Source organism: Oncorhynchus mykiss, chromosome 5, assembly GCF_013265735.2.
Source record: "Oncorhynchus mykiss isolate Arlee chromosome 5, USDA_OmykA_1.1, whole genome shotgun sequence".
Lineage (NCBI taxonomy): Eukaryota > Metazoa > Chordata > Actinopteri > Salmoniformes > Salmonidae > Oncorhynchus > Oncorhynchus mykiss.
In genome coordinates, this window is record NC_048569.1 from 3643403 (window position 1) to 3708663 (window position 65261).

The 65261-nt window shown below is 44.4% G+C and overlaps 2 protein-coding genes across 2 annotated transcripts; both read right to left on the reverse strand.

Moving 5' to 3' along the window:
* Positions 1 to 767: 767 nt before the first annotated feature.
* Positions 768 to 26471, reverse strand: LOC110523109 (phospholipid phosphatase-related protein type 1). The gene is made up of 8 exons (XM_036976620.1): positions 26291 to 26471; positions 18662 to 18759; positions 16550 to 16738; positions 13915 to 14047; positions 12760 to 13010; positions 7992 to 8168; positions 6426 to 6557; positions 768 to 1579 (listed from the first exon to the last, which is right to left on the reverse strand). Exons 2-8 carry the CDS (start codon positions 18719 to 18721, stop codon positions 1547 to 1549), a joined length of 975 nt encoding a protein of 324 aa, XP_036832515.1. The 5' UTR covers positions 18722 to 18759; positions 26291 to 26471; the 3' UTR covers positions 768 to 1546.
* Positions 19097 to 26276, reverse strand: LOC118964541 (splicing factor 3A subunit 2-like). Its single transcript, XM_036976533.1, has 3 exons — positions 26248 to 26276; positions 24619 to 25532; positions 19097 to 19110 (listed from the first exon to the last, which is right to left on the reverse strand). Exons 1-3 carry the CDS (start codon positions 26274 to 26276, stop codon positions 19097 to 19099), a joined length of 957 nt encoding a protein of 318 aa, XP_036832428.1.
* Positions 26472 to 65261: the final 38790 nt, after the last annotated feature.

Genomic DNA, 65261 nt, shown 5'->3' on the forward strand with positions numbered 1-65261 from the left:
TATTTATGGAAGGGACCCAGTCATTTATTCTAAATGTTCCATTGCCATACTGACTGGCAATGTTCTTATCCCTTGCTTTCTAGCTAGCCGACTATGGTGCAGCCAGAATAACAGCAAAGTAGCTGCATTTGCATAAGATGTTTTATAGTGACATATATTTGGAAACATCTATAACAATGAGCTAATGAGGCGCGATTTTGCCTGGCATAAAACATTTGCTCACTTCTCAGGACCCCATTGTTCAGGAGGTAGCCAACAACACGATCACTTGAAGCTGGAAAGGCTGCGTTCATGTTGTTTGACATTTTTGTATATATCCATAAAAATCAGCTGATTCATGATTTCAACTGGTTGAGAAACGTTGCCTGTCTGTCAGGATTTGACACGTTCATTACTATGGGACCACTGGAATTTGAATCTTGAAACAATGTTGTAAATGTCAGAGACAGACAGCAAGGTTTATACCAATCTCCTCTGTTTAACTAAATGTTAGTCTAAAAGAAATGTGAGATAATGTCTATGCGCTTTTTATAGTGGAGATCAAGTTTATAAATTGCCTGGCTGGGCTGATGAGACAGTGGATTGCACAGTCAGATGGAACAGAGTAAATAGGCATTTTAACGTCATAGATTTAGCCGGTGGTAATTTGTGGATTAGACACCAGCTGGAATGAGCTTTTAACCAAATCAGCATTCAGGAAGACCCACCCATTGTAGAAAGGCCAACAAAGACTGTTGAGGTTTGGAATAAAATGCCCACACAATTGATACTCTGCTATGGACTATTTATTTTGTTCACAAATCAAGAAAAATATATGCAGCATTTCTAAATAAATATGTATTTTTTCAAAGAAATACACTATACAAATATCTATTCAAACAGTTCAACTGTTTAGTTCCATGCTGAGAGAATGGCAGCTTCTGTATTCTGCCATGAAGGAAAACAATACCACACCAAGTCACAAGTCAATGAGATGTTTTTTTTCCCTATACCACAAACATTATGAATACCAAAAACATTCCTGAAAAACGGCAGCCAGAAAAAAAAAACAAAAAAAAGTGACAAAATATTTTACAGCGATTAAAAAAAAAAAAAAACTTTAGTCAAACAGAATAGATAGAAGTATTTGTACAAATCCCACAGAATGACATCAATATTTCCATAACATTAAATACTGCATATTAGATTTACTTTGTGATGTAAAACATGAGAGAGAGAGGAGGAAAGTAAGTCAGTCTTGACAGACAGTTCAGTTCGGACCAAAGTTCCCAGGTTTCCCAGAAATCCCAGGAGGATTCACAGATTTCCTGCTTATTATTTTACAACCCTAGGTCAGACCTACAGTAATAACATCTTCAGGATTAGGTAGGCTACAGCACATACTCCCTTATACAAAAATGTACAAAACATCAGCCTCTAACTAGTTACACCAGAATACTGTCCTTTTTTTACAGTAGTAGTATGACAGTACAAAACATTGTGCCTAGAAGATGTGTTGAGGAGACGCAAAGGTGACCCGGTGCTGACCCCCCTCGGTCCCCGCTAGTCATGTGACCTCGGTCATCGATGCCGAATGGTTCTGAAAGACAGAAGGGGGAATGTTGGTTTATACTGTGGTTGATGTCCAGCAAACATAAAGCAAGCGAGTGAGGTACGCATATCCCAAACTTGACAAGACCAGCAAAACTAAGATTCTGGAAGACAGAGGCATTTTTGTTAAGAATTTCATAAGCAACTAAGAAAATGTTTTGGCATATACTGAATTTAAACAAAAAAATGAGGCATATACCGAAGCATAGGTAACTGCCAACATAAAGTGTCTTAATAGGGCGTTGGGCCACCACCAGCCAGAACAGCTTCAATGCACCTTGGCACAGATTCTACAAGTGTCTGGAAGGGATGAGACATCCATTCTTCCATGAAATATTCAATATTTTGGTGTTTTATTGATGGTGGTGGGAAACGCCGTCTCAGGCACCACTTCAGAAACTCCCATAAGTGTCCAATTGGGTTGAGATCTGGTCACTGACGACCATGGCATATGTTTTACATCGTTTTCATGTTCATCAACGCATTCAGTGACGACTCGTACCTGTGGATGGGGACATCCTATGGGGGCATAGCCATGGTAGCCAAAATAATGGCCCATCATTTTTATACATGACCCTAAGCATGATGGGATTGTAATTGCTTAATTAACTCCACACCTGTGTGAAACACCTGCTTTCAATATACTTTATAAAGTGTTTCCATTATTTTAGGCAGTTACATGTACAGGGTAAAGTAGATGGATGTGTATTCATGTACACCCTAAACCTGAGAAAATATATCCTGACAAAGAAATGAAAGACCCACACATTAAAAAGTACAGCAGCTGAATAGCAAAGCAGGCGATGGCCCCGGTACAGTATCCGATGGCCCCGGTACAGTATCCGATGGCCTCGGTACAGTATCCGATGGCCTCGGTACAGTATCCGATGGCCCCGGTACAGTATCCGATGGCCTCGGTACATTATCTGAATAGCAAAGCAGGCGATAGCCCCGGTACAGTATCCGATGGCCCCGATACAGTATCCGATGGCCCCGGTACAGTATCCGATGGTACAGTATCTGATGGCCTCGGTACAGTATCTGATGGCCTCGGTACAGTATCTGATGGCCTCGGTACAGTATCTGATGGCCTCGGTACAGTATCTGAATAGTAAAGCAGATGGCCTCGGTAGAGTATCTGAATAGTAAAGCAGATGATGGCCTCGGTACAGTGTCTGATGGCCTCGGTACAGTGTCTGAATAGTAAGGCAGGCGATGGCCTCGGTACAGTATCCGATGGCCTCGGTACAGTATCCGATGGCCTCGGTACAGTATCCGATGGCCTCGGTACAGTATCCGATGGCCTCGGTACAGTATCCGATGGCCTCGGTACAGTATCTGAATAGCAAAGCAGGCGATGGCCTCGGTACAGTATCCGATGGCCTCGGTACAGTATCCGATGGCCTCGGTACAGTATCTGAATAGCAAAGCAGGCGATGGCCTCGGTACAGTATCTGATGGCCTCGGTACAGTATCTGAATAGTAAAGCAGATGGCCTCGGTACAGTATCTGAATAGTAAAGCAGATGGCCTCGGTACAGTATCTGAATAGTAAAGCAGGCGATGGCCTCGGTACAGTATCTGATGGCCTCGGTACAGTATCTGAATAGTAAAGCAGATGGCCTCGGTACAGTATCTGAATAGCAAAGCAGGCGATGGCCTCGGTACAGTATCCGATGGCCTCGGTACAGTATCTGATGGCCTCGGTACAGTATCTGATGGCTTCGGTACAGTATCTGAATAGCAAAGCAGGCGATAGCCTCGGCACAGTATCTGATGGCCTCGGCACAGTATCTGATGGCCTCGGTACAGTATCTGATGGCCTCGGTACAGTATCTGAATAGTAAAGCAGATGGCCTCGTTACAGTATCTGAATAGTAAAGCAGATGGCCTCGTTACAGTATCTGAATAGTAAAGCAGATGGCCTTGGTACAGTATCTGATGGCCTCGGTACAGTATCTGAATAGTAAAGCAGATGGCCTCGTTACAGTATCTGAATAGTAAAGCAGATGGCCTTGGTACAGTATCTGATGGCCTCGGTACAGTATCTGAATAGCAAAGCAGGCAATGGCCTCGGTACAGTATCTGAATAGTAAAGCAGATGGCCTCGGTACAGTATCTGAATAGCAAAGCAGCCAATGGCCTCGGTACAGTATCTGAATAGTAAAGCAGATGGCCTCGGTACAGTATCTGAATAGTAAAGCAGATGGCCTCGGTACAGTATCTGAATAGTAAAGCAGATGGCCTTAGTACAGTGTCTGATGGCCTCGGTACAGTGTCTGATGGCCTCGGTACAGTGTCTGAATAGTAAGGCAGGCGATGGCCTCGGTACAGTATCCGATGGCCTCGGTACAGTATCTGAATAGTAAAGCAGATGGCCTTAGTACAGTGTCTGATGGCCTCGGTACAGTGTCTGATGGCCTCGGTACAGTGTCTGAATAGTAAGGCAGGCGATGGCCTCGGTACAGTATCCGATGGCCTCGGTACAGTATCCGTTGGCCTCGGTACAGTATCCGATGGCCTCGGTACAGTATCCGATGGCCTCGGTACAGTATCCGATGGCCTCGGTACAGTATCCGATGGCCTCGGTACAGTATCCGATGGCCTCGGTACAGTATCCGATGGCCTCGGTACAGTATCTGAATAGCAAAGCAGGCAATGGCCTCGGTACAGTATCCGATGGCCTCGGTACAGTATCCGATGGCCTCGGTACAGTATCCGATGGCCTCGGTACAGTATCTGAATAGCAAAGCAGGCAATGGCCTCGGTACAGTATCTGATGGCCTCGGTACAGTATCTGAATAGTAAAGCAGATGGCCTCGGTACAGTATCTGAATAGTAAAGCAGATGGCCTCGGTACAGTATCTGAATAGTAAAGCAGATGGCCTTAGTACAGTGTCTGATGGCCTCGGTACAGTGTCTGATGGCCTCGGTACAGTGTCTGATGGCCTCGGTACAGTGTCTGAATAGTAAGGCAGGCGATGGCCTCGGTACAGTATCTGATGGCCTCGGTACAGTATCTGATGGCCTCGGTACAGTATCTGAATAGTAAAGCAGATGGCCTCGTTACAGTATCTGAATAGTAAAGCAGATGGCCTTGGTACAGTATCTGATGGCCTCGGTACAGTATCTGAATAGTAAAGCAGATGGCCTCGGTACAGTATCTGAATAGCAAAGCAGGCGATGGCCTCGGTACAGTATCCGATGGCCTCGGTACAGTATCTGAATAGCAAAGCAGGCGATGGCCTCGGTACAGTATCCGATGGCTTCGGTACAGTATCCGATGGCCTCGGTACAGTATCCGATGGCCTCGGTACAGTATCTGAATAGCAAAGCAGGCGATGGCCTCGGTACAGTATCCGATGGCTTCGGTACAGTATCCGATGGCCTCGGTACAGTATCCGATGGCCTCGGTACAGTAGCCGATGGCCTCGGTACAGTATCTGAATAGCAAAGCAGGAGATGGCCTTGGTACAGTATCCGATGGCCTCGGTACAGTATCCGATGGCCTCGGTACAGTATCCGATGGCCTCGGTACAGTATCCGATGGCCTCGGTACAGTATCTGAATAGCAAAGCAGGCGATGGCCTCGGTACAGTATCCGTTGGCCTCGGTACAGTATCCGATGGCCTCGGTACAGTATCCGATGGCCTCGGTACAGTATCTGAATAGCAAAGCAGGCGATGGCCTCGGTACAGTATCCGATGGCCTCGGTACAGTATCTGAATAGCAAAGCAGGAGATGGCCTTGGTACAGTATCCGATGGCCTCGGTACAGTATCCGATGGCCTCGGTACAGTATCCGATGGCCTCGGTACAGTATCTGAATAGCAAAGCAGGCAATGGCCTCGGTACAGTATCTGAATAGTAAAGCAGATGGCCTCGGTACAGTATCTGAATAGCAAAGCAGCCAATGGCCTCGGTACAGTATCTGAATAGTAAAGCAGATGGCCTCGGTACAGTATCTGAATAGTAAAGCAGATGGCCTCGGTACAGTATCTGAATAGTAAAGCAGATGGCCTCGGTACAGTATCTGAATAGTAAAGCAGATGGCCTCGGTACAGTATCTGAATAGTAAAGCAGATGGCCTTAGTACAGTGTCTGATGGCCTCGGTACAGTGTCTGATGGCCTCGGTACAGTGTCTGATGGCCTCGGTACAGTGTCTGAATAGTAAGGCAGGCGATGGCCTCGGTACAGTATCTGATGGCCTCGGTACAGTATCTGATGGCCTCGGTACAGTATCTGAATAGTAAAGCAGATGGCCTCGGTACAGTGTCTGGTGGCCTCGGTACAGTGTCTGGTGGCCTCGGTACAGTGTCTGGTGGCCTCGGTACAGTGTCTGGTGGCCTCGGTACAGTGTCTGAATAGTAAAGCAGGTGATGGCCTCGGTACAGTGTCTGGTGGCCTCGGTACAGTGTCTGGTGGCCTCGGTACAGTGTCTGGTGGCCTCGGTACAGTGTCTGGTGGCCTCGGTACAGTGTCTGAATAGTAAAGCAGGTGATGGCCTCGGTACAGTGTCTGGTGGCCTCGGTACAGTGTCTGGTGGCCTCGGTACAGTGTCTGGTGGCCTCGGTACAGTGTCTGGTGGCCTCGGTACAGTGTCTGGTGGCCCCGGTACAGTGTCTGAATAGTAAAGCAGGTGATGGCCTCTGCAGTAGTATTGAACAGTGGTGTTAAGTGGTTACCTGTGCAGTAGTATTGAACAGTGGTGTTAAGTGGTTATCTGTGTAGTAGTATTGAACAGTGGTGTTAAGTGGTTACCTGTGCAGTAGTATTGAACAGCAGTGTTAAGTGGGTTTACCTGTGCAGTAGTATTGAACAGTGGTGTTAAGTTACCTGTGCGTTGAGTGTCTGCAGGGGGCTCTGGATGCGGGGGAAGGTCATTAGAGGGAGACCACGGTAATCTTCACTCTTCTGTTTGGCAGGAGGGGAGTGGGTTCCTTTAAAGTTGTTCACCACACAGATACCCTGAAGGAGACACAACGTCACTGAAACATTCCCTGACATGAAAACGTCACAGAGCAAAAGGCTGAACAGTATTAGGGTTCCCAGGGTTACAGGATCCCATCTCCATGACTACATATCCACGAGAAGAGCCACTGGCCAATCAATACATTTGATCTATTTAGAAAATTCACCCGTGTCAATGTGTCAACTCAAATATTTTGGCACTGAGCAAATTTCTGGTCTGCTGAGCGCACACTTCAACAATGTGAAAATGTTGTGTAACTTCCAGTGTGCTTTTACTATATACCTTGAGGTTGAACCTGCTTTAGGTTACAGTTGTAACAGTGTCCAAGTAGGATTCTGTGGCTATTTGATCATAATGTAGACCTACCTACCAGAGAGGCCTACCATCAAAAACAATGGAGAAAATGCATCCCATAACATTTTACGATGGAAATATCTGTTCTATCATTCAGCCTACAGTAGGAGCCAATGTGTGGTGTTCAATGTAGGTCTACATTCCATGAGATTTAAAACAAAAAACATGCAGGGCTTCACATTAACAAGTTTATCCACTTGTCCTTCAGACAAGGAGGTGACTGAACATGTGTTGTTAAATGAAAATGCATTGTTATTCCCATTCCATTAGAATCAGACAAATTATGCTACCCTCTGCCTATTGGCTACTTAGCTTATTCAAGACTGTCTCAAATACAACACTGCCCCTTTAAGAGAAAAAAACAAGCTATTTACCTGACTGGCTTTTCAAAGGTGTCTAGAAATGTACACATTTTGTGCTCTTGGAGGAAGCAATCACTCCCTTAACATTGACAAGAAATGATCTATAACTGGACTAATAACTCACTAACTAGCAAATAATATGAACAAAATGTGCCCACGTGGCAACATGCAGCTCTCACTTCGATCTCAAAACAAGTGCATCTACTCACGACTGCTCATGCTGTAAACACAGTCCAGTTCAAAGTGAATGGAACAGATCCATATATGGCAATGGTCTGTTTGCATATAGGCTTCCTGCAGCTCTGATTGGTTAAGGTGCACCAGTCTGAGTAGAGTGAGTCCTGCATGTCAATGCAGAAAAAATAATCTCTTGCAGTTAGTTTTGCATACTAAATCTGGCATATTTCATTTTGGTATGTTACATTGAAAGTGGCTACTATTGCTTTGATCACAATTCCCACAGTAAAGGGAAACATTGATAATGTTAATTAACTAAGGGGGAAAACTGTAGAAAGTTAAGTTCAATCTCGTGCTTCTCTGATATTTCTTCTGCGTGGCACGCAGCTTAGAGGGAATATTGCCAGTGAGAACCATTTAGATGCCGAGGAAGATTTTGACCAATAGGAATACAAGACGTCCTCATCAGGAAGATCAGCTCCCATTATGTGCTAAAAGAGATCAACACAACCAGATAAAACGACCGTTAGTCCTCACCAGGAAGAGAGCGATACAGCTACCAAGGATGAACCCAGCGATGACATCAGAACAGTGGTTCCGGTACTCCGAGACCCGGTTGAGCCCGGCGAGGAAGGCTGTACAGAGGGTGCCCAGGCACAGCACCGGTTTGGCCAGGCGACTACTCTTAGTCTTTATGGTGCTAGTGATGTACATCTGGAACAGGGAGAGACAGGGAGAGGCAGGGAGAGACATGATTAGAAGTAGTAACTGTCTCTATGGTGTCTGCCCAAGCTAAAAATGTCTCCATCATCATAATAAAGTTGGGCCAGTTCCATCAGTACACAGTGACGCAGACAGCAGAGTAACAATGACTACATGCAATACTACTATGCTGCCGACTGTAATACTCATTCTGATTATCATAACCCTCACAGTGACATAGACAGCCGAGTAACAATGACTACATTCTACTGTAATACTCATTCTGATTATCATAACCCTCACAGTGACGTAGACAGCAGAGTAACAATGACTACATTCTACTGTAATACTCATTCTGATTATCATAACCCTCACAGTGACATAGACAGCCGAGTAACAATGACTACATTCTACTGTAATACTCATTCTGATTATCATAACCCTCACAGTGACGTAGACAGCAGAGTAACAATGACTACATTCTACTGTAATACTCATTCTGATTATCATAACCCTCACAGTGACGTAGACAGCCGAGTAACAATGACTACATTCTACTGTAATACTCATTCTGATTATCATAACCCTCACAGTGACGTAGACAGCAGAGTAACAATGACTACATTCTACTGTAATACTCATTCTGATTATCATAACCCTCACAGTGACGTAGACAGCAGAGTAACAATGACTACATTCTACTGTAATACTCATTCTGATTATCATAACCCTCACAGTGACGTAGACAGCCGAGTAACAATGACTACATTCTACTGTAATACTCATTCTGATTATCATAACCCTCACAGTGACGTAGACAGCCGAGTAACAATGACTACATTCTACTGTAATACTCATTCTGATTATCATAACCCTCACAGTGACGCAGACAGCCGAGTAACAATGACTACATTCTACTGTAATACTCATTCTGATTATCATAACCCTCACAGTGACGCAGACAGCCGAGTAACAATGACTACATTCTACTGTAATACTCATTCTGATTATCATAACCCTCACAGTGACGCAGACAGCAGAGTAACAATGACTACATTCTACTGTAATACTCATTCTGATTATCATAACCCTCACAGTGACGCAGACAGCCGAGTAACAATGACTACATTCTACTGTAATACTCATTCTGATTATCATAACCCTCACAGTGACGCAGACAGCAGAGTAACAATGACTACATTCTACTGTAATACTCATTCTGATTATCATAACCCTCACAGTGACGTAGACAGCAAAGTAACAATGACTACATTCTACTGTAATACTCATTCTGATTATCATAACCCTCACAGTGACGTAGACAGCAGAGTAACAATGACTACATTCTACTGTAATACTCATTCTGATTATCATAACCCTCACAGTGACATAGACAGCCGAGTAACAATGACTACATTCTACTGTAATACTCATTCTGATTATCATAACCCTCACAGTGACATAGACAGCCGAGTAACAATGACTACATTCTACTGTAATGCTCATTCTGATTATCATAACCCTCACAGTGACGCAGACAGCCGAGTAACAATGACTACATTCTACTGTAATACTCATTCTGATTATCATAACCCTCACAGTGACGCAGACAGCCGAGTAACAATGACTACATTCTACTGTAATTGTCATTCTGATTATCATAACCCTCACAGTGACGCAGACAGCCGAGTAACAATGACTACATTCTACTGTAATACTCATTCTGATTATCATAACCCTCACAGTGACGCAGACAGCCGAGTAACAATGACTACATTCTACTGTAATACTCATTCTGATTATCATAACCCTCACAGTGACGTAGACATCAGAGTAACAATGACTACATTCTACTGTAATACTCATTCTGATTATCATAACCCTCACTTGACGTGACGTAGACAGCAGAGTAGACGCTGAGCGAGGGTTAGGGTCAGTAAAACTCACCGTGACATAGACAGCAGAGTAGACGCTGAGCGAGGGTTAGGGTCAGTAAAACTCACCGTGACAAAGACAGCAGAGTAGACGCTGAGCGAGGGTTAGGGTCAGGGTTAGGGTCAGTAAAACTCACCGTGACGTAGACAGCAGAGTAGACGCTGAGCGAGGGTTAGGGTCAGTAAAACTCACCGTGACATAGACAGCAGAGTAGACGCTGAGCGAGGGTTAGGGTCAGTAAAACTCACCGTGACAAAGACAGCAGAGTAGACGCTGAGCGAGGGTTAGGGTCAGTAAAACTCACCGTGACGTAGACAGCAGAGTAGACGCTGAGCGAGGGTTAGGGTCAGGGTTAGGGTCAGTAAAACTCACCGTGACATAGACAGCAGAGTAGACGCTGAGCGAGGGTTAGGGTCAGTAAAACTCACCGTGACGTAGACAGCAGAGTAGACGCTGAGCGAGGGTTAGGGTCAGTAAAACTCACCGTGACGTAGACAGCAGAGTAGACGCTGAGCGAGGGTTAGGGTCAGGGTTAGGGTCAGTAAAACTCACCGTGACGTAGACAGCAGAGTAGACGCTGAGCGAGGGTTAGGGTCAGTAAAACTCACCGTGACATAGACAGCAGAGTAGACGCTGAGCGAGGGTTAGGGTCAGGGTTAGGGTCAGTAAAACTCACCGTGACGTAGACAGCAGAGTAGACGCTGAGCGAGGGTTAGGGTCAGTAAAACTCACCGTGACATAGACAGCAGAGTAGACGCTGAGCGAGGGTTGGGTTGAGTAAAACTCACCGTGACATAGACAGCAGAGTAGACGCTGAGCGAGGGTTAGGGTCAGGGTTAGGGTCAGTAAAACTCACCGTGACATAGACAGCAGAGTAGACGCTGAGCGAGGGTTAGGGTCAGTAAAACTCACCGTGACGTAGACAGCAGAGTAGACGCTGAGCGAGGGTTAGGGTCAGTAAAACTCACCGTGACATAGACAGCAGAGTAGACGCTGAGCGAGGGTTAGGGTCAGTAAAACTCACCGTGACATAGACAGCAGAGTAGACGCTGAGCGAGGGTTAGGGTCAGTAAAACTCACCGTGACGTAGACAGCAGAGTAGACGCTGAGCGAGGGCTAGGGTCAGGGTTAGGGTCAGTAAAACTCACCGTGACGTAGACAGCAGAGTAGACGCTGAGCGAGGGTTAGGGACAGTAAAACTCACCGTGACGTAGACAGCAGAGTAGACGCTGAGCGAGGGTTAGGGTCAGTAAAACTCACCGTGACGTAGACAGCAGAGTAGACGCTGAGCGAGGGTTAGGGTCAGGGTTAGGGTCAGTAAAACTCACCGTGACGTAGACAGCAGAGTAGACGCTGAGCGAGGGTTAGGGTCAGTAAAACTCACCGTGACGTAGACAGCAGAGTAGACGCTGAGCGAGGGTTAGGGTCAGGGTTAGGGTCAGTAAAACTCACCGTGACGTAGACAGCAGAGTAGACGCTGAGCGAGGGTTAGGGTCAGTAAAACTCACAGTGACGTAGACAGCAGAGTAGACGCTGAGCGAGGGTTAGGGTCAGGGTTAGGGTCAGTAAAACTCACCGTGACGTAGACAGCAGAGTAGACGCTGAGCGAGGGTTAGGGTCAGTAAAACTCACCGTGACATAGACAGCAGAGTAGACGCTGAGCGAGGGTTAGGGTCAGTAAAACTCACCGTGACGTAGACAGCAGAGTAGACGCTGAGCGAGGGTTAGGGTCAGGGTTAGGGTCAGTAAAACTCACCGTGACGTAGACAGCAGAGTAGACGCTGAGCGAGGGTTAGGGTCAGTAAAACTCACCGTGACATAGACAGCAGAGTAGACGCTGAGCGAGGGTTAGGGTCAGTAAAACTCACCGTGACATAGACAGCAGAGTAGACGCTGAGCGAGGGTTAGGGTCAGTAAAACTCACCGTGACATAGACAGCAGAGTAGACGCTGAGCGAGGGTTAGGGTCAGGGTTAGGGTCAGTAAAACTCACCGTGACATAGACAGCAGAGTAGACGCTGAGCGAGGGTTAGGGTCAGTAAAACTCACCGTGACGTAGACAGCAGAGTAGACGCTGAGCGAGGGTTAGGGTCAGTAAAACTCACCGTGACGTAGACAGCAGAGTAGACGCTGAGCGAGGGTTAGGGTCAGGGTTAGGGTCAGTAAAACTCACCGTGACGTAGACAGCAGAGTAGACGCTGAGCGAGGGTTAGGGTCAGTAAAACTCACCGTGACGTAGACAGCAGAGTAGACGCTGAGCGAGGGTTAGGGTCAGGGTTAGGGTCAGTAAAACTCACCGTGACGTAGACAGCAGAGTAGACGCTGAGCGAGGGTTAGGGTCAGGGTTAGGGTCAGTAAAACTCACCGTGACGTAGACAGCAGAGTAGACGCTGAGCGAGGGTTAGGGTCAGGGTTAGGGTCAGTAAAACTCACCGTGACGTAGACAGCAGAGTAGACGCTGAGCGAGGGTTAGGGTCAGTAAAACTCACCGTGACGTAGACAGCAGAGTAGACGCTGAGCGAGGGTTAGGGTCAGTAAAACTCACCGTGACGTAGACAGCAGAGTAGACGCTGAGCGAGGGTTAGGGTCAGTAAAACTCACCGTGACGTAGACAGCAGAGTAGACGCTGAGCGAGGGTTAGGGTCAGGGTTAGGGTCAGTAAAACTCACCGTGACATAGACAGCAGAGTAGACGCTGAGCGACGCGTCTTTGGAAGGGAAGGAGCGTCGAGCCTTCTCCACGACGACCGGGCTGCCGGTACAGATGTTACCGTTGGAGATGAACTGGTGGTTGAAGCGACACTCGGTGCCGGTGTAGTTGGGCTTACACACAGACAGGAAGTACGGCGCCAGGTTGCCCGTCACCACCTGCCCCGCATTTACAAAGATGTCTGTCGCAAACAGACCAAACGCAAACACACCTGGAGAGAGAGAGAGAGAGACGAACAGAGAGAGAAAAGATAGAGACACATGAAACTAAATGCTTCATTTCCAATGTTCATGAAATATGACTTATTATCTGCTCTTTATATTGTAATACTCTGAGCATGGTGGTGCCCCTCTGTCTGGGGGGGTCCTGTGTTCTGGAGGGAGAGACAGAGAACAATGGGCTGGACTGTGTCCCAAATGGAACCATATTCCCTACACAGTGCACTACTTTTGACCAGGGCCCTGTGTGTGCTGGTCAAAGTAGTGAACTATGTAAGGAATACAGTGCCATTTTGGGATGCATTTTAACACAGACGTAATGTAACTTGGTGTCATTCAGCACTGTAACAGACGTAGTGTAACACGGTGTCATTGAGCACTAACAGGTGTAGTGTACATTAGTGTGACACTACAGGTGTCATTGAGCAGCCTGACACGGTGTCATTGAGCACCCTGACACAGTGTCATTGAGCACCCTAATAGACGTTCTACTAGAGAGAAGGGTCGTCAGTAGAAACCGTGAAGACATCTTGGACAGTTCCAAACTGCTCTCATAACTACAGCTTCAATCACACTAACTGAACGGGCCCCATGTTAATCTGCAGCAGATGTTTGTATGAAAGCCTAATGGTTAAGAGAAGGTGGGCCAGTAACAAAGGTTGCTGGTTCAAATCCCTGAGCTGACTAGGTGAAAAATCTATCAATGTGCACTTAAACCTAATTGCTGCAGTAAGTCGCTATGAAAAAGAATATCAGCTAAATGACATTTTTTTTATAAAAAAATAAAAATACTATAAAATAGTTTGCAAAGAGTTGGCTGCTCAACATGTAACTACGTTCAACATCTAATATACAAGTAACACCACTGACATGACCAGTAGGTCACCAATAACTAACCAATAAACCTGATGACTCTCCTGGTAAGGGCGTTCAGGTAGCAGCACTTCCCCGTCACCATGGTCTTCTCCTGGGTTAGTAGCACCGCCCGTGTGGACTTCATGATGTACATGGATACCTCCCCGATGAAGATCTGATGACAGACAGATGCATGGTAATGTTAAACACATTGAGCCTAACCTCCACCCTGATGGACTTCATGATGTACAGTGGTTCTTCCTTTAAAAGTTTGGAGCTTATGCCGCGACGGTTTGTGGTAGATGGTGGCAGATTGTGGTAAATTGCGGCATTCTGGCAACAATGGCTGCCACTTAAATAACGTGCCATAGAATTCTGCGGCACCCCGCAAGCTGTGCTGCAGTACGCAGCAACTTTTAAAAAGGAAGAACCACTGTACTTGGAAACCTCTCCGATGAAGATCTGAAGACAGACAGTGTACAAAATATTAAGAACACCTGCTCTTTCCATGGCATAGACAGATCAGGTGAAAACTATGATCCCTTATTGATGTCACTTGTTAAAGCCACTTCAATCGCTGTGTAGATGAAGGAGAGGAGGTAAAGGAGCCTTGATCTAACAGAGGGTGAACAAAGACAAAATAGTGTGCCTTTGAACGGGGTTTGGTAGTAGGTGCCAGGAGCAACAGTTTGTGTCAAGGCTGCAATGCTGCTGGGGTTTTTCATGCTCAATAAAGTTTCCTGTGTGTATCAAGAATGGTCCACCAAACAAAGGACATCCAGCCAACTTGACAACTATGGGAAGCATCGGAGTCAACATGGGCCAGCATCCCTGTGGAACGCTTGCAACACCTTGTAGAGTCCATGTCCCGACAAACTCAAACTTTTACAGATGCACAATCGAGAACATCCCGTCGGGCTGTATCACCACCTGGTACGGCAACTGCACTGCACTCAACCACAGGGCTCTCCAGAGGGTAGTGAGGTCTGCCCAACGCATCACCAGGGCAAAACAACCTGCCCTCCAGGACACCAACAGCACCTGATGTTACAAGAAGGCCAAAAATATCATCAAGGACAACAACCACCCGAGCCACTGCCTGTTCACCCCGCTATCATCCAGAAGGCGAGGTCAGTACAGGTGCATGAAAGCAGAGACCGAGAGACTGAAAAACAGCTTCCATCAAGGCCATCAGACTGTTAAACAGCCATCGCTATCGGAGAGGCTGCTGCCAACACACAGATTGAAATCACTGGCCACTTTTTAAAAAATTACTTAAAGGTATCACTACTCACTTTAAATAACGCCACTAAGTCACTCTGGATAGGCGCGTCTGATAAATGACTAAAATGTACCACTACTCTGGAGGTGTTAGTTGGTCTTGTGTGGTTCAGTTGGTAGACCATCAGGATATGTTTGATTCCCACGGAGGTCACCCACATGAACATGACTTTTATTTATTTATTTCACCTTTAAATAACCAGGTAGGCTAGTTGAGAACAAGTTCTCATTTACAATGACGGCCTACCAGGGAACAGTGGGTTAACTACCTTGTTCAGGGGCAGAACAACAGATTCTTACCTTGTCAGCTCGGGGATTCAATCCAGCAACCTTTCAGTTAACTACTAGGCTACCTGCTGCCCAAGGTAGCCTACCATTACACCCACACTCAATAAATAATAATATATACTATTTAGCATACACTTATCCTAAGCGACTTAGTAATTCCAGTGTTTTACTTGCTATATTGTATTTACTTCGCAACGATGGCCTTTGTTTTGCCTTTACCTCCCTCATCTCACCTCATATTGTATCTAGACATATTTTCCTACTGTATTATTGACTGTACGTTTGTTTTACTCCATGTGTAACTCTGTGCTGTTGTATCTGTCGAACTGCTTGCTTTATCTTGGCCAGGTCGCAGTTGTAAATGAGAACTTGTTCTCAACTTGCCTACCTGGTTAAATAAAGGTGCAGTCTGTGTTGGCACCAGAGACGGGCATGTAGAGCTGCTATGGTTGCTGCCGAACTGTAGGCAGTAGATCTACAGTGTAGCAACAGTGCCATCTAGTGTTCATTCTCTGAACTAATGAAACAGTGTCAGTGCCTCAGTGTCTTCAAAAACCAGCTGCTTTTTTCCTCCAGTGAATCTAGCAGTCATAATTAAACCTAGAAATCAATATTTCAGTAGAAATTAGGCTAATGGGAGCATTTGATCTGTAAATAATACAGATGCAGGATCTAAATTCGAGCCAGTTTGCTGCAGGAGGAATAATCCTTATTAAATTTTTCAGGAGGGGAAATCAAGTTTGAAATAAAAAAAAAGTGGAAATTAAACTTCAGAAGCCTTCTTAAAACTCAAATACAAGAAAATTCTCAACCACAAAAGAGTGATTAAATTAAGAGCCTACATCAGTAGGATATATATCTTCATTAAATATATAATACAAAGATAATGGAGGATAATGTGAGATGATTTACTGAGAAAGCAAGATAGCGAGAGCGAAAAGACAGAAAAACAGTTACTGTACTCAAGATGGCGATGGGAGCCAAGCCACATATTGTGACAGAGAGAGAGAAAGAGGAGCGAGGGGGCAGAGAGACAGGAGAGAGAGAGACAGACAGAGACAGAGGGCAGAGCCAGCAAGACAGAGTCAGTCAGTAACCTAGTACTCACGATGGTGGTGGGAACAGCGGCGACCACGCAGTAGAGGATGAGGGGAGGGATGAAGCTGCTCTCGTCCACCCCGGGGTACGGCTTCATCAGGTCAGCATCGTTGCAGAAGAACCCCTGGACGTGGATGCCGAACGTGTCGGTCAGCTCAAAGTAGTAGGCCAGCAGGACGGTCCCTGCCATTATCACCAGCTGGAGAGACGACAACAGGGAGATATCAGGCTGGAACCCTAATCTAACCTAAATACAACCTGACCTAACTCAAAGTAGTGGGCCAGCAGGACGGTCCCTGCCATTATCACCAGCTAGAGAGACATCAGGGAGAACCCAAATGTAAAGTAGCAGGCTGTGTGTCTAACCAAACCCAAATGTAAAGTAGCAGGCTGTGTGTCTAACCACAACCAAACCCAAAGTAGCAGGCTGTGTGTCTAACCACAACCAAATGTAAAGTAGCAGGCTGTGTGTCTAACCACAACCAAATGTAAAGTAGCAGGCTGTGTGACTAACCACAACCAAACCCAAAGTAGCAGGCTGTGTCTAACCACAACCAAATGTAAAGTAGCAGGCTGTGTGTCTAACCACAACCAAATGTAAAGTAGCAGGCTGTGTGTCTAACCACAACCAAACCCAAAGTAGCAGGCTGTGTGTCTAACCACAACCAAACCCAAAGTAGCAGGCTGTGTGTCTAACCACAACCAAACCCAAAGTAGCAGGCTGTGTGTCTAACCACAACCAAACCCAAAGTAGCAGGCTGTGTGTCTATCCACAACCAAATGTAAAGTAGCAGGCTGTGTGTCTAACCAAACCCAAATGTAAAGTAGCAGGCTGTGTGTCTAACCACAACCCAAACCCAAAGTAGCAGGCTGTGTGACTAACCACAACCAAACCCAAAGTAGCAGGCTGTGTCTAACCACAACCAAACCCAAAGTAGCAGGCTGTGTGTCTAACCAAACCCAAATGTAAAGTAGCAGGCTGTGTGTCTAACCACAACCAAACCCAAAGTAGCAGGCTGTGTCTAACCACAACCAAACCCAAAGTAGCAGGCTGTGTGTCTAACCAAACCCAAATGTAAAGTAGCAGGCTGTGTGTCTAACCACAACCAAACCCAAAGTAGCAGGCTGTGTGTCTAACCACAACCAAACCCAAAGTAGCAGGCTGTGTCTAACCACAACCAAACCCAAAGTAGCAGGCTGTGTGTCTAACCAAACCCAAATGTAAAGTAGCAGGCTGTGTGTCTAACCACAACCAAACCCAAAGTAGCAGGCTGTGTGTCTAACCAAACCCAAATGTAAAGTAGCAGGCTGTGTGTCTAACCAAACCCAAACGTAAAGTAGCAGGCTGTGTGTCTAACCATTAGCTACCTACAGACTCATACTACAGATATGACAATATTTGTAGTACGAGTTTGGATAATGCCAGGTCATTGTTTAGCTAGCTAGCTAGATGTCTAAACAAAAGACTCCACTTCGCCAGATGGTTACATCACCCATCAAGTTGGCCAGGTGTGTCTGAAGGTGATTACAGACATTTATTCTATTTCATGGACATGAAACACATGTTCACCTGGGTGAAAATGGCATTCAAACATCGGAAAGATTATTGGTGAAATAAATTGATGTGAGGGCAATATTAGAATTACACCGAACTCCTCTTTGGTCTCTATGAGAGTTCCACATGACAGGCAGTCTTACCTCTAGGATCACTGTACTACCTGTTATTAGGTAACACCAGAGACAGACAGTCTTACCTCTATGATCTGTTATTAGGTAACACCAGAGACAGACAGTCTTACCTCTATGACCTGTTATTAGGTAACACCAGAGACAGACAGTCTTACCTCTATGACCTGTTATTAGGTAACACCAGAGACAGACAGTCTTACCTCTATGATCTGTTATTAGGTAACACCAGAGACAGACAGACACTTACCTCTATGACCTGTTATTAGGTAACACCAGAGACAGACAGTCTTACCTCTATGACCTGTTATTAGGTAACACCAGAGACAGACAGACACTTACCTCTATGATCTGTTATTAGGTAACACCAGAGACAGACAGACACTTACCTCTATGACCTGTTATTAGGTAACACCAGAGACAGACAGACACTTACCTCTACGAAGATGAAACATGGGATGATGGAGTAACTGCGCTGTGTGTTGTCAGAAGCCATGTTGTCTCAGCAAGGAATGGATCAGTCTGGATCTCAATCTACAGGAGATGAAGGACTGTTAATATCATGAAATATTGGGAGTCCATTGTGATTCCATTCCTAAATTCCTGGAGATGGGAATTGACTCCAAGAGGAGTCCATTTCAAACCATGAACTGATTCCAGAAAAATCCAAAACAATGTCAGGACAGAGGGTGACTGGACAACATACAGTGAAACTACAATACAGGGGGGAGAGCGGGTAAAGAGAAGGGGAGAAAGAGCGGGTAAAGAGCGGGGGGGACAACATACAGTGAAACTACAATACAGGGTTGAACATTCAAAAAAACACTGCATAAAGTACATGTGTTATATACAAACAGGGTTGGCAAATAGACTAGTCTTTGAGCACTGACAAGAGAGTGGGTAAAGAGGGGGGGAAAGAGTGGGTAAAGAGCAGGGGGGGAAAGAGTGGGTAAAGAGCAGGCGGGGGAGAGAGGGTAAAGAGCAGGGGGGAGAGAGGGTAAAGAGCAGGGGGGAGAGAGGGTAAAGAGCAGGGGGGAGAGAGGGTAAAGAGCAGGGGGGAGAGAGGGTAAAGAGCAGGGGGGAGAGAGGGTAAAGAGCAGGGGGGGAGAGAGGGTAAAGAGCAGGGGGGGAGAGTGGGTAAAGAGAAGGGAAGAGTGGGTAAAGAGCGGGGGGGGGGGGGAGTGGGTAAAGAGCAGGGGGGGGGGAGTGGGTAAAGAGCGGGGGGGAAGAGTGGGTAAAGAGCGGGGGGGGAGAGTGGGTAAAGAGCGGGGGGGAGAGTGGGTAAAGAGCGGGGGGGAGTGGGTAAAGAGCGGGGGGGGGAGTGGGTAAAGAGCGGGGGGGGGAAAGAGCTGGTAAAGAGAAGGGGAGGAAGAGTGGGTAAAGATAAGGGGAGGGGGGAAGAGTGGGTAAAGAGAAGGGGAGGGAAAGAGTGGGTAAAGAGCAGGGGGGAAGAGGAGAGAGTGGGTAAAGAGAAGGGGAGGGGGAAGAGTGGGTAAAGAGAAGGGGAGGGGGGCAAAGTGGGTAAAAAGCAGGGGGGAAAGAGTGGGCAAAGAGCAGGGGGGGAAAGAGTGGGCAAAGAGCAGGGGGGGAAAGAGTGGGCAAAGAGCAGGGGGGGAAGAGTGGGCAAAGAGCAGGGGGGGAAGAGTGGGCAAAGAGCAGGGGGGGAAGAGTGGGCAAAGAGCAGGGGGGGAAGAGTGGGCAAAGAGCAGGGGGGGAAGAGTGGGCAAAGAGCAGGGGGGGAAGAGTGGGCAAAGAGCAGGGGGGGAAGAGTGGGCAAAGAGCAGGGGGGGAAGAGTGGGCAAAGAGCAGGGGGGGAAGAGTGGGCAAAGAGCAGGGGGGGAAGAGTGGGCAAAGAGCAGGGGGGGAAGAGTGGGCAAAGAGCAGGGGGGGAAGAGTGGGCAAAGAGCAGGGGGGGAAGAGTGGGCAAAGAGCAGGGGGGAAGAGTGGGCAAAGAGCAGGGGGGGAAGAGTGGGCAAAGAGCAGGGGGGGAAGAGTGGGCAAAGAGCAGGGGGGGAAGAGTGGGCAAAGAGCAGGGGGGGAAGAGTGGGCAAAGAGCAGGGGGGGAAGAGTGGGCAAAGAGCAGGGGGGGGAAGAGTGGGCAAAGAGCAGGGGGGGGAAGAGTGGGCAAAGAGCAGGGGGGGGAAGAGTGGGCAAAGAGCAGGGGGGGAAAGAGTGGGCAAAGAGCAGGGGGGGAAGAGTGGGCAAAGAGCAGGGGGGGAAGAGTGGGCAAAGAGCAGGGGGGGAAGAGTGGGCAAAGAGAAGGGGGGGAAGAGTGGGCAAAGAGCAGGGGGGGAAGAGTGGGTAAAGAGAAGGGGAGGGAAAGAGTGGGTAAAGAGCAGGGGAGGGAAAAGAGTGGGGGAGGAAAAGAGTGGGTAAAGAGCAGGGGGGGAGAGTGGGTAAAGAGCAAGGGGGGGAGAGTGGGTAAAGAGCAGGGGGGGAGGAGTGGGTAAAGAGCAGGGGGGGAGGAGTGGGTAAAGAGCAGGGGGGGGAGTGGGTAAAGAGCAGGGGGGGAGGAGTGGGTAAAGAGCAGGGGGGGGAGTGGGTAAAGAGCAGGGGGGGAGAGTGGGTAAAGAGCAGGGGGGGAGAGTGGGCAAAGACCAGGGGGGGAGAGTGGGCAAAGACCAGGGGGGGGGAGAGTGGGTAAAGAGCAGGGTAAAGAGTGGGTAAAGAGTGGGTAAAGAGAAGGGGAGGGAGAGTGGGTAAAGAGCAGGGGGGGAAGAGTGGGTAAAGAGCAGGGGGGGGGAAGAGTGGGTAAAGAGCAGGGGGGGGGAAGAGTGGGTAAAGAGCAGGGGGGGGAAGAGTGGGTAAAGAGCAGGGGGGGGAAGAGTGGGTAAAGAGCAGGGGGGGGAAGAGTGGGTAAAGAGCAGGGGGGGGAAGAGTGGGTAAAGAGCAGGGGGGGGAAGAGTGGGTAAAGAGCAGGGGGGGGAAGAGTGGGTAAAGAGCAGGGGGGAAGAGTGGGTAAAGAGCAGGGGGGAAGAGTGGGTAAAGAGCAGGGGGGAAGAGTGGGTAAAGAGCAGGGGGGAAGAGGAGAGAGTGGGTAAAGAGCAGGGGGGAAGAGGAGAGAGTGGGTAAAGAGCAGGGGGGAAGAGGAGAGAGTGGGTAAAGAGCAGGGGGGAAGAGGAGAGAGTGGGTAAAGAGCAGGGGGGAAGAGGAGAGAGTGGGTAAAGAGCAGGGGGGAAGAGGAGAGAGTGGGTAAAGAGTGGGTAAAGAGAAGGGGAGGGGGGAAGAGTGGGTAAAGAGAAGGGGGGCAAAGTGGGTAAAAAGCAGGGGGGAAGAGTGGGTAAAGAGCGGGGGGGGAGAGTGGGCAAAGAGCAGGGGGGGAGAGTGGGCAAAGAGCAGGGGGGGAGAGTGGGCAAAGAGCAGGGGGGGAGAGTGGGCAAAGAGCAGGGGGGGGAGAGTGGGCAAAGAGCAGGGGGGGAGAGTGGGCAAAGAGCAGGGGGGGAGAGTGGGCAAAGAGCAGGGGGGGAGAGTGGGCAAAGAGCAGGGGGGGAGAGTGGGCAAAGAGCAGGGGGGGAGGAGTGGGCAAAGAGCAGGGGGGGAGAGTGGGCAAAGAGCAGGGGGGGAGAGTGGGCAAAGAGCAGGGGGGGAGAGTGGGCAAAGAGCAGGGGGGGAGAGTGGGCAAAGAGCAGGGGGGGAGAGTGGGCAAAGAGCAGGGGGGGAGAGTGGGCAAAGAGCAGGGGGGGAGAGTGGGCAAAGAGCAGGGGGGGAAGTGTGGGTAAAGAGCAGGGGGAAGAGGAGAGAGTGGGCAAAGAGCAGGGGGGAGAGTGGGCAAAGAGCAGGGGGGAGAGTGGGCAAAGAGCAGGGGGGAGAGTGGGCAAAGAGCAGGGGGGAGGGTGGGCAAAGAGCAGGGGGGAGGGTGGGCAAAGAGCAGGGGGGGAGAGTGGGCAAAGAGCAGGGGGGGAGAGTGGGCAAAGAGCAGGGGGGAGGGTGGGCAAAGAGCAGGGGGGGAGGGTGGGCAAAGAGCAGGGGGGGAGGGTGGGCAAAGAGCAGGGGGGGAGGGTGGGCAAAGAGCAGGGGGGGAGAGTGGGCAAAGAGCAGGGGGGAGGGTGGGCAAAGAGCAGGGGGGGAGGGTGGGCAAAGAGCAGGGGGGAGGGTGGGGAAAGAGCAGGGGGGGAGGGTGGGCAAAGAGCAGGGGGGGAGGGTGGGCAAAGAGCAGGGGGGGAGGGTGGGCAAAGAGCAGGGGGGGAGAGTGGGCAAAGACCGGGGGGGGGAGAGTGGGCAAAGAGCAGGGGGGGGAAGAGTGGGCAAAGAGCAGGGAGGGGAAGAGTGGGCAAAGAGCAGGGGGGGAAGAGTGGGCAAAGAGCGGTGGGGGGAGAGTGGGCAAAGAGCAGGGGGGGAGAGTGGGCAAAGAGCAGGGGGGGAGAGTGGGCAAAGAGCAGGGGGGGAGAGTGGGCAAAGAGCAGGGGGGGAGAGTGGGCAAAGAGCAGGGGGGGAGAGTGGGCAAAGAGCAGGGGGGGAGAGTGGGCAAAGAGCAGGGGGGGAGAGTGGGCAAAGAGCAGGGGGGGAGAGTGGGCAAAGAGCAGGGGGGGAGAGTGGGCAAAGAGCAGGGGGGGAGAGAGGGCAAAGAGCAGGGGGGGAGAGAGGGCAAAGAGCAGGGGGGGAGAGAGGGCAAAGAGCAGGGGGGAGAGAGGGCAAAGAGCAGGGGGGGAAGAGTGGGCAAAGAGCAGGGGGGGAGAGAGGGCAAAGAGCAGGGGGGGAGAGAGGGCAAAGAGCAGGGGGGGAGAGAGGGCAAAGAGCAGGGGGGGAGAGAGGGCAAAGAGCAGGGGGGGAGAGAGGGCAAAGAGCAGGGGGGGAGAGAGGGCAAAGAGCAGGGGGGGAGAGAGGGCAAAGAGCAGGGGGGGAGAGAGGGCAAAGAGCAGGGGGGGAGAGAGGGCAAAGAGCAGGGGGGGAGAGAGGGCAAAGAGCAGGGGGGGAGAGAGGGCAAAGAGCAGGGGGGGAGAGTGGGCAAAGAGCAGGGGGGGAGAGTGGGCAAAGAGCAGGGGGGGAGAGTGGGCAAAGAGCAGGGGGGGAGAGTGGGCAAAGAGCAGGGGGGGAGAGTGGGCAAAGAGCAGGGGGGGAGAGTGGGCAAAGAGCAGGGGGGGAGAGTGGGCAAAGAGCAGGGGGGGAGAGTGGGCAAAGAGCAGGGGGGGAGAGTGGGCAAAGAGCAGGGGGGGGGAGTGGGCAAAGAGCAGGGGGGGAGAGTGGGCAAAGAGCAGGGGGGGAGAGTGGGCAAAGAGCAGGGGGGGAAGTGTGGGTAAAGAGCAGGGGGAAGAGGAGAGAGTGGGCAAAGAGCAGGGGGGAGAGTGGGCAAAGAGCAGGGGGGAGAGTGGGCAAAGAGCAGGGGGGAGAGTGGGCAAAGAGCAGGGGGAGAGTGGGCAAAGAGCAGGGGGGAGGGTGGGCAAAGAGCAGGGGGGGGGGGTGGGCAAAGAGCAGGGGGGAGAGTGGGCAAAGAGCAGGGGGGAGAGTGGGCAAAGAGCAGGGGGGAGAGTGGGCAAAGAGCAGGGGGGAGAGTGGGCAAAGAGCAGGGGGGAGAGTGGGCAAAGAGCAGGGGGGGAGGGTGGGCAAAGAGCAGGGGGGGGGGGGCAAAGAACAGGGGGGGAGAGTGGGCAAAGAGCAGGGGGGGAGAGTGGGCAAAGACCAGGGGGGGAGAGTGGGCAAAGACCAGGGGGGGAGAGTGGGCAAAGACCAGGGGGGGAGAGTGGGCAAAGAGCAGGGAGGGGGGAGAGTGGGCAAAGAGCAGGGAGGGGGGAGAGTGGGCAAAGAGCAGGGAGGGGGGAGAGTGGGCAAAGAGCAGGGAGGGGGGAGAGTGGGCAAAGAGCAGGGAGGGGGGAGAGTGGGCAAAGAGCAGGGAGGGGGGGAGAGTGGGCAAAGAGCAGGGGGGGAGAGTGGGCAAAGAGCAGGGGGGGGGAGAGTGGGCAAAGAGCAGGGGGGGCAGAGTGGGCAAAGAGCAGGGGGGGCAGAGTGGGCAAAGAGCAGGGGGGGCAGAGTGGGCAAAGAGCAGGGGGGGCAGAGTGGGCAAAGAGCAGTGGGGGGAGAGTGGGAAAAGAGCAGTGGGGGGAGAGTGGGAAAAGAGCAGTGGGGGGAGAGTGGGCAAAGAGCAGGGGGGAGAGTGGGCAAAGAGCAGGGGGGAGAGTGGGCAAAGAGCAGGGGGGAGAGTGGGTAAAGAGCAGGGGGGGAAGAGTGGGTAAAGAGCAGGGGGGGAAGAGTGGGTAAAGAGCAGGGGGGAAGTGTGGGTAAAGAGCAGGGGGGAAGAGGAGAGAGTGAGTAAAGAGCAGGGGAGGGGGGAAGAGGAGAGAGTGGGTAAAGAGAAGGGGAGGGGGGCAAAGTGGGTAAAGAGCAGGGGGGGGGGGGGGGGAGTGGGTAAAGAGGGAGGATGCTGTGGCGCTGGGGTATGGAGCCGTGGTGTGAGGATGCTGTGGCGCTGAGGTATGGGGCCGTGGTGGGAGGATACTGTGGCGCTGGGGTGTGGGAGGATGCTGTGGCGCTGGGCTGTGGGAGGATGCTGTGGAGCTGGGGTGTGGGAGGATGCTGTAAAGCAGGGGTTGTGGGAGGATGCTGTGGAGCTGGGGTTGTGGAGCTGGGGTTGTGGGAGGATGCTGTGGAGCTGGGGTTGTGGGAGGATGCTGTGGAGCTGAGGTTGTGGGAGGATGCTGTGGAGCTGGGGTTGTGGGAGGATGCTGTGGAGCTGGGGTTGTGGGAGGATGCTGTGGAGCTGGGGTGTGGGAGGATGCTGTGGAGCTGGGGTGTGGGGCCGTGGTGGGAGGATGCTGTGGCGCTGGGGTGTGGGAGGATGCTGTGGCGCTGGGGTGTGGGGCCGTGGTGGGAGGATGCTGTGGCGCTGGGGTGTGGGAGGATGCTGTGGCGCTGGGGTGTGGGAGGATGCTGTGGAGCTGGGGTTGTGGGAGGATGCTGTGGAGCTGGGGTTGTGGGAGGATGCTGTGGAGCTGGGGTTGTGGAGCTGGGGTTGTGGGAGGATGCTGTGGAGCTGGGGTTGTGGGAGGATGCTGTGGAGCTGGGGTTGTGGGAGGATGCTGTGGAGCTGGGGTTGTGGGAGGATGCTGTGGAGCTGGGGTTGTGGAGCTGGGGTTGTGGGAGGATGCTGTGGAGCTGGGATTGTGGAGCTGGGGTTGTGGGAGGATGCTGTGGAGCTGGGGTTGTGGGAGGATGCTGTGGAGCTGGGGTTGTGGGAGGATGCTGTGGAGCTGGGGTGTGGGAGGATGCTGTGGAGCTGGGGTGTGGGGCCGTGGTGGGAGGATGCTGTGGCGCTGGGGTGTGGGACCGTGGTGGGAGGATGCTGTGGCGCTGGGGTGTGGGAGGATGCTGTGGCGCTGGGGTGTGGGTGGCATCAGGTTGGAGTTCACAGGGAGATCAGAGTAGGATAATGTCACCATGTCATCTTATTCTGACTGATCCTAAATCAGCCACCCTTATACTGGTGAGAGGTTTTATGAAACACGACCAAACTGATCCTAAATCAGCTATCAAGACACTTAATACATCCGGCCCCAGACCACAACCAAAGGCGACTGGAATGACACACAGACAAGTAAATTGTCTGTATCACCAACCATGCTCGTGATCCTACTAATGACGAACAAATTATGTCCATGAATGATTAGGCTCCTCTCTCCTCGGTAAATAATTGGAAACATAAAACACGAGGACGGCGAGGTAATTACACAACAATCACGGTCTAAATGAGTTCCAGAGAGACAGGTGTTAGTCTGAGTTCACGGATCCTCCCTGGTAAGAGACCATTTAAATAATTAAATGACCCTCGGAGGACCATGATAGTACTCTGGTCCTCCCTCCGCAACGTGTGGCTTCATTCTCAGGACTGACCATTGCAACAAAGTAACGCTTTAGTTAAACACTGGCTATATTTAAATCGGCTGAAATAAAAAATGAACACTCCGGCAATATCGGAACCAATTCCACATTGCCCTCAGCAACAGCACACGAACCCATCGACCCGTAGACGCTGTGAGAAGCAAGACAATAGCTGAATAGGCGAATAGCAACAACAATTTGTCTATTTCTCACCGAGTGGCCGGGGCTGCCACCGAATGCATCACGGAGAACTTACCGTGCGATGAACGTATATTCCAATGGACGTGCACATCCATCAAAGGGAATGGAAGAAAATAATGCCCAGACGCGTGCATGCTACTCCATATTGTTAATCAGCGCTACAGTGTCTGCTAGTAGCTTTGAGATGGGTGATGAGAACACCATCAAGTACCCCTCGCAACAGCACACAGAACTGGGAGGAGTCAAACTTCTATTCTTTAAATTTGGCGGATCGCAACCAACTGAAAGGTGCGTACACCGCCATCTACTGTAGTGGAGAGTGAGGCCGGACAGGGCCTCCATATTCATCTTTAGCTCTCATCTTGCCCTATTTCTACCTACTGTTCTAGAGTATGAATTCATTACACTTTGTGACACAAAAAAAGATGGGAAAAGGGAAGAAACACTGCCCTTCCAACTAACCCTACACCCATTAAAACCTCACCATTATACCAACTAACCCTACACCCATTAAAACTTCACCGTTCTACCAACTAACCCTTCCCCCATTAAAACCTCCCCACTATACCAACTAACCCATTAAAACTCCCCACTATACCAACTAACCCTACACCCATTAAAACCTCCCCACTATACCAACTAACCCTACACCCATTAAAACCTCCCCACTATACCAACTAACCCTTCACCCATTAAAACCTCCCCACTATACCAACTAACCCTACACCCATTAAAACCTCCCCACTATACCAACTAACCCTTCACCCATTAAAACCTCCCCACTATACCAACTAACCCTACACCCATTAAAACCTCCCTACTATACCAAATAACCCTACACCCATTAAAACCTCCCCACTATACCAACTAACCCATTAAAACTCCCCACTATACAACTAACCCTACAACCATTAAGACCGCCCACTATACCAACTAACCCTACACCCATTAAAACCTCCCCACTATATCAACTAACCCTACACCCATTAAAACCTCCCCACTATACCAACTAACCCTATACCCATTAAAACCTCCCACTATAGCAACTAACCCTACACCCATTAAAACCTCCCCACTATACCAACTAACCCTACACCCATTAAAACCTCCCCACTATACCAACTAACCCTATACCCATTAAAACCTCCCACTATAGCAACTAACCCGACACCCATTAAAACCTCCTCACTATACCAACTAACCCTACACCCCATTAAAACCTCACCACTATTCCACTTCTTGGCCCCCATCTGATCCCACACCCGGCCAGCAGCCTGGGAGGTCAGGACACTGTTGTTCAACACACCTTGTAACTCCTCTGCAGTAAAATCTTGTCCACCCAAGTATGTAAGTAAGTTCTGCAGCTGCCACCACGTCCATTCTCTGGGATTTATGTTCAATTTCTGCGGTAGAGTTGATAAGCATGGCTATGAACGCTAAGAAACCAACCTCACGTTATTCCTATCACTCTCTATTGGCCCACTCAAAGGTAGCCTCTTATGACCTATCACCCTGGACTCATCTTCCTCTACTACTCTCTTACTGCCTCATAATACAACACCTTCTGTTATACTCTGACCCTGGCAACCTCTCTCTCTCGCACCGGACACTTCTGATCACCAGCAACATGGGCATTCCCACAATTGACACACTGCTGCAACATGACCATAAATTTGGCATCTAAAACACCTTAGTGGGTTCGGCACAAAAGCGCTCACGGGATAAATTACATATCCTAACATGATTTTGACAGGTGAAAACTCAAAAGAACATGCAGTGTCTTCTCAGATTCACCACGCTCGTCACCGTGTCTGTGTCACACCAAACGACGGGTGTCACAGACACGGGGAATCTTCAATTTTAGTTGTTCCACCTCAACACTTAACGCCACCCCAGTAATCCCTCCTTTCAAATGCAACCTTGCACCGGAGAGCAATGCAAGTCAGAGGTCTTATCCCAAGGCATGTGATGCGAAGCGCCCGCTCCCTCTGGGAGAAAGAAACACAGAACATCTTCACAAGACCACTTTGAGCTACCTTCACCAATTTAACAGTACCCAACTTATTTTCTACCCAGCTTGAAACCACATATGTGCCTGCTAACAGGCAGGGATCCACTTTCTCAAAAAATCTCACTCATCCTTTGCGTGACCTTCAGGGTGAGGCTCGGAGTCAGAGGTCTTCACCACACCTGCAACTACAGGTAACTCATCCTCTGTCACGCCCTGATCTGTTTCACCTGTCCTTGTGATTGTCTCCACCCCCTCCAGGTGTCGCTTATTTTCCCCAGTGTATTTTTCCCTATGTTCACTGTCTCTTTGTGCCAGTTCGTCTTGTATGTTTCCAAGTCAACCAATGTTTCTCCTGTTCTCCTGCTTTTTGCATTCCCCTTTTTCTAGCCCTCCCGGTTTTGACCCTTGCCTGTTTCTGGACTTTGTACCCGCCTGCCTGACCTTTCTGTCTGACTTGACAATGAGCCTGCCTGCCACTCTGTACCTCCTGGACTCTGATCTGGTTTTGACCTTTTGCCTGTCCTCGACCATTCTCTTGCCTAATCCTTTTGGATTAATAAACATTGTAAGACTCCAACCATCTGCCTCATGTGTCTGCATCTGGGTCTTGCCTTGTGTCATGATAGCCATGGCCATGACAGACCCAGCACACTTGGACCAGCTCCTCCACGCTGTCTCCCTGCAGGGAGCCACCATTGGGAGACCTCAGGAGTTGTTACTCGGCCTTTTGGGAGGGCTCAGGTCCTTGACGGAACGCCACAACCATGGGTTAAAGGTTATTATGGAGCAAATCAGGGAGTTAGCTCAGAGGCTGCCTCCCACCTCTGGAAAAACCCCAATCATCCAGTATTTTTCCCCTCTCTGTGGTAAGTTTGTACAGCCTATTCCAGCTCCCCGAGAACCCCGCTTACCACCTCTGGATTGATATTCGGGGAATCCTGGTGCCTGCCGGGGTTTTATTTCTCAGTGCTCGCTTATTTTTTGAGATACAGCCATCTTTCCTTCCTTCAGACCGATCGAAGATAGCGTTTACCATTACGCTAATGCCGGGAAGGGTGTTCTCCTGGGCTATGGTAGTTCGGGAGCAACAATCTGCCATTTGTGGTCATTTGGAGGAATTTATGGCAGAGGTGAGAAAGGTATTTGAGTCTCAGGTATCTGGGAGAAAGGCGGCCAGTAAACTGCTTGACTTACGTCAGAACCCCCGTAGTGTGGCAGACTACAATTTTCACACGTTGGCCGCTGAGAGTGCCTGGAATCCGGAGTCTCTCTCCGAAACCTTTAACTGAGGTGGTAAAAGATGATCTAGCTGCTCGGGAATTGCCAGTGGACCTCGACTCACTTATCATCCTAACCGTCAAAATCAATGGACGCCTAAGGAAACGTAGGAGTGAGAGGAGGTCTGGTCTCGGGCACACTCGTGCACCCACTATGGCTCATTCACCTTCGAGGGATTCGGAAGTTTCCGAAGGCAGCTTTTCCAAGAGGATTCAAAGCCACCCGAGCGCTCTCATGAATCTACGTCAGGTGAGTTGGATACTAATGAGCCTATGCAGTTGGGAAGAGCTAGGTTGTCCGTTGGGGAACGCTCACGGAGGATGAACAGTAACTGTTGTCTGTACTGTGGAGGGGCAGGACATTTTATAGCTAGCTACCTGCCCTATTAGGAAACCCTTGTCTCTAGTGGGTACCAGCACTATGGTGAGTCAGACTGGGAGTTCCCTAATTCCCATCACCCGCACACCCTTTTTGCGCTTGTGATGTGGGGAGACCAATCAAGTCTCTCCGAGTGCTCATTGAAAGTCACGCAAACAGATCTAAATATGATGGGGTCATATTAGTTTTTAAATCCAACAGTGTGGATGCTACAGACAGAAGATGGCACATTGGCGGTACCAATTTTCTGGATGTCTCCTTTTCTGATGAACAGTGCAGTAGCCATGGACATTAAAACCAGTAGACAGTGATACCGCTGACGTCATACACATATTCCTATGGAAAACCCCCGATGGCACCGGAAGTATTTGAAGCGCCATATTGCTGAATCACTGAGGTATAATGCAAGCAATAAGGCTGGAGGGGATATGACCAATACACCACAGCTAAGGGCTGTTCTTATGCACCTATGACTGTAAGTCGCTTTGGATAAATGGAATATATTATGATTACTTCAATAAAACAATTCATCATTTTCAAGTTGCCTTCCAGCTAATTTCTTAGTTACATGTTTGTTTAACTAGCAAAGGAGTTTTGAAGTTGAGGGTGCAGTATTTCTGAAGTTTGGGAATGAGGACTAAATCTAGCATAGAAAAGATTGGATTACCCAATGGGAAAAGATTGGATTACCCAATTGGAAAATATTGGATTACCCAATGGGAAAAGATTGGATTACCCAATGGGAAAAGATTGGATTACCCAATGGGAAAAGATTGGATTACCCAATGGGAAAAGATTGGATTACCCAATGAGAAAAGATTGGATTACCCAATGAGAAAAGATTGGATTACCCAATGAGAAAAGATTGGATTACCCAATGAGAAAAGATTGGATTACCCAATGAGAAAAGATTGGATTACCCAATGAGAAAAGATTGGATTACCCAATGAGAAAAGATTGGATTACCCAATGAGAAAAGATTGGATTACCCAATGAGAAAAGATTGGATTACCCAATGAGAAAAGATTGGATTACCCAATGAGAAAAGATTGGATTACCCCAGGAGAAAATATTGGATTACCCCATGAGAAAAGATTTGATTACCCCATGAGAAAAAAGTGGACTGTACAGTTCCATGAAAAAGTATTTGCCACCTTTCTAATTTTCTCAATGTTTATAAATATTTTTTACTGAATGTTATCTGATATAGAGCAGAATTCATGGTTCCTTCTATTAAGGCAAGTCATCCAGGTCCTGAAGCAGCAAAGCATCCTCAAACCATCACACTACCACCACCATGCTTGACCTTTGGTAAAAGGTTCTTACTGTGGAATGCAGTGTTTGGTTTTTGCCAGGCATATTGGGACCCATTACTACACCCTGTTACATCATCCCAGGTAGCTTGCATGGACAGGGTTCTGCTACCACTAGAGAAGCCAGTCTCTTCTCACTTCCAGCTGGCATGGACAGGGTTCTGCCTCCACTAGAGAATCCAGTCTCTTCTCACTCCCAGCTGGCATGGACAGGGTTCTGCCACCACTAGAGAATCCAGTCTCTTCTCACTCCCAGCTGGCATGGACAGGGTTCTGCCACCACTAGAGAATCCAGTCTCTTCTCACTCCCAGCTGGCATGGACAGGGTTCTGCCACCACTAGAGAATCCAGTCTCTTCTCACTCCCAGCTGGCATGGACAAGAGTGTGTAAAGCTGTCATCAAGACAAAGGGTGAGCATTTTGAAGATATATAATATAAAATAGATTTTGATTTGTTTTGGTTACTACATGATGTGTTATTTCATAGTTGTTATGTTCTCATTATTCTACAATGTAGAAAATAGTAAAAAGAAAAAGTGAAAAACAGCGGAATGAGTAGGTGTGTGACTGGTACTGTATGTGATGGTGTGTATAGTGTTGCATTAGAGAGCTCATGAGGGGTGGAGTAAGTGATGCAGAACAGAGTTTCCTAAGTACCACATTCCAGGCCAAGAGTTTACCGTTCTGTATTTGATGGCCCCCTTTCAAGCCGATCACAAGACACATCAACTGCTCCCTTTACGACTCTGAATGGACTGAGGAGGACAAGAGCCAAAGAACTGACTGTCTTTTACGACTCACTTGTTAAGGAAGGGGGTTATTAGAGACTTTTTGGCTGCCAGAGCCAAATGTCTCTTCCCACTCTTTGTAACAAAGACAAAATGGAGCGCAGAAGGACAATTAAACACATTTTCTTGACTGTATTGGAACTGTTGGAAACGTTGATGTAACCTGAATGTACATGGTGATGCTCTTTCTATCTCTTCCCATGTTATTAATTAAAACAGCAATCAGTGTTTTTCTGTAACAAAATGTATGGATCTGGTCATACTATGCATTTCATCCTGGAGACTGTTATTCTAATTCAAAACACCTTTTAACATTATATGAACACTTTTGAGCAAATATCAGGTTTTGTCCCCATATTGGCCTATGTATGTAGCCCCGATGAGGGAGTTGCTTCTTTCAACCACTTTCCCTGTCTACCACTCCGTCATAACGAAAACTCAAATAAACCAGATTCACCTCATGGCATTGAAGTTCCCTTTTGTGTGACGTTGTGTCTATGTAAAACTGGTGACAGTAACTGATGATTATTGTAAGATTGTTACTCTTAATTACATATCATAATAAATACTGTCACTGCATTGTCCACGGATAGCCTAGCCACTGGCAACTCCGGATGGATGACCCACGACTGGTGGACGAGCCTAGAGCTCCACGACTGGTGGACGAGCCTAGAGCTCCACGACTGGTGGACGAGCCTAGAGCTCCACGACCGGTGGACGACCCTAGAGCTCCACGACTGGTGGACGAGCCTAGAGCTCCACGACCGGTGGACGACCCTAGAGCTCCACGACCGGTGGACGAGCCTAGAGCTCCACGACCGGTGGACGAGCCTAGAGCTCCACGACCGGTGGACGAGCCTAGAGCTCCACGACTGGTGGACGACCCACGACCGGTGGTCGAGCCTAGAGCTCCACGACCGGTGGACGAGCCTAGAGCTCCACGACCGGTGGACGACCCTAGCGCTCCACGACTGGTGGACGAGCCGAGAGCTCCACGACCGGTGGACGACCCTAGAGCTCCACGACCGGTGGACGACCCTAGAGCTCCACGACCGGTGGACGACCCTAGAGCTCCACGACCGGTGGACGACCCTAGAGCTCCACGACCGGTGGACGAGCCTAGAGCTCCACGACCGGTGAACGAGCCTAGAGCTCCACGACCGGTGGACGAGCCTAGAGCTCCACGGCCGGTGGACGAGCCTAGAGCTCCACGGCCGGTGTACGAGCCTAGAGCTCCACGGCCGGTGGACGAGCCTAGAGCTCCACGGCCGGTGGACGAGCCTAGAGCTCCACGGCCGGTGAACGAGCCTAGAGCTCCACGGCCGGTGGACGAGCCTAGAGCTCCACGGCCGGTGGACGAGCCTAGAGCTCCACGGCCGGTGAACGAGCCTAGAGCTCCACGGCCGGTGGACGAGCCTAGAGCTCCACGGCCGGTGGACGAGCCTAGAGCTCCACGGCCGGTGGACGAGCCTAGAGCTCCACGGCCGGTGGACGAGCCTAGAGCTCCACGGCCGGTGAACGAGCCTAGAGCTCCACGGCCGGTGGACGAGCCTAGAGCTCCACGGCCGGTGGACGAGCCTAGAGCTCCACGGCCGGTGAACGAGCCTAGAGCTCCACGGCCGGTGGACGAGCCTAGAGCTCCACGGCCGGTGGACGAGCCTAGAGCTCCACGGCCGGTGGACGAGCCTAGAGCTCCACGACTGGTGGACAAGCCGAGATACAGTTGTTTGATATGTTGCATATCAAACAAGTGTATCAACCCAAATTTCCACCTGTTGGTCTTGTAATAAAACCTTGAAGTGAATCCTTTGTTGCATTGAAGTCCTTAAACGAGCAATTGGATTCTTGAAATCTGAGAGTTCGATGACCATTCAGAATGAGAATATAGTAAATTGACTGTTGATTAAGAATATAACGGTTAAATCTATTTTATTGATTTATTTATCTATTTAAATCAAAAACCTTAATGGTGACATCAGAACAGTGATTACTCACCTTGAACTGGACAAAGAATTTCTCTGAAATGAGTCAGACAAGCTAGATGTACTCCAGACACCCAAACAGGCCCTCCTCCCCGTCTTGGCACTAAGACAATGAGCTGTGTCCCCCCATAAGCAAACAAGAAAACTTCAATGCAGGGAAACTTAAATCCATTCTACCTTATTTCCACCAGCATGTTAAATGTGCAACCAGAGGAAAAAAAAAAACTCTGGACTACCTTTACTCGACACACAGAGACGCGTACAACGCTCTCTCTCGCCCTCCATCTGACCACAATTCTATCCTCCTGATTCCTGCTTTACAAGCAATAATTAAAGCAAGAAGCACCAGTGGTCAGATGAAAGAGATGCTAAGCTACAAGACTGTTTTGCTAAGACTGACTGGAATATGTTCCGGAATTCTTCTGATGGCATTGAGGAATACACCACATCGGTCACTGGCTTCATCAATAAGTGCATCGATGACTTAGTCCCACAGTGACTGTACCTACATAGTCCAACCAGAAGCCATGGATTAAAGGCAACATCCACACTGAGCTAAAGGGTAGAGCTGCCACTTTAAAGTAGGACTCTAACAGGGAAGCTTATAAGAAATGCTGCTATGCCCTCCGATGAACCATCAAACAGGCAAAGCATCAAAACAGGACTAAGATTGAATCATACTACACCGGCTCCGATGCTTGTCGGATATGGCAGGGCTTGCAAACTATTACAGACTACAAAGGGAAGCACAGCCGAGAGCTGCACAGTGACACAAGCCTACCAGACGGGCTAAATAACTTCTATGCTTGCTTTGAGGCTAGTAACACTGCAACATGCATGAGAGCCTCAGCTGTTCCGGACGACTGTGTGATCACGCGCTCCACAGCCGACGTGAGTAAGACCTTTAAACAGGTCAACATTCATAATACCGCAGGGCCAGATGGATTACCAGGACATGTACTCCGAGGGTGCTCTGACCAACTGGCAAGTATCTTCACTGACTTTTTCAACCTCTCCCTGTCTTAGTCTGTAATACCAACATGTTTCAAGCAGACCACCATAGTCCCTGTGCCCAAGAACATTAAGGTAACCTGCCTAAATGACTACCGACCCGTAGCACTCACACCGTAGCCATGAAGTTCTTTGAAAGGCTCTTTGAAAGGCTCACATCAACACCATCATCCCAGACACCCTAGACCCACTCCAATTCGCATACCCCAACATATCCACAGATGATGCAATCTCTATTGCACTCCACACTGCCCTTTTCCACCTGGACAAAAGGAAAACCTATGTTAGAATGCTATTCATTTCAGCTCAGCATTCAACACATAGTGCCCTCAAAGCTCATCACTAAGCTAATGACCCTGGGACTAAACCCCTCCCTCTGCAACTGGATCCTGGACTTCCTGACGGGCCGCCCCCAAGTGGTAAGGGTAACAACACATCTTCCACGCTGATCCTCAACACAGGGGCCCCTCAGGGTTACGTGCTCAGTCCTCTTCTGTACTCCATGTCCACAAACGACTCCAACACCATCATTAAGTTTGCCGATGTCACAAAAGTGGTAGGCCTGATCACCAACAAGGACAAGGCTGCACATAGGGAGGAGGTCAGAGACCTGGCTGTTCGGTGCCAAGACAACAATCCTCAACGTTATCAAGACTAAGGAGAATTGGCTTCTTTTTTTGCAACAAAACATCCTTTACTCATGCTACCCTCATTTATGTCATTTACAAAACAACCTCCAAAACTCTACTCAACAAATTGGATGTAGTCTATCACAGTGCCATCCGTTTTGTCACCAAAGCACCATATACTACCCACCACTACGACCTGTATGCTCTCGATGGCTGGCCCTCGCTTCATATTCGGCACCAAACCGACTGGCTCCAGGTCATCTATAAGTTCTTGCTAGGTAAAGCCCCGCCTTATCTCAGCTCACTGGTCACCATAGCAGCACCCACCCATAGCACACACTCCAGCAGGTAAATTTCACTGATCGTCCCCAAAGCCAACTCCCCCTTTGGCCACCTTTCCTCCCAGTTCTCAGCTGCCAGTGACTGGAAAGGTTGAGAGCTTCAAGTTCCTTGGTTTCCACATCACCAACAAACTAACATTGTCCAAGCACACCAAGACAGTCGTGAAGATGGCATGACAAAACGTATTCCCCCTCAGGAGACCGAAACGATTTGGCATGGGACCTCAGATCCTCAAAAAGTTCTAGACTAGCACCATCGAGAGCATCCTGACTGGTTGCATCACTGCCTGGTATGGCAACAGCGCGGCCGCTGACCGCAAGGCACTACAGAGGGTAGTGCATACTGCCCAGTACATCACTGGGGCTAAGCTGCCTGCCATCCAGGACCTCTTCCTCTGACACCAGGCGGTGTCAGAGGAAGGCCCTAAACATTGTCAAAGACTCGAGCCAACCTAGTCATAGACTGTTCTCTCTGCTAAGGCACGGCAAGCGGTACCTGAGCACCAAGTCTAGGTCCAAGAGGCTTCTAAACAGCTTCTTCCCCCAAGCCATAGGACTCCTGAACAGCTAATCAATTGGCTACCCTGACTATTTTTATTGCCACTCCCCCTTCTAAGCTGCTGCTACTCTCTATCTATGCATAGTCACTTTAATAATCTACCTACATGTAATTATGACATCAATCACCTTGACACTGGTGCTCCCGCACATTAACTCTGTACCGGTAACTCCTGTACTCCTCCTCGCTATTGTTATTTACTGCTGCTCTTTAATTAATTGTTGTTCTTATCTCTTACTTTTTTTCTTCTTTTTTTTCTTAAAACTGCATTGTTAGTTAAGGGCTTGTAAGTAAGCATTTCACTGTAAGGTTGTATTCGGTGCATTTGACAAATATGATTTGATTTGGTCTCAGTACGAGCACCGGTTTATGCTGATGAAAATTATCTTGGTAAATAGTATGGCCAACAGATTATCATGAGGTATTCTAACTCAAGCAAGCAAAGAACTTGAGATTCCTTAATATTAGAGATGGCGCACCAGCTGTTGTTCAAAAAAGAGACACACCCCTCCTCCCTTTGTCTTTCCCCTGTCTGCCTTCCTGCCTTGACAATGCATAGAAAAAGTACAGTGCCTTGCGAAAGTATTCGGCCCCTTTGAACTTTGCGACCTTTTGCCACATTTCAGGCTTCAAACATAAAGATATAAAACTGTATTTTTTTGTGAAGAATCAACAACAAGTGGGACACAATCATGAAGTGGAACGACATTTATTGGATATTTCAAACTTTTTTAACAAATCAAAAACTGAAAAATTGGGCGTGCAAAATTATTCAGCCCCTTTACTTTCAGTGCAGCAAACTCTCTCCAGAAGTTCAGTGAGGATCTCTGAATGATCCAATGTTGACCTAAATGACTAATGATGATAAATACAATCCACCTGTGTGTAATCAAGTCTCCGTATAAATGCACCTGCACTGTGATAGTCTCAGAGGTCCGTCAAAAGCGCAGAGAGCATCATGAAGAACAAGGAACACACCAGGCAGGTCTGAGATACTGTTGTGAAGAAGTTTAAAGCCGGATTTGGATACAAAAAGATTTCCCAAGCTTTAAACATCCCAAGGAGCACTGTGCAAGCGATAATATTGAAATGGAAGGAGTATCAGACCACTGCAAATCTACCAAGACCTGGCCGTCCCTCTAAACTTTCAGCTCATACAAGGAGAAAACTGATCAGAGATGCAGCCAAGAGGCCCATGATCACTCTGGATGAACTGCAGAGATCTACAGCTGAGGTGGGAGACTCTGTCCATAGGACAACAATCAGTCGTATATTGCACAAATCTGGCCTTTATGGAAGAGTGGCAAGAAGAAAGCCATTTCTTAAAGATATCCATAAAAAGTGTTGTTTAAAGTTTGCCACAAGCCACCTGGGAGACACACCAAACATGTGGAAGAAGGTGCTCTGGTCAGATGAAACCAAAATTGAACTTTTTGGCAACAATGCAAAACGTTATGTTTGGCGTAAAAGCAACATAGCTGAACACACCATCCCCACTGTCAAACATGGTGGTTGCAGCATCATGGTTTGGGCCTGCTTTTCTTCAGCAGGGAAAGGGAAGATGGTTAAAATTGATGGGAAGATGGATGGAGCCAAATACAGGACCATTCTGGAAGAAAACCTGATGGAGTCTGCAAAAGACCTGAGACTGGGACGGAGATTTGTCTTCCAACAAGACAATGATCCAAAACATAAAGCAAAATCTACAATGGAATGGTTCAAAAATAAACATATCCAGGTGTTAGAATGGCCAAGTCAAAGTCCAGACCTGAATCCAATCGAGAATCTGTGGAAAGAACTGAAAACTGCTGTTCACAAATGCTCTCCATCCAACCTCACTGAGCTCGAGCTGTTTTGCAAGGAGGAATGGGAAAAAATGTCAGTCTCTCGATGTGCAAAACTGATAGAGACATACCCCAAGCGACTTACAGCTGTAATCGCAGCAAAAGGTGGCGCTACAAAGTATTAACTTAAGGGGGCTGAATAATTTTGCACGCCCAATTTTTCAGTTTTTGATTTGTTAAAAAAGTTTGAAATATCCAATAAATGTCGTTCCACTTCATGATTGTGTCCCACTTGTTGTTGATTCTTCACAAAAAAATACAGTTTTATATCTTTATGTTTGAAGCCTGAAATGTGGCAAAAGGTCGCAAAGTTCAAAGGGGCCGAATACTTTCGCAAGGCACTGTATGTCCACCGAGTGCACAAAACATTAGGAACACCTTCCTAGTATTTAGTTGCACTCCCCTTTTGCCATTAGAACAGCCTCAATTTGTCGGGGGCATGAACTCTACAAGTGGTTGAAAGCATTCCACAGGGATTCTGGCCCATGTTGACTCCAATGCTTCCCACAGTTGTGTCAAGTTCATTAGTAGTGGAATCTTTACTCCGAATAGCTTTTTCCATCTCCCAGATGCTCCATGGGATTGATCTCTGGTGACTGGGCAGGCCACTGCAGTAAGCAGAATTCACGGTCATGTTTGTAGAACCATTCCGAGACAGTCTTAGACTTGTAAACATGAGACATTATGCTGCTGAAAAAAAAATAATTTGCAGATGGATACACTGCTACCATGAAGGGAGGAGCCTGATTGGCTCATGATGTTCAGATATCTTGTGGCATATAAACTTTGCTCCAGTTTTATCAAGAGGCCCAATGTGTGCACTGAAAACACACCCCACACTATCCAGTTTTATCAAGAGGCCCAATGTGTGCACTGAAAACACACCCCACACTATCCAGTTTTATCAAGAGGCCCAATGTGTGCACTGAAAACACACCCCACACTATCCAGTTTTATCAAGAGGCCCAATGTGTGCACTGAAAACACACCCCACACTATCCAGTTTTATAAAGAGCCCCAATGTGTGCACTGAAAACACACCCCACACTATCGCACCACCAACATGCACTGTTGACACACGGTATGATAGATGCATGTACTCATGAGTCTCCATACCCTTGTCCTCCCAACAGCATGAAACAACAGGAACCGGGATTCATCAGAACAGGCAATGCTTTTCCTATTCTCCAGTGTCCAGTGTTTTCGTTCTTTATCCCACTGCAACCGCAGTTTCTTGTTGCTTTCTGCTGAAAGATTTCTGTAAGGTCATCGGCTGCCATACCTACTTAGTGTCACAGTACGATGAGTTGTGCATTCTTTGATGGGTCTTTGGGCTCCAGTGTTGTACTGGACTGTCAGTTGACTAACTACAGCCCGTCTGTTGCTCTGCACAATTAGTGTCAGCCTCCTTTGTCCTCTTTCATCATATCATTGACCCGTTTTCGACCACTGGCCTGCCGTTGGCTGGATGTCCTTTGAGAGGTGGACCATTCTTAATACACAAAGAAAACGATTGAAAGTCAAAAACACAGCAGCGTTGCAGTTCTTGGCACATTCAAACTCGTGCGCCTGGCAAATTTCAACATGCCTCGTTCAAAGGCACTTATATATTTTATCTTGCCCATTCACCCTCTGAATGGCACAAGTGCACAATCCAAATTTCAATTGTCTCATGGCTTAAAAATCCTTCTTTAACCTGTCTCCTCCCTTCTACACTGATTGAAGTGGATTTATGAACAGGTGACATCAATAAGAGATCATAGAGTTCACCTGGATTCACCTGGTCAGTCTATGTCATGGAAAGAGCAGGTGTTCTAAATGTTTTGTACACTCAGTGTAGATTATCCGTAGGGTGGCATGTTAGCCGATGCCTTGTAGCCCCTAGTATACAGCCCTGAGGGGTTCACATGGATACGATGCCTTGTAGCCCCTAGTGTACAGCCCTGAGGGGTTCATATGGATATGATGCCTTGTAGCCCCTAGTGTACAGCCCTGAGGGGTTCATATGGATATGATGCCTTGTAGCCCCTAGTGTACAGCCCTGAGGGGTTCATATGGATACGATGCCTTGTAGCCCCTAGTGTACAGCCCTGAGGGGTTCATATGGGTACTAGTGCTTGTTATCTCGTGGATATATGCGCCAATGTAGTTTTTAGAGGTTGAGTTTGGTATTGTGACATACACCTGATGGGTTACTGGCTAAATGCTCTATCCGATAGGCTACCTGCCGGCGAGATCTTTTGATCTGCGTATATCTGGGAATATCTGGGCATACCTGGGTATGATCTGGGATCTGGGAATATATGGGTATATCTGGGTATAGCCTTTGATCTGGGAATATCTGGGTATATCTGGGTATAGCCTTTGATCTGGGTATACCTGGGTATATCTGGATATAGCCTTTGATCTGGGGATATCTGGGTATAACCTTTGATCTGGGAATATCTGGGTATAGCCTTTGATCTGGGTATATCTGGGTGTAGCCTTTGATCTGGGTATATCTGAGAATATCTGGGTATATCTGGGAATATCTGGGTATAGCCTTTGATCTGGGTATATCTGGGTGTAGCCTTTGATCTGGGTATGTCTGGGAATATCTGGGTATATCTAGGTATATCTGAGTATAGCCTTTGATCTGGGTATATCTGAGAATATCGGGGTATATCTGGGAATATCTGGGTATATCTGGAAATATCTGGGTATAGCCTTTGATCTGGGTATATCTAGGTATAGCCTTTGATCTGGGCATATCTGGCAATATCTGAGTATAGCCTTTGACCTGGGTATTTCTGGCAATATCTGAGTATAGCCTTTGATCTTGGTATATCTGGGTATATCTGGGTATAGCCTTTGACCTGGGTATATCTGGGTATAGCCTTTGATCTGGGTATAGCCTTTGACCTGGGTATATCTGGGTATACCTGGGTATAGCCTTTGACCTGGGTATATCTGGGTATATCTGGGTATAGCCTTTGACCTGGGTATATCTGGGTATATCTGGGTAAAGCCTTTGACCTGGGTATATCTGGGTATAGCCTTTGACCTGGGTATATCTGGGTATAGCCTTTGACCTGGGTATATCTGGGTATAGCCTTTGATCTGGGTATATCTGGGTATATCTGAGTATAGCCTTTGATCTGGGTATATCTGGGTATATCTGGGTATAGCCTTTGACCTGGGTATATCTGGGTATAGCCTTTGATCTGGGTATATCTGGGCATATCTGGGTATAGCCTTTGATCTGGGTATATCTGGGCATATCTGGGTATAGCCTTTGACCTGGGTATATCTGGGCATATCTGGGTATAGCCTTTGATCTGAGTATATCTGGGCATATCTGGGTATAGCCTTTGATCTGGGTATATCTGGGCATATCTGGGTATAGCCTTTGATCTGGGTATATCTGGGCATATCTGGGTATAGCCTTTGATCTGGGTATATCTGGGTATATCTGGGTATAGCCTTTGATCTGGGTATATCTGGGCATATCTGGGTATAGCCTTTGATCTGGGTATATCTGGGCATATCTGGGTATAGCCTTTGATCTGGGTATATCTGGGCATATCTGGGTATAGCCTTTGATCTGGGTATATCTGGGCATATCTGGGTATAGCCTTTGACCTGGGTATATCTGGGTGTAACATTTGATCTTTATATTTGGTTTGTCCAGCTCAGCTCTCTCCTTGGAGCTCTGCTGTGGTCGTAAAGCCTAACGTAGCAGCCGTAGGAAGGTGCCTTTGCTTTGTCCCCACTTCCAAATTTCTGGGCAAACTTAAATATCCACTTCCTGTATATGCTGCTAAGGTGAGGGTGTAGCCACAGACATCCTATTGAATTAAAGTATTCTAATGCCTAATTCTATGGGTGTAGCTTCCACTGAGGGGTTGTCATGGTGACGCAGAAGGCAGGCCGGCGTGGAGAGGAGAGGGAAGTGTATGTCGGTATCTTTGGCCTTGTTGTGTGCGTGTGATGTTGAGGCTGGCGCTGTGCGTGAAGAGGGAACTCCTGAGACTAGAGACCTGTCTGCTGACCTGTCACTAATGTAGCAGTACTGACACACGGGACTGACTATACACTAATTTGCAGTACTGACACACAGGCCTGACTATACACTAATGTAGCAGTACTGACACACAGGACTGATCATACACTAATGTAGCAGTACTGACACACAGGACTGACCATACACTAATGTAGCAGTACTGACACACAGGACTGACCATACACTAATGTAGCAGTACTGACATGGCTATTGTCATTTACCAATTGAAATGTCAAAATCATGGTTTATGTCACATAGAAGTCTGTCTGAAACAGAACCGTGGTGTTTCTCTCCCAGGGGAAGGTGGTAATTTGTTCTTTAGATACGGCTGTGTGTCTCTATGTTAGTCTTCCTTTCACAGAACCCACCATAGAAACAGAACAGGATGCACATTTTAGACCCAGTATTCTGTTGTTGTTGTCGTGGCGTCTTCTCTTCAGCAGGGTCAGCTCTTTCTAGTCACGTTAGTTCCCACAGACAATAGCCACATCATCATCGCCCGTCTATTTCAGGACAGATATATTTTCATTATAATAGCTGTCAATCAATACACTACATTTATTTCCAAGAGTGTAAGTTATTGTTTGTATTTTACGATGAAGATGATCTTTGTATTTTTCTGTTGATATGTTGAAATAACCCATATGTAGATGTATTATAATGCCCTAATTCTCCTAATAGCATCTCCACACTGGAGATATCAGTGAAATAGAGTTCATTATCAAATGCATGTTTGCATGATACATTTCTGTCCTCCTGCCCCTCATCCTGTGTTGCCCATGTTGTCTGTTTTTGGCAACCATGTTTTGGCAGCACTGGGTTGTTTCTCACAGTGAGAGAGAGAGAGAGAGGAGAGAGAGTGAGAGATACTGTGTATGGAGAGAGAGAGCGAGTGAGAGATACTGTATATGGAGATAGAGGGAGGAAAGAGAGAGAGAGAGAGAGAGAGAGAGAGAGAGAGAGAGGGGAGAGAGAGTGAGAGAGATACTGTTTATGGAGATAGAGGGAGGAGAGAGAGAGGGACAGAGAGAGAGAGAGATACTGTTTATGGAGATAGGAGGAAAGAGAGAGAGAGGAGAGAGAGGGACGGAGAGAGAGATAGATACTGTTTATGGAGATAGGAGGAAAGAGAGAGGGACGGAGAGAGAGGAAAGAGGAGAGAGAGATGCTGTATATGGAGATAGCGGGAGGAAGGAGTGAGAGAGTGAGAGATACTGCTTATGGAGATAGAGGAGAGGGGAGAGAGAGTGAGAGAGATACTGTTTATGGCGATAGAGGGAGGAAAGAGCGAGAAAGAGAGAGAGAGAGGGAGCTCAGCTATATATCTCTTACAGATGCTATAAATAACCAGGGCTGGCTGAGGAGGTATCCATGGTAATGTCAAAACCACTGTTACACCAAAAATACTCCTCACCCAAACAGACAGAAATGAAGGGAAGAGGAGAGATGGAGAGAGAGAGGGATGGGAGAGAGATGGACAGAGAGAGAGGGGGATGAAGAGAGAGAGGGACGGATAGAGAGAGGGACTGAGAGAGAGAGGGACTGAGAGAGAGAGGGATGGAGAGAGAGGGACAGAGAGAGAGAGGGACAGAGAGAGAGGGATGGAGAGAGAGAGGGACGGATAGAGAGGGACGGAGAGAGAGAGGGAGAGAGAGGGACAGAGAGAGAGGGATGGAGAGAGAGAGGGATGGAGAGAGAGGGGGATGAAGAGAGAGAGGGACGGATAGAGAGAGGGACGGATAGAGAGAGGGACAGATAGAGAGAGGGACGGATAGAGAGGGACAGATAGAGGGACGGAGAGAGAGAGAGAGGGACGGAGAGAGAGAGAGAGGGACGGAGAGAGAGAGAGAGAGGGACGGAGAGAGAGAGAGAGGGACGGAGAGAGAGAGAGAGGGACGGAGAGAGAGAGAGAGGGACGGAGAGAGAGAGAGAGAGAGGGACGGAGAGAGAGAGAGAGGGACGGAGAGAGAGAGAGAGGGACGGATATAGAGAGAGGGACGGAGAGAGAGAGAGGGACGGAGAGAGAGAGGGACGGAGAGAGAGGGGGATGGGGCAAGTGTATGCTGCATGCTTGTTAAACTACTGTCAAATCAGATTAATGTTTTTAAATATCACATTTAAAATCAGAACTACAAAACAGATCACATAGGCTGCATCTTAAAGGTCACCCGATTCATAATATAGTGTTAGGGTTATAGGCCCTAGTCTAAAGTACGGTACTAAATAGGGCATAGGGTGCCATTTGTGGCCCTAGTCTAACGTACTGTACTAAATAGGGAATAGGGTGCCATTTGTGGCCCTAGTCTAACGTACTGTACTAAATAGGGAATAGGGTGCCATTTGTATATCTTATGATATACATTACAATCCTATTGTTAGGTCTTATCTCACATTCTTATGCCACAGGCCTACCATATCATGTCATACAATATGTAGTCAAGGTAACACAGTGACGCTGAGACTCACTTTTTCACTTAGAAAATGTACGCCAAGCTTAAGCCATTGATGTCAAAGTTTAACAAACCGCACACCTACAGTATACGGAGAAGTCTACTTTTAACAATTGCCACTGAAATGTTTACATTTACTTTAGGAACTGTCCAGAGGCAAAGTTTGGTAACGGTGTGACATTAAAATCTCCCTCAGTTTTTAACGTGACCACATTTTTCCAAAACTGTTAAATGTACTGTAAGATTCAAAGCAAAAAGATGAAGGTGTCAGCTATGACATGACACTTTAAGTAAACCCAACTATTTACTACAGTATGTGAAGTGGATCAACACCTGGTAACATAATGACGGTAACAGAATTACATCACCTGTCCGGTATAGAAATGGATATTTATGAAAATCAATCTGTTCATGTTGATGTATCCTGAATAGGTACAAAGGTAGACATATACAATATAGAACATTGTTATAGACTCCATTGCATGTTTTTGGTATTATTCTACATACAATTATTATTCTAAACCATATTTTGGTTGGTCCAGACCGAATCAAGTCTGTATCAATCACAGACATCTATGTTTCACAAGTTTGAACATCACAGAGATAGCTGACTAATTAAAATACTTAATTGTGTTCAATGTCAAAAAGTGGATAACGACGTTAACTACAGTATGGGCTCACTTTGTGCAACATCGCTTGACAACATAGCTAGCTAATGCGTTGATTTTGCATTGACCAAATGTAGTTTTGTATTTCAAAACTGTTCAGTTAACGTTAGCTAGCTAGCTAATGGATTACTAGCTAATGCTAAAATAATTATTGACATATTTGAATTAAAAACATTATTTTCCACAAGCTATAGTCCCAAAACAAATGTAGGGTTGCTAGACAAGACTGTTTGTCATTCGTTCTATCGGTTTGGCTGCAGAGACGCGACCCAGTCGTTCAGTCTTTTTGTTCTCTATCTATTGACGCGACCCAGTCGTTCAGTCTTTTGGTTCTGTATCTATGGACGCGACCCAGTCGTTCAGTCTTTTTGTTCTGTATCTATGGACGCGACCCAGTCGTTCAGTCTTTTTGTTCTGTATCTATGGACGCGACCCAGTCGTTCAGTCTTTTTGTTCTGTATCTATGGACGCGACCCAGTCGTTCAGTCTTTTTGTTCTGTATCTATGGACGCGACCCAGTCGTTCAGTCTTTTTGTTCTGTATCTATGGACGCGACCCAGTCGTTCAGTCTTTTTGTTCTGTATCTATGGACGCGACCCAGTCGTTCAGTCTTTTTGTTCTGTATCTATGGACGCGACCCAGTCGTTCAGTCTTTTTGTTCTGTATCTATGGACGCGACCCAGTCCATAGTTCAGTCTTTTTGTTCTGCATTTGTTTAAGCGTTTTTTTAGTGACATTTATTTGGATACATCCATAACAATGAACTAATGAGACACGATTTCGCCTGGCATAGAAAATGTGCTCTCTCGTTAGGACACTGTTGTTCAGAGGAGCTAGCCAACAACACAGCTAACAACACTCACTTCAAACTGAAGCTGGACACTGTTGTTCAGAGGAGCTAGCCAAAAACACAGCTAAAACAATCACTTCAAATTGAAGCTGGAAAGACTGCAAACTAGCTGCACTTCGTTTCGTTTGACCCTTTTTCAATTAACATTTCTTTGTGTTTATCCATAAAAATTATGCCAGCTGATTCATGATTTCGACTGGCTGAGAAACATTGCCTCCCTCTCTCTCTCGTCCCAACCCCTACACATTCATTACCATATTGAAACAATGTTGCACATTTTTGGAGAGACAGAGAGGAAAGTTTATACAAATCTCTGCTGTTGAAAACGAAATGTTTCTCTAAAAGAAATGTGAAATAACGTCTGGACGCTTTTTATAGAGGAGATCAAGTTTATAAATTGCCTGACTGGGCTGAGGAGACAGTGGATTGCGCAGTCAGATGGAACAGAGTAAATGGGCATTTTAACGTCATAGATTTAGCCGGTGGTAATTTGTGGAATAGACACCGGCTAGAATGCGCTATTAACCAAATCAGCATTCAGGATTAAACCCACCCGTTGTATAAAGTATAGTATAGTACAATAGAGTACAGTACAGTACAGTATAGTACAGTACGGTAGAGTTCAGTGCAGTACAGTAGAGCACAGTAGAGTGCAGAACAGAAAGGTAAAGAAAAGTAGATTAGAGTACAGTGTTGCACGTTATACCAAAACGTCAGTACATTTCTATACTAGAACATGAACATTTTTTATGTTTTTTGTTGTTGTTATGGATCAAGCCTGTCTTTCAACGCAGAGGACCCCTTATTATCCACTAGGCTAGACAATCTCTTTCAAAAATGATCCGCCGCAATTGTTGCAACCCTTTGAACTTGTTAGGGATAGGGTCTAGTTTCCTGAATTTCCAACTGACTGATGTGCCCAAAGTAAACTGCCTGTTACTCAGGCCCAGAAGCCAGGATAGGCATATAATTGGTAGCATTGGATAGAAAACACGTTGAAGTTTCTAAAACTGTTAAAATGATGTCTGAGACTATAACAGATTTGATATGGCAGGCGAAATCCTGAAGAAAATCCACCAGAATTGTTTTTTGAAGTCCCAAGCTCTTATAATATAACCTATTGTTCCTATGTAATTCCGTCTCCCAGATTGCAATTCATATGGCTTCCACTAGATGTCAACAGACTTTATTCAAGGTTTTAAGCCTGTTTTTTGAAAAACAAGCAAAAATTTTGAATTTTGGTTAGGAGAGCACTGGAACAAACTCAGTATTTCGGTCACGCGCTTACTAATTTTGCTTTCCTATTGAACATACTACTTTCCATATGAAATATAATAGTTTATTTACATTTATTTATTGTCTTTTATCGATGGCGGTTATGATGTCTTTTAGGACCTTGAGCGTGGCTGAGATGCACCCATGACCAGCTCGAAAACCAGATTGCATAGCAGATCTGTTTGTTAACTTGGCTTTCGAAGACTTTAGAAAGGCAGGGTGGGATAGATATAGGTCTGTAACAGTTTGGGTCTAGAGTGTCACCCCCTTTGAAGAGGGGGATGGCCACAGCAACTTTCCAATCTTTAGAGATCTCAGACAATACGAAAGAGAGGTTGAAAAGTATTTTCTATCCAATGCTACCAATTATATGCATATCCTGGTTCCTGGGCCTGAGTAACAAGCAGTTTACTTTGGGCACATCAGTCTGGTGGAAACTAGACCCTATCCCTAACAAGTTTTTAAGCATCTCCAATCCAAAATTAAATTTAGAACCCTTCAGTCATGCTGCCAAACATACCCTCGTAAAACTGACTATCCTACCGATCCTTGACTTCGGTGATGTCATTTACAAAACAGCTCCAACACTCTTTATCACAGTGCCATCCATGTTGTCACCAAAGACCCATATATTACCCACCACTGCGACCTGTATGCTCTTGTTGGCTGGTCCTCGCTACATATTCGTCGCCAAACCCACTGGTTACAGGTCATTTCTAAATCTTTGCTAGGTAAAGCCCCACCTTATCTCAGCTCACTGGTCACCATAGCAGCACCCACCCATAGCACACACTCCAGCAGGTAAATTTCACTGATCGTCCCCAAAGCCAACTCCTCCTTTGGCCACCTTTCCTCCCAGTTCTCAGCTGCCAGTGACTGGAAATAATTGCAAAAGTCACTGAAGCTGGAGACTTATATCTCCCTCACTAACTTTAAGCATCAGCTGTCAGAGCAGCTTACCGATCATTGCACCTGTACACAGGCCATCTGTAAATAGCCCACCTAACTACCTCATCCCCATATTGTTATTTATTCCTTTGCACCCCAGTATCTCTACTTGCACATTCATCTTCTGCACATCGATCACTCCAGTGTTAATTGCTAAATTGTAATTATTTGCCACTATGGCCTATTTATTGCCTTACCTCCCTAATCTTACTACATTTGCACACACTGTATATACATTTTTAGCTTCATGTTAGCTTCACTAACTCACTGCTAGCCTGGGATTCTGGGCTACATAATGTTAGCTCCACTAACTCACTGCTAGCCTGTACTCACTCAGTATGTAACCTGAGTGATTAATCTAATGATTAATCAACTTGGGCTCTGTCATCATGCTGATCCCATCTCATGACCAGCTTCAACTTGGGCTCTGTCATCATGCTGTTCCCATCTCATGACCAGCTTAAACATGGTCTCTGTCATCATGCTGTTCCCATCTCATGACCAGCTTCAACATGGTCTCTGTCATCATGCTGATCCCATCTCATGACCAGCTTCAACTTGGTCTCTGTCATCATGCTGATCCCTTTACTCTGTCTTCCTGCATGTATCACATGACTGCTCTGACATGTTGACACACAGGGACAAGTAAATGGTTTCTACCTCCCCCTCTTGCCCCTCTCTCTTCCCCCACTCTATCTATCTCCCTCCTCTCTCTCCCCCCTCTCTCTCTCCCCCTATCTCCCTCTCCCAATCTCACTCCTCTCTCTCTCGATTAAATTCAAGGGGTTTATTGGCATGGGAAACACATGTTAACATTGCCTAAGCAAGTGAAGTAGATAATAAACAAAAGTGAAATAAACAATAAAAATGAACAGTAAACATTACACTCACAGAAATTCCAAAAGAATAAAGACATTAGTCAAATTTTAAAAGAGACAGTAGATCTAGCTGGTCTGTAATAATATAATAGAGACAGTAGATATAGCTTGTCTGTCATATTATAGTAGAGCCAGTAGATATAGATGGTCTGTCATATTATAATAGAGACAGTATATATAGCTGGTCTGTCATATTATAATAGAGACAGTAAATCTAGCTGGTCTGTCATATTATAAAAGAGACAGTAGATCTAGCTGGTCTTTCATGTTATAAAAGAGACAGTAGATCTAGCTGGTCTGTCATAATATAATAGAGACAGTAGATATAGGTGGTCTGTCATATTATAATAGAGACAGTAGATCTAGCTGGTCTGTCATATTATAATAGAGACAGTAGATCTAGCTGGTCTGTCATATTATAAAAGAGACAGTAGATCTAGCTGGTCTGTCATAATATAATAGAGACAGTAGATATAGCTGGTCTGTCAAATTTTAAAAGAGACAGTAGATCTAGCTGGTCTGTAATAATATAATAGAGACAGTAGATATAGCTTGTCTGTCATATTATAGCAGAGACAGTAGATATAGATGGTCTGTCATATTATAATAGAGACAGTAGATATAGCTGGTCTGTAATAATATAATAGAGACAGTAGATATAGCTTGTTTGTCAAATTATAATAGAGACAGTAGATCTAGCTGGTCTGTCATAATATAATAGCGACAGTAGATATAGCTGGTCTGTCATTTTATAATAGAGACAGTAGATCTAGCTGGTCTGTCATAATATAATAGAGACAGTAGATCTAGCTGGTCTTTCATGTTATAAAAGAGACAGTAGATCTAGCTGGTCTGTAATAATATAATAGAGACAGTAGATCTAGCTGGTCTGTCATATTATAATAGAGACAGTAGATCTAGATGGCCTGTCATATTATAATAGAGACAGTAGATCTAGCTAGTCTGTCATATTATAATAGAGACAGTAGTTCTAGCTGGTCTGTCATAATATAATAGAGACTGTAGATCTAGCTGGTCTGTCATATTATAATAGAGACAGTAGATCTAGCTGGTCTGTCATATTATAATAGAGACAGTAGATCTAGCTGGTCTGTAATAATATGATAGAGACAGTAGATCTAGCTGGTCTGTCCTAATATAATAGAGACAGTAGATCTAGCTGGTCTGTCATAATATAATAGAGACCGTAGATATAGCTGGTCTGTCATATTATAATAGAGACAGTAGATCTAGCTGGTCTGTCATATTATAAAAGAGACAGTAGATGTAGCTGGTCTGTCATATTATAATAGAGACAGTAGATCTATCTGGTCTGTCATATTATAATAGAGACAGTAGATCTAGCTGGACAGTCATATTATAAAATAGACAATAGATCTAGCTGGTCTGTCATAATATAATAGAGACAGTAGATCTAGCTGGTCTGTCATAATATTATAGAGACAGTAGATATAGCTGGTCTGTCATATTATAATAGAGACAGCAGATCTAGCTGGTCTGTCATTTTATAACAGAGACAGTATATCTAGCTGGTCTGTCATAATATAATAGAGACAGTAGATCTAGCTGGTCTTTAATTTCATAATAGAGACAGTAGATCTAGCTGATCTTTCATATTATAATAGCGACAGTAAATATAGCTGCTCTGTCATATTATAAAAGAGACAGTAGATCTAGCTGGTCTGTCATATTATAATAGAGACAGTAGATCTAGCTGGTCTGTCATATAATAAAAGAGACAGTAGATCTAGCTGGTCTGTCATAATATAATAGAGACAGTAGATATAGCTGGTCTGTCAAATTTTAAAAGAGACAGTAGATCTAGCTGGTCTGTAATAATATAATAGAGACAGTAGATATAGCTTGTCTGTCATATTATAGTAGAGACAGTAGATATAGATGGTCTGTCATATTATAATAGAGACAGTAGATATAGCTGGTCTGTAATAATATAATAGAGACAGTAGATCTAGCTGGTCTGTCATAATATAATAGCGACAGTAGATATAGCTGGTCTGTCATTTTATAATAGAGACAGTAGATCTAACTGGTCTGTCATAATATAATAGAGACAGTAGATCTAGCTGGTCTTTCATGTTATAAAAGAGACAGTAGATCTAGCTGGTCTGTAATAATATAATAGAGACAGTAGATATAGGTGGTCTGTCATAATATAATAGAGACAGTAGATCTAGATGGCCTGTCATATTATAATAGAGACAGTAGATCTAGCTAGTCTGTCATATTATAATAGAGACAGTAGTTCTAGCTGGTCTGTCATAATATAATAGAGACTGTAGATCTAGCTGGTCTGTCATATTATAATAGAGACAGTAGATCTAGCTGGTCTGTCATATTATAATAGAGACAGTAGATCTAGCTGGTCTGTAATAATATGATAGAGACAGTAGATCTAGCTGGTCTGTCCTAATATAATAGAGACAGTAGATCTAGCTGGTCTGTCATAATATAATAGAGACCGTAGATATAGCTGGTCTGTCATATTATAATAGAGACAGTAGATCTAGCTGGTCTGTCATAATATAATAGAGACAGTAGACATAGCTATTCTGTCATATTATAATAGAGACAGTAGATCTAGCTGGTCTGTCATATTATAAAAGAGACAGTTGATCTAGCTGGTCTGTCATAATATAATAGAGACAGTAGAACAGCTGGTCTGTCATACTATAATAGAGACAGTAGATCTAGCTGGTCTGTCATATTATAAAAGAGACAGTAGATCTAGCTGGTCTGTCATATTATAATAGAGACAGTAGATCTAGCTGGTCTGTCATATTATAATAGAGACAGTAGATCTAGCTGGACAGTCATATTATAAAATAGACAATAGATCTAGCTGGTCTGTCATAATATAATAGAGACAGTAGATCTAGCTGGTCTGTCATAATATTATAGAGACAGTAGATATAGCTGGTCTGTCATATTATAATAGAGACAGCAGATCTAGCTGGTCTGTCATTTTATAACAGAGACAGTAGATCTAGCTGGTCTGTCATAATATAATAGAGACAGTAGATCTAGCTGGTCTTTCATTTTATAATAGAGACAGTAGATCTAGCTGATCTTTCATATTATAATAGCGACAGTAAATATAGCTGGTCTGTCATATTATAAAAGAGACAGTAGATCTAGCTTGTCTGTCATAATATAATAGAGACAGTAGATCTAGCTGGTCTGTCATCATATAATAGAGACAGTAGATCTAGCTGGTCTGTCATATTATAAAAGAGACAGTAGATCTAGCTGGTCTGTCATAATATAATAGAGACAGTAGATCTAGCTTTTCTGTCATAATATTATAGAGACAGTAGATATAGCTGGTCTGTCATATTATAATAGAGACAGTAGATATAGCTGGTCTGTCATATTATAATAGAGACAGTAGATCTAGCTGGTCTGTCATTTTATAACAGAGACAGTAGATCTAGCTGTTCTGTAATAATGCAATAGAGACAGTAGATATAGCTGGTCTGTCATATTATAATAGAGACAGTAGATCTAGCTGGACAGTCATATTATAAAATAGACAATAGATCTAGCTGGTCTGTCATAATATAATAGAGACAGTAGATCTAGCTGGTCTATCATATTATAATAGAGACAGTAGATCTAGCTGGACAGTCATATTATAAAAGAGACAGTATATCTAGCTGGTCTGTCATAATATAATAGAGACAGTAGATCTAGCTGGTCTGTCATAATATAATAGAGACAGTAGATATAGCTGGTCTGTCTAATTTTAAAAGAGACAGTAGATCTAGCTGGTCTGTAATAATATAATAGAGACAGTAGATATAGCTTGTCTGTCATATTATAGTAGAGACAGTAGATATAGATGGTCTGTCATATTATAATAGAGACAGTAGATATAGCTGGTCTGTAATAATATAATAGAGACAGTAGATATAGCTTGTTTGTCAAATTATAATAGAGACAGTAGATCTAGCTGGTCTGTCATAATATAATAGCGACAGTAGATATAGCTGGTCTGTCATTTTATAATAGAGACAGTAGATCTAACTGGTCTGTCATAATATAATAGAGACAGTAGATCTAGCTGGTCTTTCATGTTATAAAAGAGACAGTAGATCTAGCTGGTCTGTAATAATATAATAGAGACAGTAGATATAGGTGGTCTGTCATATTATAATAGAGACAGTAGATCTAGATGGCCTGTCATATTATAATAGAGACAGTAGATCTAGCTAGTCTGTCATATTATAATAGAGACAGTAGTTCTAGCTGGTCTGTCATAATATAATAGAGACTGTAGATCTAGCTGGTCTGTCATATTATAATAGAGACAGTAGATCTAGCTGGTCTGTCATATTATAATAGAGACAGTAGATCTAGCTGGTCTGTAATAATATGATAGAGACAGTAGATCTAGCTGGTCTGTCCTAATATAATAGAGACAGTAGATCTAGCTGGTCTGTCATAATATAATAGAGACCGTAGATATAGCTGGTCTGTCATATTATAATAGAGACAGTAGATCTAGCTGGTCTGTCATAATATAATAGAGACAGTAGACATAGCTATTCTGTCATATTATAATAGAGACAGTAGATCTAGCTGGTCTGTCATATTATAAAAGAGACAGTAGATCTAGCTGGTCTGTCATAATATAATAGAGACAGTAGATCAGCTGGTCTGTCATACTATAATAGAGACAGTAGATCTAGCTGGTCTGTCATATTATAATAGAGACAGTAGATCTAGCTGGACAGTCATATTATAAAATAGAGAATAGATCTAGCTGGTCTGTCATAATATAATAGAGACAGTAGATATAGCTGGTCTATCATATTATAATAGAGACAGTAGATCTAGCTGGTCTGTCATATTATAAAAGAGAAAATAGATCTAGCTGGTCTGTCATAATATAATAGAGACAGTAGATCTAGCTGGTCTGTCATAATATTATAGAGACAGTAGATATAGCTGGTCTGTCATATTATAATAGAGACAGCAGATCTAGCTGGTCTGTCATTTTATAACAGAGACAGTAGATCTAGCTGGTCTGTCATAATATAATAGAGACAGTAGATCTAGCTGGTCTGTCATAATATAATAGAGACAGTAGATCTAGCTTGTCTTTCATTTTATAATAGAGACAGTAGATCTAGCTGATCTTTCATATTATAATAGCGACAGTAAATATAGCTGGTCTGTCATATTATAAAAGAGACAGTAGATCTAGCTGGTCTGTCATAATATAATAGAGACAGTAGATCTAGCTGGTCTGTCATAATATAACAGAGACAGTAGATCTAGCTGGTCTGTCATATTATATAAGAGACAGTTCATCTAGCTGTTCTGTCATGTTATAAAAGAGACTGTTGATCTAGCTGGTCTGTCATATTATAATAGAGACAGTAGATCTAGCTGGTCTGTCATAATATAATAGAGACAGTAGATCTAGCTGGTCTGTCATATTATAAAAGAGACAGTAGATCTAGCTGGTCTGTCATAATATAATAGAGACAGTAGATCTAGCTTTTCTGTCATAATATTATAGAGACAGTAGATATAGCTGGTCTGTCATATTATAATAGAGACAGTAGATATAGCTGGTCTGTCATATTATAATAGAGACAGTAGATCTAGCTGGTCTGTCATTTTATAACAGAGACAGTAGATCTAGCTGTTCTGTAATAATGCAATAGAGACAGTAGATATAGCTGGTCTGTCATATTATAATAGAGACAGTAGATCTAGCTGGACAGTCATATTATAAAATAGACAATAGATCTAGCTGGTCTGTCATAATATAATAGAGACAGTAGATCTAGCTGGTCTATCATATTATAATAGAGACAGTAGATCTAGCTGGACAGTCATATTATAAAAGAGACAGTATATCTAGCTGGTCTGTCATAATATAATAGAGACAGTAGATCTAGCTGGTCTGTCATAATATAATAGAGACAGTAGATATAGCTGGTCTGTCTAATTTTAAAAGAGACAGTAGATCTAGCTGGTCTGTAATAATATAATAGAGACAGTAGATATAGCTTGTCTGTCATATTATAGTAGAGACAGTAGATATAGCTTGTCTGTCATATTATAGTAGAGACAGTAGATATAGATGGTCTGTCATATTATAATAGAGACAGTAGATATAGCTGGTCTGTAATAATATAATAGAGACAGTAGATATAGCTTGTTTGTCAAATTATAATAGAGACAGTAGATCTAGCTGGTCTGTCATAATATAATAGCGACAGTAGATATAGCTGGTCTGTCATTTTATAATAGAGACAGTAGATCTAACTGGTCTGTCATAATATAATAGAGACAGTAGATCTAGCTGGTCTTTCATGTTATAAAAGAGACAGTAGATCTAGCTGGTCTGTAATAATATAATAGAGACAGTAGATATAGGTGGTCTGTCATATTATAATAGAGACAGTAGATCTAGATGGCCTGTCATATTATAATAGAGACAGTAGATCTAGCTAGTCTGTCATATTATAATAGAGACAGTAGTTCTAGCTGGTCTGTCATAATATAATAGAGACTGTAGATCTAGCTGGTCTGTCATATTATAATAGAGACAGTAGATCTAGCTGGTCTGTCATATTATAATAGAGACAGTAGATCTAGCTGGTCTGTAATAATATGATAGAGACAGTAGATCTAGCTGGTCTGTCCTAATATAATAGAGACAGTAGATCTAGCTGGTCTGTCATAATATAATAGAGACCGTAGATATAGCTGGTCTGTCATATTATAATAGAGACAGTAGATCTAGCTGGTCTGTCATAATATAATAGAGACAGTAGACATAGCTATTCTGTCATATTATAATAGAGACAGTAGATCTAGCTGGTCTGTCATATTATAAAAGAGACAGTAGATCTAGCTGGTCTGTCATAATATAATAGAGACAGTAGATCAGCTGGTCTGTCATACTATAATAGAGACAGTAGATCTAGCTGGTCTGTCATATTATAATAGAGACAGTAGATCTAGCTGGACAGTCATATTATAAAATAGAGAATAGATCTAGCTGGTCTGTCATAATATAATAGAGACAGTAGATATAGCTGGTCTATCATATTATAATAGAGACAGTAGATCTAGCTGGTCTGTCATATTATAAAAGAGAAAATAGATCTAGCTGGTCTGTCATAATATAATAGAGACAGTAGATCTAGCTGGTCTGTCATAATATTATAGAGACAGTAGATATAGCTGGTCTGTCATATTATAATAGAGACAGCAGATCTAGCTGGTCTGTCATTTTATAACAGAGACAGTAGATCTAGCTGGTCTGTCATAATATAATAGAGACAGTAGATCTAGCTGGTCTGTCATAATATAATAGAGACAGTAGATCTAGCTTGTCTTTCATTTTATAATAGAGACAGTAGATCTAGCTGATCTTTCATATTATAATAGCGACAGTAAATATAGCTGGTCTGTCATATTATAAAAGAGACAGTAGATCTAGCTGGTCTGTCATAATATAATAGAGACAGTAGATCTAGCTGGTCTGTCATAATATAACAGAGACAGTAGATCTAGCTGGTCTGTCATATTATATAAGAGACAGTTCATCTAGCTGTTCTGTCATGTTATAAAAGAGACTGTTGATCTAGCTGGTCTGTCATATTATAATAGAGACAGTAGATCTAGCTGGTCTGTCATAATATAATAGAGACAGTAGATTTAGCTTTTCTGTCATAATATTATAGAGACAGTAGATATAGCTGGTCTGTCATATTATAATAGAGACAGTAGATATAGCTGGTCTGTCATATTATAATAGAGACAGTAGATCTAGCTGGTCTGTCATTTTATAACAGAGACAGTAGATCTAGCTGGTCTGTAATAATATAATAGAGACAGTAGACATAGCTATTCTGTCATATTATAATAGAGACAGTAGATCTAGCTGGTCTGTCATATTATAAAAGAGACAGTAGATCTAGCTGGTCTTTCATAATATAATAGAGACAGTAGAACAGCTGGTCTGTCATACTATAATAGAGACAGTAGATCTAGCTGGTCTGTCATATTATAAAAGAGACAGTAGATCTAGCTGGTCTGTCATATTATAATAGAGACAGTAGATCTAGCTGGTCTGTCATATTATAATAGAGACAGTAGATCTAGCTGGACAGTCATATTATAAAATAGACAATAGATCTAGCTGGTCTGTCATAATATAATAGAGACAGTAGATCTAGCTGGTCTGTCATAATATTATAGAGACAGTAGATATAGCTGGTCTGTCATATTATAATAGAGACAGCAGATCTAGCTGGTCTGTCATTTTATAACAGAGACAGTAGATCTAGCTGGTCTGTCATAATATAATAGAGACAGTAGATCTAGCTGGTCTTTCATTTTATAATAGAGACAGTAGATCTAGCTGATCTTTCATATTATAATAGCGACAGTAAATATAGCTGGTCTGTCATATTATAAAAGAGACAGTAGATCTAGCTGGTCTGTCATAATATAATAGAGACAGTAGATCTAGCTGGTCTGTCATCATATAATAGAGACAGTAGATCTAGCTGGTCTGTCATATTATAAAAGAGACAGTAGATCTAGCTGGTCTGTCATAATATAATAGAGACAGTAGATCTAGCTTTTCTGTCATAATATTATAGAGACAGTAGATATAGCTGGTCTGTCATATTATAATAGAGACAGTAGATATAGCTGGTCTGTCATATTATAATAGAGACAGTAGATCTAGCTGGTCTGTCATTTTATAACAGAGACAGTAGATCTAGCTGTTCTGTAATAATGTAATAGAGACAGTAGATATAGCTGGTCTGTCATATTATAATAGAGACAGTAGATCTAGCTGGACAGTCATATTATAAAATAGACAATAGATCTAGCTGGTCTGTCATAATATAATAGAGACAGTAGATCTAGCTGGTCTATCATATTATAATAGAGACAGTAGATCTAGCTGGTCTGTCATATTATAAAAGAGACAGTATATCTAGCTGGTCTGTCATAATATAATAGAGACAGTAGATCTAGCTGGTCTGTCATAATATAATAGAGACAGTAGATATAGCTGGTCTGTCTAATTTTAAAAGAGACAGTAGATCTAGCTGGTCTGTAATAATATAATAGAGACAGTAGATATAGCTTGTCTGTGATATTATAGTAGAGACAGTAGATATAGATGGTCTGTCATATTATAATAGAGACAGTAGATATAGCTGGTCTGTAATAATATAATAGAGACAGTAGATATAGCTTGTTTGTCAAATTATAATAGAGACAGTAGACCTAGCTGGTCTGTCATAATATAATAGCGACAGTAGATATAGCTGGTCTGTCATTTTATAATAGAGACAGTAGATCTAACTGGTCTGTCATAATATAATAGAGACAGTAGATCTAGCTGGTCTTTCATGTTATAAAAGAGACAGTAGATCTAGCTGGTCTGTAATAATATAATAGAGACAGTAGATATAGGTGGTCTGTCATATTATAATAGAGACAGTAGATCTAGATGGCCTGTCATATTATAATAGAGACAGTAGATCTAGCTAGTCTGTCATATTATAATAGAGACAGTAGTTCTAGCTGGTCTGTCATAATATAATAGAGACTGTAGATCTAGCTGGTCTGTCATATTATAATAGAGACAGTAGATCTAGCTGGTCTGTCATATTATAATAGAGACAGTAGATCTAGCTGGTCTGTAATAATATGATAGAGACAGTAGATCTAGCTGGTCTGTCCTAATATAATAGAGACAGTAGATCTAGCTGGTCTGTCATAATATAATAGAGACCGTAGATATAGCTGGTCTGTCATAATATAATAGAGACAGTAGATCTAGCTGGTCTGTCATAATATAATAGAGACAGTAGACATAGCTATTCTGTCATATTATAATAGAGACAGTAGATCTAGCTGGTCTGTCATATTATAAAAGAGACAGTAGATCTAGCTGGTCTGTCATAATATAATAGAGACAGTAGATCAGCTGGTCTGTCATACTATAATAGAGACAGTAGATCTAGCTGGTCTGTCATATTATAATAGAGACAGTAGATCTAGCTGGACAGTCATATTATAAAATAGAGAATAGATCTAGCTGGTCTGTCATAATATAATAGAGACAGTAGATATAGCTGGTCTATCATATTATAATAGAGACAGTAGATCTAGCTGGTCTGTCATATTATAAAAGAGAAAATAGATCTAGCTGGTCTGTCATAATATAATAGAGACAGTAGATCTAGCTGGTCTGTCATAATATTATAGAGACAGTAGATATAGCTGGTCTGTCATATTATAATAGAGACAGCAGATCTAGCTGGTCTGTCATTTTATAACAGAGACAGTAGATCTAGCTGGTCTGTCATAATATAATAGAGACAGTAGATCTAGCTGGTCTTTCATTTTATAATAGAGACAGTAGATCTAGCTGATCTTTCATATTATAATAGCGACAGTAAATATAGCTGGTCTGTCATATTATAAAAGAGACAGTAGATCTAGCTGGTCTGTCATAATATAATAGAGACAGTAGATCTAGCTGGTCTGTCATAATATAACAGAGACAGTAGATCTAGCTGGTCTGTCATATTATATAAGAGACAGTTCATCTAGCTGGTCTGTCATGTTATAAAAGAGACTGTTGATCTAGCTGGTCTGTCATATTATAATAGAGACAGTAGATCTAGCTGGTCTGTCATAATATAATAGAGACAGTAGATTTAGCTTTTCTGTCATAATATTATAGAGACAGTAGATATAGCTGGTCTGTCATATTATAATAGAGACAGTAGATCTAGCTAGTCTGTCATATTATAATAGAGACAGTAGTTCTAGCTGGTCTGTCATAATATAATAGAGACTGTAGATCTAGCTGGTCTGTCATATTATAATAGAGACAGTAGATCTAGCTGGTCTGTCATATTATAATAGAGACAGTAGATCTAGCTGGTCTGTAATAATATGATAGAGACAGTAGATCTAGCTGGTCTGTCCTAATATAATAGAGACAGTAGATCTAGCTGGTCTGTCATAATATAATAGAGACCGTAGATATAGCTGGTCTGTCATAATATAATAGAGACAGTAGATCTAGCTGGTCTGTCATAATATAATAGAGACAGTAGACATAGCTATTCTGTCATATTATAATAGAGACAGTAGATCTAGCTGGTCTGTCATATTATAAAAGAGACAGTAGATCTAGCTGGTCTGTCATAATATAATAGAGACAGTAGATCAGCTGGTCTGTCATACTATAATAGAGACAGTAGATCTAGCTGGTCTGTCATATTATAATAGAGACAGTAGATCTAGCTGGACAGTCATATTATAAAATAGAGAATAGATCTAGCTGGTCTGTCATAATATAATAGAGACAGTAGATATAGCTGGTCTATCATATTATAATAGAGACAGTAGATCTAGCTGGTCTGTCATATTATAAAAGAGAAAATAGATCTAGCTGGTCTGTCATAATATAATAGAGACAGTAGATCTAGCTGGTCTGTCATAATATTATAGAGACAGTAGATATAGCTGGTCTGTCATATTATAATAGAGACAGCAGATCTAGCTGGTCTGTCATTTTATAACAGAGACAGTAGATCTAGCTGGTCTGTCATAATATAATAGAGACAGTAGATCTAGCTGGTCTTTCATTTTATAATAGAGACAGTAGATCTAGCTGATCTTTCATATTATAATAGCGACAGTAAATATAGCTGGTCTGTCATATTATAAAAGAGACAGTAGATCTAGCTGGTCTGTCATAATATAATAGAGACAGTAGATCTAGCTGGTCTGTCATAATATAACAGAGACAGTAGATCTAGCTGGTCTGTCATATTATATAAGAGACAGTTCATCTAGCTGGTCTGTCATGTTATAAAAGAGACTGTTGATCTAGCTGGTCTGTCATATTATAATAGAGACAGTAGATCTAGCTGGTCTGTCATAATATAATAGAGACAGTAGATTTAGCTTTTCTGTCATAATATTATAGAGACAGTAGATATAGCTGGTCTGTCATATTATAATAGAGACAGTAGATATAGCTGGTCTGTCATATTATAATAGAGACAGTAGATCTAGCTGGTCTGTCATTTTATAACAGAGACAGTAGATCTAGCTGGTCTGTAATAATGTAATAGAGGCAGTAGATATAGCTGGTCTGTCATATTATAATAGAGACAGTAGATCTAGCTGGTCTGTCATATTATAAAAGAGACAGTAGATCTAGCTGGTCTGTCATATTATAATAGAGACAGTAGATCTAGCTGGTCTGTCATATTATAATAGAGACAGTAGATCTAGCTGGACAGTCATATTATAAAATAGACAATAGATCTAGCTGGTCTGTCATAATATAATAGAGACAGTAGATCTAGCTGGTCTGTCATAATATTATAGAGACAGTAGATATAGCTGGTCTGTCATATTATAATAGAGACAGCAGATCTAGCTGGTCTGTCATTTTATAACAGAGACAGTAGATCTAGCTGGTCTGTCATAATATAATAGAGACAGTAGATCTAGCTGGTCTTTCATTTTATAATAGAGACAGTAGATCTAGCTGATCTTTCATATTATAATAGCGACAGTAAATATAGCTGGTCTGTCATATTATAAAAGAGACAGTAGATCTAGCTGGTCTGTCATAATATAATAGAGACAGTAGATCTAGCTGGTCTGTCATCATATAATAGAGACAGTAGATCTAGCTGGTCTGTCATATTATAAAAGAGACAGTAGATCTAGCTGGTCTGTCATAATATAATAGAGACAGTAGATCTAGCTTTTCTGTCATAATATTATAGAGACAGTAGATATAGCTGGTCTGTCATATTATAATAGAGACAGTAGATATAGCTGGTCTGTCATATTATAATAGAGACAGTAGATCTAGCTGGTCTGTCATTTTATAACAGAGACAGTAGATCTAGCTGTTCTGTAATAATGTAATAGAGACAGTAGATATAGCTGGTCTGTCATATTATAATAGAGACAGTAGATCTAGCTGGACAGTCATATTATAAAATAGACAATAGATCTAGCTGGTCTGTCATAATATAATAGAGACAGTAGATCTAGCTGGTCTATCATATTATAATAGAGACAGTAGATCTAGCTGGTCTGTCATATTATAAAAGAGACAGTATATCTAGCTGGTCTGTCATAATATAATAGAGACAGTAGATCTAGCTGGTCTGTCATAATATAATAGAGACAGTAGATATAGCTGGTCTGTCTAATTTTAAAAGAGACAGTAGATCTAGCTGGTCTGTAATAATATAATAGAGACAGTAGATATAGCTTGTCTGTGATATTATAGTAGAGACAGTAGATATAGATGGTCTGTCATATTATAATAGAGACAGTAGATATAGCTGGTCTGTAATAATATAATAGAGACAGTAGATATAGCTTGTTTGTCAAATTATAATAGAGACAGTAGACCTAGCTGGTCTGTCATAATATAATAGCGACAGTAGATATAGCTGGTCTGTCATTTTATAATAGAGACAGTAGATCTAACTGGTCTGTCATAATATAATAGAGACAGTAGATCTAGCTGGTCTTTCATGTTATAAAAGAGACAGTAGATCTAGCTGGTCTGTAATAATATAATAGAGACAGTAGATATAGGTGGTCTGTCATATTATAATAGAGACAGTAGATCTAGATGGCCTGTCATATTATAATAGAGACAGTAGATCTAGCTAGTCTGTCATATTATAATAGAGACAGTAGTTCTAGCTGGTCTGTCATAATATAATAGAGACTGTAGATCTAGCTGGTCTGTCATATTATAATAGAGACAGTAGATCTAGCTGGTCTGTCATATTATAATAGAGACAGTAGATCTAGCTGGTCTGTAATAATATGATAGAGACAGTAGATCTAGCTGGTCTGTCCTAATATAATAGAGACAGTAGATCTAGCTGGTCTGTCATAATATAATAGAGACCGTAGATATAGCTGGTCTGTCATAATATAATAGAGACAGTAGATCTAGCTGGTCTGTCATAATATAATAGAGACAGTAGACATAGCTATTCTGTCATATTATAATAGAGACAGTAGATCTAGCTGGTCTGTCATATTATAAAAGAGACAGTAGATCTAGCTGGTCTGTCATAATATAATAGAGACAGTAGATCAGCTGGTCTGTCATACTATAATAGAGACAGTAGATCTAGCTGGTCTGTCATATTATAATAGAGACAGTAGATCTAGCTGGACAGTCATATTATAAAATAGAGAATAGATCTAGCTGGTCTGTCATAATATAATAGAGACAGTAGATATAGCTGGTCTATCATATTATAATAGAGACAGTAGATCTAGCTGGTCTGTCATATTATAAAAGAGAAAATAGATCTAGCTGGTCTGTCATAATATAATAGAGACAGTAGATCTAGCTGGTCTGTCATAATATTATAGAGACAGTAGATATAGCTGGTCTGTCATATTATAATAGAGACAGCAGATCTAGCTGGTCTGTCATTTTATAACAGAGACAGTAGATCTAGCTGTTCTGTAATAATGTAATAGAGACAGTAGATATAGCTGGTCTGTCATATTATAATAGAGACAGTAGATCTAGCTGGACAGTCATATTATAAAATAGACAATAGATCTAGCTGGTCTGTCATAATATAATAGAGACAGTAGATCTAGCTGGTCTATCATATTATAATAGAGACAGTAGATCTAGCTGGTCTGTCATATTATAAAAGAGACAGTATATCTAGCTGGTCTGTCATAATATAATAGAGACAGTAGATCTAGCTGGTCTGTCATAATATAATAGAGACAGTAGATATAGCTGGTCTGTCTAATTTTAAAAGAGACAGTAGATCTAGCTGGTCTGTAATAATATAATAGAGACAGTAGATATAGCTTGTCTGTGATATTATAGTAGAGACAGTAGATATAGATGGTCTGTCATATTATAATAGAGACAGTAGATATAGCTGGTCTGTAATAATATAATAGAGACAGTAGATATAGCTTGTTTGTCAAATTATAATAGAGACAGTAGACCTAGCTGGTCTGTCATAATATAATAGCGACAGTAGATATAGCTGGTCTGTCATTTTATAATAGAGACAGTAGATCTAACTGGTCTGTCATAATATAATAGAGACAGTAGATCTAGCTGGTCTTTCATGTTATAAAAGAGACAGTAGATCTAGCTGGTCTGTAATAATATAATAGAGACAGTAGATATAGGTGGTCTGTCATATTATAATAGAGACAGTAGATCTAGATGGCCTGTCATATTATAATAGAGACAGTAGATCTAGCTAGTCTGTCATATTATAATAGAGACAGTAGTTCTAGCTGGTCTGTCATAATATAATAGAGACTGTAGATCTAGCTGGTCTGTCATATTATAATAGAGACAGTAGATCTAGCTGGTCTGTCATATTATAATAGAGACAGCAGATCTAGCTGGTCTGTCATTTTATAACAGAGACAGTAGATCTAGCTGGTCTGTCATAATATAATAGAGACAGTAGATCTAGCTGGTCTTTCATTTTATAATAGAGACAGTAGATCTAGCTGATCTTTCATATTATAATAGCGACAGTAAATATAGCTGGTCTGTCATATTATAAAAGAGACAGTAGATCTAGCTGGTCTGTCATAATATAATAGAGACAGTAGATCTAGCTGGTCTGTCATAATATAACAGAGACAGTAGATCTAGCTGGTCTGTCATATTATATAAGAGACAGTC

Coding starts and splice junctions, on each gene's coding strand:
- LOC110523109 (XM_036976620.1), bottom strand. CDS start 18,721: ATGGCTTCTGACAACACACAGCGCAGTTACTCCATCATCCCATGTTTC. Junction 8,169..12,759: donor ACTCTGCTGTCTATGTCACG/GTGAGTTTTACT, acceptor TCCCTGTTCCAG/ATGTACATCACTAGCACCAT. Junction 6,558..7,991: donor GCTGTATCGCTCTCTTCCTG/GTGAGGACTAAC, acceptor TGTCTCCTTCAG/GGTATCTGTGTGGTGAACAA.
- LOC118964541 (XM_036976533.1), bottom strand. CDS start 26,276: ATGCATTCGGTGGCAGCCCCGGCCACTCG. Junction 25,533..26,247: donor GTGGCAGCCCCGGCCACTCG/GTGAGAAATAGA, acceptor CCCACACCCCAG/CGCCACAGCATCCTCCCACA.